The sequence below is a fragment of the Anabrus simplex genome, chromosome 3, assembly GCF_040414725.1.
Source record: "Anabrus simplex isolate iqAnaSimp1 chromosome 3, ASM4041472v1, whole genome shotgun sequence".
Lineage (NCBI taxonomy): Eukaryota > Metazoa > Arthropoda > Insecta > Orthoptera > Tettigoniidae > Anabrus > Anabrus simplex.
Genome location: NC_090267.1, coordinates 444,115,062 through 444,187,150, shown reverse-complemented (window position 1 = coordinate 444,187,150; position 72,089 = coordinate 444,115,062).

Genomic DNA, 72,089 nt, shown 5'->3' with positions numbered 1-72,089 from the left:
TAGTGCTCTCAAGACGTCCATCATGATCATCAAGAACTAAGCTTGAGGACCTCGGATAAATGTTTGACGTGCCTAACTTTTGGCCCACTCACATTAGTGATGGGATAATCGAATACTTTTAATATTCGAATTACCTCCATCCGATAATCGAATGCGTTTCAAATATCATTCAGTTGTAGTGATGACATAATCGAATACTTTTAGTAATCGAATAACCTCCATCCGATTATTTAAATAATCGAATAAAATAATCGAGTGAGTTTCAAATATCATTCAGTTGTAATGATGACATAATCAAATAATTTTAATAATCGAATAACCTCCATCCGATTATTTAAATAATCGAATGAGTTTCAAATATCATTCGGTTGTAGTGGTGACATAATCAAATACTTTTAAAAATCGAATAACCTCCACCCGATTATTTGAATAATCGAATAAATAATTGGATAAAATAATCAAATGAGTTTCAAATATCATTTAGTTGTAGTGATGACATAATCGAATACTTTTAATAATCGAATAACCTCCATCCAATTATTCAAATAATCGAATAAATAATTGAATAAAATAATCAAATGGGCTTCAAATATCATTCAGTTGTGTCGCAAAGAATATTCGGGTGCGTCATGAATCAATTTTTCGGTTTAAGTGTTTCGGATGGAAAATCGTTTGAATTATGAAAAATAGAAATACGCTTTTTTCCAAATGTATCTCCAAATGCTGAAACTAAATGAGTGAATTAACTGTCTTAATAACATCACTTTCCATTTGATTATTTCGAAAGCATTCATTATTCAATTGCCCCATTCATTCGAATGCAGTTCCGAATGAATATTCGAAAAGAAATCGAATGGAAATGTTCACTATTCGATAGCATCATCGATTATAATGGAGTTTCGGGAATAAAAAATAATCGAAAAACAATTGAATGGGGAAATATTCACTATTCGATTGCCTCACTCATTCGAATGGGATTTCGAATGAATAATCAAAAAATAATCGAATAATGGAATTAAATGAAATAGTCCCATAAACGATGATTTTGTATTCGATTATCCCATCACTACCTACTCTTAACTTCATACTGTCTCATGTATCTCTCTGCATCAATTATTGTTTTTCAGGTATTCTTTGTCTTTAGGTAACCTACAGCTGTTGCTGGGAGATTGTATAATAATAAATAATTGTTTCGATCTTGCTGTAGTCTTCTTCAGTTGTTTCTATGAAATTTTCAGGGATGTTTCTTGCACCCATTTTGTTCCTGTCAACTCCAGCCGATTGTTGAAACATCAGCTGTATATTTGATGCATCATTAAATTTCGTTTCAACCATAGGCATCCACTATATGTGGGTAAGAGGGCGTGAACCACCAACAGTCTCGCTGCTACGGAGCGTTGCCCACTACCAAAGAAGGAGTTCGTAAAGAGTTCGGTATTGTACTAAACAGTAAAAATACAAAAGTAATGAGAGAAGGTAAGGATTAAATGACAGTGAAATTGAATATTTTTTGACAAATACTAGAAGATGTGCATTTATTTAAATACCTTGGAAGCATGGTCACCTGAAACGGACGTTCTACGGAGGAGATTGAAGGAAGTATATCCTATGGAAAGAGAGCTTTTAGAAAGGTGAAAGAGCAAAAAATATCAACCAGATGATAAGGAAACGTTTTGCTAAATGCTTTCATTTCAATTGGCTTTAGGTCACACCAACACAGAAAGGTCTTATGGCGTCGATGAGACAGGAAAAAGAAAGGAAGTGGCTGTGGCCTTAATTAAGGTACAGCCCGAGCATTCGACGGGCGTGAAAATTTGAAACCACGAAAAGCCATCTTCAGGGTTGCCGACAGTGGGGTTCGCACCCACTGTCTGCCGAATGTAATTTCAGAGCTGAGCGGCCCTAACAGTCGCTAAATGTTTTTTTTTTTTTTTTTTTTTTTTTTTTTTGCTAGGGGCTTTACGTCGCGCCGACACAGATAGGTCTTATGGCGACGATGGGATAGGAAAGGCCTAGGAGTTGGAAGGAAGCGGCCGTGGCCTTAATTAAGGTACAGCCCCAGCATTTGCCTGGTGTGAAAATGGGAAACCACGGAAAACCATTTTCAGGGCTGCCGATAGTGGGATTCGAACCTACTATCTCCCGGATGCAAGCTCACAGCCGCGCGCCTCTACGCGCACGGCCAACTCGCCCGGTCGCTAAATGTTTCACCTGGACTGTGGTTATATATGGGTCCGAAGCGTGGACTATACGAAATAAATAAATAAATAAATAAATAAATAAATAAATAAATAAATAAATAAATAAATAAATAAATAAATAAATATCCAAAGAAACCGCCTAGAAAACCCTGAACCGGGCGAGTTGGCCATGCGGTCAGGGGCGCACGGCTGTGAACTTGCATCCGGGAGATAGTGGGATCGAACCCCACTGTCGGCAGCCCTGAAGTTTGTTTTCCGTGGTTTCTCATTTTCTCACCAGGCAAATGCTGGGGCTGTACCTTAATTAAAACCACGACCGCTTCCTTCTCTCTCCTAGGCCTTTCCGGTCACATCTTCTCCATAAGACCTATCTGTGTCCGTGCGACGTAAAATAAATTTTGCAAAGTAATGGAAAGAAATATTTTAGGAAGAGAGCAAGGGGAAGAAGAAAATTTGCTATACTAACTTATCTGGAAATTTGAAGGAAGTGCGAAGAGCTCAAAGGCTTGCTCAGGACCACAAACACTGGAAGGAAAAGTTTAGACGAGATCTCTCCATTGACAGATTTACAAGTGATGATCATTTAGGAATCACCGGATGAATTTCAGTTCCTGTATTAGAATAACGCCCCTAAGCTGAATTTACAAAACTCTCTGCCTATGATTTCGTAATTGCCTTTCTTCAGTATAATTGTGATATGCCTAGGCAACTTTTTACTTAATGAAGATGTTTATTGAGCAGCTAATCAACACAATATGTGTTCTATTTTATTGTGGTAATCTTCAGTTGCTTCTATGAAAACTTTACGGATTGTTTTTCAATCCATTTTGTTCCAGTCAACTCCAGTCGACTGTTGAAATGAAATGGCGTATGGCTTTTAGTGCCGGGGGATCCCAGGACGGGTTCGGCTCGCCAGATGCAGATATTTTGATTTGACACCCGTAGGTGACCTGCGCGTCGTGATAAGGATGAAATGATGATGAAGAGAACATATACACACAGCCCCCGTGCTAGAAAAATTAACCAACGATGGCTAAAATTCCCGACCCTGCCGGGAACTGAACCGGGACCCCTGTGACCAAAGGTCAGCACGCTAACCATTTAGCCATGGAGCCGGACAGTCGACTGTTGATGCGTTACCAGTACATAGGCACCGACCATATGTGGGTAAGAGGGTGTGAACCCCCAACAATCTCTCCTTGCTACTGGGCTTTGTCCACTACCAAGGAACGAATATTGTAATAATAATAATAATAATAATAATAATAATAATAATAATAATAATAATAATAATAATAATAATAATAATAATAATAATAATAATAATAATAATAGTTAGTTAGTTAGTTAGTTAGTTAGTTAGTTAGTTAGTTAGTTAGTTAGTTAGTTAGTTAGTTAGTTAGTTAGTTAGTTAGTTAGTTAGTTAGTTAGTTAGTTAGTTAGTTAGTTAGTTAGTTAGTTAGTTAGTTAGTTAGTTAGTTAGTTAGTTAGTTAGTTAGTTAGTTAGTTAGTTAGTTAGTTAGTTAGTTAGTTAGTTAGTTAGTTAGTTAGTTAGTTAGTTAGTTAGTTAGTTAGTTAGTTAGTTAGTTAGTTAGTTAGTTAGTTAGTTAGTTAGTTAGTTAGTTAGTTAGTTAGTTAGTTAGTTAGTTAGTTAGTTAGTTAGTTAGTTAGTTAGTTAGTTAGTTAGTTAGTTAGTTAGTTAGTTAGTTAGTTAGTTAGTTAGTTAGTTAGTTAGTTAGTTAGTTAGTTAGTTAGTTAGTTAGTTAGTTAGTTAGTTAGTTAGTTAGTTAGTTAGTTAGTTAGTTAGTTAGTTAGTTAGTTAGTTAGTTAGTTAGTTAGTTAGTTAGTTAGTTAGTTAGTTAGTTAGTTAGTTAGTTAGTTAGTTAGTTAGTTAGTTAGTTAGTTAGTTAGTTAGTTAGTTAGTTAGTTAGTTAGTTAGTTAGTTAGTTAGTTAGTTAGTTAGTTAGTTAGTTAGTTAGTTAGTTAGTTAGTTAGTTAGTTAGTTAGTTAGTTAGTTAGTTAGTTAGTTAGTTAGTTAGTTAGTTAGTTAGTTAGTTAGTTAGTTAGTTAGTTAGTTAGTTAGTTAGTTAGTTAGTTAGTTAGTTAGTTAGTTAGTTAGTTAGTTAGTTAGTTAGTTAGTTAGTTAGTTAGTTAGTTAGTTAGTTAGTTAGTTAGTTAGTTAGTTAGTTAGTTAGTTAGTTAGTTAGTTAGTTAGTTAGTTAGTTAGTTAGTTAGTTAGTTAGTTAGTTAGTTAGTTAGTTAGTTAGTTAGTTAGTTAGTTAGTTAGTTAGTTAGTTAGTTAGTTAGTTAGTTAGTTAGTTAGTTAGTTAGTTAGTTAGTTAGTTAGTTAGTTAGTTAGTTAGTTAGTTAGTTAGTTAGTTAGTTAGTTAGTTAGTTAGTTAGTTAGTTAGTTAGTTAGTTAGTTAGTTAGTTAGTTAGTTAGTTAGTTAGTTAGTTAGTTAGTTAGTTAGTTAGTTAGTTAGTTAGTTAGTTAGTTAGTTAGTTAGTTAGTTAGTTAGTTAGTTAGTTAGTTAGTTAGTTAGTTAGTTAGTTAGTTAGTTAGTTAGTTAGTTAGTTAGTTAGTTAGTTAGTTAGTTAGTTAGTTAGTTAGTTAGTTAGTTAGTTAGTTAGTTAGTTAGTTAGTTAGTTAGTTAGTTAGTTAGTTAGTTAGTTAGTTAGTTAGTTAGTTAGTTAGTTAGTTAGTTAGTTAGTTAGTTAGTTAGTTAGTTAGTTAGTTAGTTAGTTAGTTAGTTAGTTAGTTAGTTAGTTAGTTAGTTAGTTAGTTAGTTAGTTAGTTAGTTAGTTAGTTAGTTAGTTAGTTAGTTAGTTAGTTAGTTAGTTAGTTAGTTAGTTAGTTAGTTAGTTAGTTAGTTAGTTAGTTAGTTAGTTAGTTAGTTAGTTAGTTAGTTAGTTAGTTAGTTAGTTAGTTAGTTAGTTAGTTAGTTAGTTAGTTAGTTAGTTAGTTAGTTAGTTAGTTAGTTAGTTAGTTAGTTAGTTAGTTAGTTAGTTAGTTAGTTAGTTAGTTAGTTAGTTAGTTAGTTAGTTAGTTAGTTAGTTAGTTAGTTAGTTAGTTAGTTAGTTAGTTAGTTAGTTAGTTAGTTAGTTAGTTAGTTAGTTAGTTAGTTAGTTAGTTAGTTAGTTAGTTAGTTAGTTAGTTAGTTAGTTAGTTAGTTAGTTAGTTAGTTAGTTAGTTAGTTAGTTAGTTAGTTAGTTAGTTAGTTAGTTAGTTAGTTAGTTAGTTAGTTAGTTAGTTAGTTAGTTAGTTAGTTAGTTAGTTAGTTAGTTAGTTAGTTAGTTAGTTAGTTAGTTAGTTAGTTAGTTAGTTAGTTAGTTAGTTAGTTAGTTAGTTAGTTAGTTAGTTAGTTAGTTAGTTAGTTAGTTAGTTAGTTAGTTAGTTAGTTAGTTAGTTAGTTAGTTAGTTAGTTAGTTAGTTAGTTAGTTAGTTAGTTAGTTAGTTAGTTAGTTAGTTAGTTAGTTAGTTAGTTAGTTAGTTAGTTAGTTAGTTAGTTAGTTAGTTAGTTAGTTAGTTAGTTAGTTAGTTAGTTAGTTAGTTAGTTAGTTAGTTAGTTAGTTAGTTAGTTAGTTAGTTAGTTAGTTAGTTAGTTAGTTAGTTAGTTAGTTAGTTAGTTAGTTAGTTAGTTAGTTAGTTAGTTAGTTAGTTAGTTAGTTAGTTAGTTAGTTAGTTAGTTAGTTAGTTAGTTAGTTAGTTAGTTAGTTAGTTAGTTAGTTAGTTAGTTAGTTATGTAACTGAGTTGCACTCCAATTACAACAGACCCTACAAAATATAGTACAATAATGCACATTGAAAAACAGAAAGTCCGCCTCTGTGGTGTAGTGGTTAGCGTGATTAGCTGCCACCCCCGGAGGTCCGGGTTCGATTCCCGGCTCTGCCACGAAAATTTGAAAAGTGGTACGAGGGCTGGAACGGGGTACACTCAGCCTCGGGAGGTCAACTGAGTAGAGGTGGGTCCGACTCCCACCTCAGCCATCCTCGAAGTGGTTTTCCGTGGTTTCCCACTTCTCCTCCAGGCGAATGCCGGGATGGTACCTAACTTAAGGTTCGGCCGCTTCCTTCCCTCTTCCTTGTCTATCCCTTCCAATCTTCCCATCCCTCCACAAGGCCCCTAATCAGTATAGCATGTGAGGCCGCCTGGGCGAGGTACTGGTCATTCTCCCCAGTTGTATCCCCGACCAAGTGTCTGAATCTCCTGGACACTGCCCTTGAGGTGGTAGAGGTGGGATCCCTCGCTGAGTCCGAGGGAAAAGCCGACCCTGGAGGGTAAACAGATGATGATGATGATGATGATGAAAAACAGAAAAAGATCACGAAAAATTAACAACAGATTTTGAAAAATTATAATAAATAAATAAATAATCAAAAATGATAAATAAATTATAATAAACAAAAAGTAATGTTTTTTACTTTACATCCCACTAACTACGTTTACGGATTTCGGAGGCACCGAGGTACCGGAATTTAGTCCCGCAGGAGTTCATTTTTATGCCAGTAAATCTACCGACACGAGGCTGACGTATTTGCAAGTTGCTTTACATCGCACCGACACATCTTATGGCGACGATGGAACAGGGAAGGGCTAGGAGTGGGAAGGAAGCGGCCGTGGCCTTGATTAAGGTGAAAAGGTGGTGTGAAAATGGGAAGCTGACGTATTTGAGTACCTTCAAATACCACCGGACTAAGCCAGGATCGAACCCGCCAATTTGGGGGCAGAAGGCCAGCGCCTCAAATATCTGAGCCTCTCAGCACGACACGATATTATATTGATACATACATACATACATACATACATACATACATACATACATACATACATACATATTGTACATACATTATCATTACAGACTGTTATGCCTTTCAGCGTTCAGTCTGCAAGCCTCTGTAAAGTTACTAAACGTCGCCACAATCCTCGATTTGCAACTAGTGTTGTGGCCTCATTTAGTTCTATACCTCTTACCCTTATATCGTTAGAAACCGAGTCTAACCATCGTCGTCTTGGTCTACCTCTACTTCTCTTACCCTCCATAGCAGAGTCCATTATTCTCCTAGGTAACCTATCCTCCTCCGTTCGCCTCACATGACCCCACCACCGAAGCCGGTTTATGCGTACAGCTTCATCCATCGAGTTCATTCCTAAATTAGCCTTAATCTCCTCATTCCGAGTACCCTCCTGCCATTGTTCCCACCTATTTTTTACCAGCAATCATTCTTGCTACTTTCATGTCTGTTATTTCTAACTTATGAATAATATATCCGGAGTCCACCCAGCTTTCGCTCCCGTAAAGCAAAGTTGGCCTGAAAACAGACCGATGTAAGGATAGTTTCGTCTGGGAACTGACTTCCTTCTTACAGAATAATGTTGATCGCAACTGCGAGCTCACTGCATTAGCTTTACGACACCTTGATTCAATCTCACTTACTATATTACCATCCTGGGAGAACACACAACCTAAATACTTGAAATTATCGACCTGTTATAGCTTTGTATCACCAACCTGACATTCAATTCTGTTGAATTTCTTATCTACTGACATCAATTTAGTCTTCGAGAGGCTAATTTTCATACCATACTCATTGCACCTATTTTCGAGTTCCAAGATATTACACTGCAGGCTTTCGGCACAATCTGCCATTAAGACAAAGTCGTCAGCATAGGCCAGACTGCTTATTACATTTCCACCTAACTGAATCCCTCCCTGCCATTTTATACCTTTCAGCAGCTGATCCATGTAAACTACGAACAGCAAAGGTAAAAGATTACAGCCTTGTCTAACCCCTGTAAGTACCCTGAACCAAGAACTCATTCTACCATCAATCCTCACTGAAGCCCAATTGTCAACATAAATGCCTTTGATTGATTTTAATAATCTACCATTAATTCCATAGTCCCCCAGTATATGCTTTCTCTAGATCTACGAAACATAAACACAACTGCTTATTCCTCTCGCAGCATTTTTCAATTACATGGCACATACTGAAAATCTGATCCTGACCGCCTCTCTGTGGTCTGAAACCACACTGGTTTTCATCCAACTTCCTCTCAACGACTGATCGCACCCTCCCTTCCAAGATGCCAGTGAATACTTTGCCTGGTATACTAATCAATGAGATACCTCGATAGTTGTTGCAATCCTTCCTGTTCCCTTGCTTATAGATAGGTGCAATTACTGCTTTAGTCCAATCTGAAGGTACCTTACCAACAATCCATGCTAATTTTACTACTCTATGAAGCCATTTCATCCCTGCCTTCCCACTATACTTCACCATTTCGGGTCTAATTTCATCTATTCCTGCTGCTTTATGACAATGGAGTTTATTTACCATCCTTTCCACTTCCTCAAACGTAATTTCACCAACATCATTTTCCTCCTCCTCATGAGCTTGGCTGTTCGCTACACCACAGGGAAGATTTCCTTTCACATTGAGAAGATGTTCAAAATATTCCCTCCACCTCTCCAGTGATTCCCTGGGATCTATTATGAGTTCACCTGAATTACTCAAAACACTGTTCATTTCCTTTTTCCCTCCCTTCCTAAGATTCTTTATTACTGTCCAGAAAGGTTTCCCTGCTGCTTGACCTAGCCTTTCCAGGTTCTTACCAAAATCTTCCCATGACTTCTTTTTGGATTCAACAACTATTTGTTTCGCTCTGTTTCTTTCATCTACGTACAAATCCCTGTCTGCCTCGGCCCTTGTTTGAGCCATTTCTGATAAGCCTTCTTTTTACGTTTACAATCTGCTCTCACTTCATCATTCCACCAAGATGTTCGCCTTTTCCCATCTTTACACACAGTTGTTCCTAGGCATTCCCTTGCTGTTTCTACTACAGCATCCCTGTATGCCACCCATTCACCTTCTATATCCTGAACCTGCTTACTGTCTACTGTTCGAAACTTTTCACTAATCATATCCATGTACTTCTGTCTAATTTTCTCGTCCTGGAGATTTTCTACCCTTATTCGTTTGCAGACAGATTTCACTTTCTCTACTCTAGGCCTAGAGATACTTAGTTCACTGCAGATCAGATAGTGGTCTGTGTCATCGAAAAATCCGCGGGAAACTCGTACATTCCTAACAGATTTCCTGAATTCGAAGTCTGTAAGATATAGGCTATTATGGATCTGGTACCCCTGGCCTCCCATGTGTAGCGGTGAATAGCCTTATGATTGAAGAATGTATTCCTAACAGCTAAACACATAGTAGCACAGAAGTCCAGCAAACTCTTCCCATTCCCATTAGCTTCCATATCTTCCCCACATTTACCAATCACCCTTTCGTATCGTTCAGTTCTATTCCCAACTCTCGCATTGAAATCGCCCATTAGCACTATTATATCCTTGCTGTTGACCCTGACCACGATGTCACTCAATGCTTCATAAAACTTGTCAACTTCATCCTCATCTGCACCGTCACATGGTGAATACACGGACACATTTCTAGTCCTATTCCTCCAACTGACAAATCTACCCACATCATTCGCTCATTTACGTGTCTAACAGAAACTATGTTCCGTGCAATGGTATCACTGATAAAGAGCCCTACCCCAGACTCTGCCCTTCCCTTTCTAAAATCCCTCAAGTACACTTTATAATCTCCTAACTCTTCCTCATTATCTCCCCTTACCCGAATATCACTTACTCGTAGCACATCCAAATTCATCATCTTTGCTGACTCAGCCAGTTCTACTTTCTTTCTTCCATAATCCCCATTAATATTGATAGCTCCCCATCGAATTCCATTTCGTTCGCCAAGTTGTTTCCAAGGAGTCCCTCGCCTGTCATATGGGAGTGAGACTCAGTTACCCCCATAGGTCCAAGGCTTGCTTAAGATGTTCTGAGCTCGGTAAATTCATGAATCAGGATGCTACCCTACTTGCACATAGTCCAAGTGAGGATCTCTCCTCTAACGGGTTATGGACCACCGGTGAATTGTGCAGTCCTAGCCGCCTGAGCACAAGGAGGACCATTACTCAGAATATGTCAGAGTTGCCCACTCTTATTCCATAGCAACTGGTATCCCGACTCTCAGGACCACTTACTAGGCCACTCACCCGTTGCCCATGGTTCACGAACTAGGACGTGACTACAGTAACCCACAAACATGAACCATTATTATATTGATTAGGTGGTTAATTAAAATGATTAAGAAAATAAGTCATATCTATCAATACGGGCCTAATAATGAAATTAATTGCTTAGATGGCTGGGCAAATGTGTATGTTACTCTTTTGTTCATCATTATATTCCAATTGACCTAGAAGCAGCAGGTATGTTAGTACGATTTGTTTAGGCGAAGCTAGATAACGTAAATGCATCACTACTTGATATCCTACCTAAACTGGTCATTAATCTGTAATACAAACCGTCAATCGTTGCCTTACATTGACCTCTTCAGTCTAATGAACGACAATATTAACTTATCTTTGATCGCTGTTACATACCGGTTATTATCAGGCTATGTGAGCGGTGGACCAGTAATGGCCGGATTGTGTGCCTTGACAATACAGGGAGAGGTGCGTAATAATTAATGAAGCCTCAATTGCACGCAATCCAATTCCATATTCTGTTTCCGTTTGTGCTCGTAAAACCCATACCCCTGTTGTGTTTCACGTTTAAGGAACTAGTCGTATTTAACAGAAGTGTGTCCATTCAGCTGCTAGCCAAGTCGTTGTAGGCTGGCTAATTAAACTTAGACTACGAGTGCAACCTCAGGTAGAAGCTAAAACAAAGTATTCATGTACACAACAGAAACTTCGTTGAAGACGATGATAATAATAATAATAATAATAATAATAATAATAATAATAATAATAATAATAATAATATTAATAATAATAATAATAATAATAATAATAATAATAATACAGGATGCATCATTTCCGCTTGACCATCCAGCTTCTCGTTTACTAGAAACAGAGGAAGACTAAGTCGCCATAGTTGATGGAAGTAAACAAAGATCTGCAGGTACTGGGAGAAACATAAAGATACTTAAAAGACCGGACATCTCTCAGGAGGATGCTTAAACACATGAGGTTCCAGGACAAAGCACTACCGGGCGAATTGGCCGTGCGGTTAGGGACGCGTGGCTGTGAGCTTGCATCCGGGAGATAGTGGGTTCGAGTCCCACTGTCGGCAGCCCTAAAACTGGTTTTCCGTGGTTTCCTATTTTCACACCAGGCAAATGCTGCGGCTGTACCTCAATTAAGGCCAGGGCCGCTTCCTTCCCAGTCCTAAGCCTTTTCTATCCCATCGTCGCCATAAGACCTATCTGTGTCGGTGCGACGTAAAAAAATTTAAATTGGACAAGCCACCAAGAAGGAACACAGGTACTCTCTGAAGAAAGGAGAGGAATGAAGAACACAGTCAGAAGATACGCAATTACTGGGCAAACAACAAAATCCTCTCCAACCGCAGTATTGGAATTTAGTCGGCCAATACGAAACAAGAAATGATAATAGTAATATATTTTTAGGATCAAACACAACAGTGACCTGTGGCCACTTGACCCGCATGGACTCATGCAGGGTCACCAACAAGATCTTCAGCACAACAGGTAGAGGAAAATCCTCAAAGATCAAATAGATTACCACAGTAAAATCGGAGCTAGAACAATCAGAAATCCCAATAAATAAAAAACAGGACCGATCCAGTTCCGACGGATTATTATGCAGGGTGCCTCCCCAGTGTCCCTCACCAGAAAGAACACAGGGACCACGAGACCGAAACGGATTGAGGAGAGGTAGCTGGCGCACAGCCAGAAAATGAATTCTTTCTGAGCCAAGAAGGAACAGAAGGCCCATGTAAAGAGCCAAAATGAGCACCATGCTCCTGAGTACATCCAAACGAATAATAATAATAATAATAATAATAATAATAATAATAATAATAATAATAATAATAATAATAATAATAATAATGACATGGCGTATGGCTTTTAGTGCCCGGAGTGTCCGAGGACAAGTTTGGCTCGCCAGTACCGAGCTCGATAGCTGCAGTCGCTTAAGTGCGGCCAGTGTCCAGTATTCGGGAGAAAGTGGGTTCGAACCACACTGTCGGCAGCCCTGAAGATGGTTTTCTGTGGTTTCCCATTTTCATACCAGGCAAATGCTGGGGCTGTACCTTAATTAAGGCCACGGTCGCTTCCTTCCCACTCCTAACCCATTCCTGTCCCATCCTCGCCATTAGACCTATCAGTGTCGGTGCGACGTAAACCAACTTGCAAATCGGCTCGCCAGATGCAGGTCTTTTGATTTGACACCCGTAGGCGACCTGCGCGTCGTGATGAGGATGAAATGATGATAAAGACGACACCCCGTACCTGGGGAATTAACCAATTATGGTTAAAATTCCCGACCCTGTCGGGAATCGAACCTTGGACCCCTGTGACCAAAGGCCAGCACGCTAGCCATTTAGCCATGGAGCCGGACATTATAATATTATTATTATTATTATTATTATTATTATTATTATTATTATTATTATTATTATTATTATTATTATATACGTTTGGCTCTCTTATGAGCACGTAGAACCATTAGCCAGCGTTGGCCTTCTTGTTCTTTTTTATCTTCCCAAAACTTTCTCATCCTCTGCACGTCTTTTTAAGTTTAAAATTTCTTGCCGTCAGCTCCCTGGATGTGTACCTGTATGAGTGGATTTTTCTGCCTAAACGTAGTAACCTGCATAGTTGCCAGCGTGTCAATATTGACTTCTGAGAGAACCATTTGTATGTCTACTAGCCAGAGTACTTTGGTATTTCGGGTTCGATTGATGACGAGAAAGATGTTCTTGGACAATTGCAAGGCGTCCATTCGCACTACATATCCATAGAATTTCATACTTTTTTTCCGTACGAATATAGTGAATCATACGGTCAGTGAATACAGTCCACGAACCTGCTACGCAGGCGTAGCAGGGGGAGAGGTGATACTTCCACGTGTCGCGTCCCAGGTGGCGGATAGGGGGGTCCTAACCGGCTTGCCAGCGGACTTGAGGGAAATAAAATACCTCTCGCGGACCAAACACACACCCCCTGTGGGTGGGGGAGGCAGACGAATAATACACTCACGGTATTCCCTGACTGTCGTGAGAGGCGACTAAAAGGGGAGACCAAGGGATGATTGGATTAGCACCACGAAACTACTTGTGATTAGTACCACCACGCGGGGAACACCATGGGTCGTTATTACTTGCGCGTAGTACCACTATGTTAGGTACCAAATAGGTTTGTGATTAGTAGCAATCAGGAGCACCGTGCAGTCTGGCTTTTACGGTACCTGTGATTAGTAGCAGTATATGAGCGACACCAGGGTTGTGACTTTCCTATGATTAGTACCCACTATATAAGGAACACCACGGGATAGTACGAGTCCCTGTGGTTAGTACACGTATGTAATGAAAACCATAGGTTTGCGTTGCCTGTAAATGGCGCCGCTATGTGTGAAACACCATAGCTCTGTATTACCTGTGCGAATTTCATTACCTGTGAGTAGTACCATAATATGTGGAATACCGCGAGTCTGCGATACTGTTGATTAGTACCGCACCATGACAAATACAATGGTTCTACTTTCCAAGCGATAGGTGCCATAATGAGAGTGCGATGACCTATATTTTGGACCCCATTAGCTTGCAACCATCATCGATTTAGTATTGAGCTATAGAAGCAGCCCCTTGGTCAGTATTACTATTGTGTTCCGTCAGTTTCTGAGACTGAGGCGTTGCGGGTCGTCTCCACTGATTGTTTTAACTTCATATCCATCCGTTCGTTTTTCGTCCTCACGTTTTGAATTCTGGTCAGTGGAGGATTTTGTATTTTTTATTTTGTCATTGCATTTCGTCTCATTTCGTACCATCAGGGACCGATGTCCTCGATGTTAGGCCGCTTAAAACAACAAGCATCATCATCATCATCATCATCAGCGAATACAGTTCTTTGGAGCGTTTGCTCATCCAGATATATCTTGGACCTTGAATTCGAATATTTTCCTCAGAACCTGCCGTGCTGCTTTCTCAATATGTTGGTGGTTAATGTAAGATGACTCAGTCGCGTTGAGTGCCTGTGTGGTAGTGACGGAGCTTGGCTTTGGTGGGAAGTCATTTTTTGTAGATATTCCAAGTGATTATGTAGGCTTTACCTAATTTCCCTGCGCGGGTTTTGTTGGCTACTTTTTCCTTGCCAGTGTTCCCGAAAATTTTCCCCAAATACATGGAGTTTTTTTTTTACCATTATTATTGTTATTTACATCAATACAGCCAGCTGTGGACCTGCTTCTCTTTATTAGGCTTCCAACTATTTGTTTGCATTGTAAGCAAATGTTTTCAATTTCACGCTCCATTTCAGTCGTTCTTCCGCCGAGAAGTTCCGCGGTTTAGTAGGTTCTTTCTCTGGATCATCTCCTAACTCCACCACTTTCTAAAGATGGTCCTCAACATTATGTCCTTTGATTTAATATCATTACACGCATGTCTTAGTGTACCGCCTTCTGCCAGCGGAGACGAGATTTTCATTTTTCCTTGAAAGTGAGCAATTTGTGCGCCAATTACTCCGGGTCCATTCTCTTCAGGTGACCATAAAAGTATAACCTTCGTTTTTCCATAATGGTGGTGATCATCTTGACTCTCGCATACAGTTCCTTGTTTGACCTCAGGTGGAAGAGAAAACCTACGGAAACTTCGAAAACTTTCTTAGGACCCAAAATCTTCCTGAGGAACTTCCTTTCCTTTTATTCAATTGACATATCTCCCATTTTGGCAGTATTTCTGCAACGTAAAGCCATGCCGCTCTGACTACTACGCAGTAGTGTCTCAATTATTATTATTATTATTATTATTATTATTATTATTATTATTATTATTATTATTATTGTACCGGGCGGTACACCTCCGCGCCGCTAATTCAAACATTGCGCCAGTTGAAACTCCTCTACTGGAGGAAGCCTGAACTTTAACAAGCATGTTAATTCTAAAGTTTCTCAGAAGATGTCGCTATTGTAAATTTTGAAGAGTTCTGAACTGTGTCTTTTTCGATTTATATTTGTTTTCTCTGTAGTGAGAAGTGTGAACATTCTCTTCTAGATGGCACTACTAAAGAACTACAATTGTGCACCCTGGTGCGAAGTGAAGGAACTGTTTTTGAGAAATTTTGTGTTCATAAGTTTGTTCTTTGTTAAATTCCTTTCAGTCATTTTTTGGGTTGGCAGTATAACCCTTCTCTTTCCGCTTGTTTTGAATTTAGCCAATCCCGAATTTCTCTAATTAATTTTTGACCAATAACGTATGTCTTCTCCGATATGGATATGTTGCTTGATCCTAGCCAATAAAATTGAAGGGGGTGTGGGTTCTCATTTTTGAAAGGTCTCGAATGTTCCACGAGGGTATTTTACCTGCTGATTTTCTGGTCTCCGGGCCACTTCAGTAACATCTCTCCTAGTGTGATTATGCAGCAGGGGGCGGGAAGCGCCTCTTCCTTCGGGCAGCAGTTCTTCCATAAGGTAATGGCCTTTTAATAACTTCTTTGCTCGCTAGCTCAGCAGTTTAACCCTCGGGGCAGGTTCGAAACTTTTATCATGTAACTTTCCTTTAAAATGTAAAAGACACTTGGTATAAAATTCTATCTCTTTAACTACAAATTGGGATAGAGTGTGCGTAACCCTCTCGAGCTCCCACTCATAGTGTTTTGAGGTGACTACGTTTTCATAACAGTTTCCCTTCTCTTTGTAATGTAATAAAGTTTTCCTATCGTGTCACCTCCGTAGTATGGGATTAGCCCTTGCATAAGCGGCCTAGTGCCAAATAGGTTTTAAAAAGGTGTATTAGGAGTGCAAGTTACGCCTCCACTCAAGTTGGTATTTTGGGGCCATGTAATTGTCCTGTTTCTTTAGTGAATAGGCCTCAGTAGATTGGGTATTTTTACCCCTGTTCATGTGTGCCTGGAGGGCAGCTTGAAGGTAGAGTTTGGTGTGTCCTTTGAATAGGCTTGAACTTTGAGAGCGGGTTGCTCTTTCTTAAATTGTATTTTCTGTGTGCCTCGAGCAGGCTTAACTGGGTAATTGGGAGCTAGTGCTCCTTGGCATGGTTGGGGTTTTCTGCCCCTTTGTTGAACGTTGTTCATATGTAAAGTTGGGCTCATTGCTCAAGGATTGCGTGTCTGGGGGCTCGAAGCCCAAATCCATTAACAAATTGCAATTGTACATTCGAAATTTGTTGATATGCTACTGAGTACCTGTTATTCTTGTTATTTCTTGATCTTGAAAAGAAAATATAACCTTTGTTAAAGTTTTAAATTAACTTTAATTTCGTAAGTTGAGACCTATTCATCCCAGCACCTTCTTTCACCTCTAACTACCATGGATAACTCCGTAACAATTATTATTATTATTATTATTATTATTATTATTATTATTATTATTATTATTATTATTATTATTATTATTATCTATACTAATATTATAAAGAGCAGCAGCAAAATTATCTACAATAAATCACAAAAACCTAACATGTTACAGACATGAAAACTGATATTTGGAATCCCTTTGAAAATAAAAGAACACAAACATACTTTTTCAGAAAATCCACTTCAGGGGGGGGGGCTGTGTGAAAAGAAGTGAGGAAGGAGTTGAATTATTTATATGAGGATACATATATCTCAAAAAATGAAGATGACCGGGCGAGTTGGCCGTGCGCGTAGCGGCGCGCGGCTGTGAGCTTGCATCCGGGAGATAGTAGGTTCGAATCCCACTATCGTCAGCCCTGAAGATGTTTTTCCGTGGTTTCCCATTTTCACACCAGGCAAATGCTGGGGCTGTACCTTAATTAAGGCCACGGCCGCTTCCTTCCAACTCCTAGACTTTTCCTATCCCATCGTCGCCATAAGACCTATCTGTGTCGGTGCGACGTAAAGCCCCTACCAAAAAATGAAGATGTTACAGACTTTATAATTGATACTTGGAATCTTCTTTAAAAATGAACGCACTCTTTTCGGAAAATCCACTTAAGGGGATGAAAAGAATAAAAAGCGTGTGAATTTGTAAAATGAGTATCTTCTTCTATCGCTTTACCCACATCTGTGGGGTTGCGAGTTAGAACTGTGCCGCACATGTGGATTTGATCCTGTTTTACGCCTGGATGCACTTCTTGACGGCAACCGTATGTGTAGGGATGTAATCTATACTTCTATACCTAATATAATAAAGAGGAAAATGTGTATATTTGTTTTTAACGGATAGACTCAAAAACTACTGAGCCGATTTTAAAAATTACTTCACCTATAGTAAGCTACATTGCCAGTGTGTAACTTGGGCTGTATTTTATTTTCAATACAATTCGAGGGGGGCGACGGTGGGAGATATAAAAATATTAAAATAATAGGCTAATATAGGTGATATCGAATTTGTCGTACAAGGTTGAGACAAAGCTCATTTTAAGCCCCTTGACGCAAATAAAAAAACTCGGTAAATACTTCGGGCCCGAAAACATGTTTTAAGGCCCTAAAACCGACCGTTATGGAGATATTGGAGCCACACTACCCCTGCTCTAGGAATCGGATAAAGAAACGCAGGGCCGTAACGATAGCAACGTCAGCTCCAGGATTCTACAGCAGCTAGATTATGCATATACGTTTGGGCATAGCTGCCAGCCAAAATTGATACACATTATGACTTACTATCTGGAAAAAATAAACTGTTGTGTAAGACACTCATAGCACTCCTTTGGGCGGGGATGGAAAGGGAGTGAAGTATTAACATAATAGCCCCGGATATCTCCGTAGTACAGCGACCAGCGGTTGCCGACGGGCCTCCGTTTTTACGTACTGGCTTTGGTTTCAGCATTTTCGGAGTCTGTTACCTATAGTTTAAACTATTTTCTATTAAATCATGGAGTAGTAGTATCACTGATGTTATTAGTGCCGATATTTTAGTCCACTTTTACGATCATTGTAACCATGAAAGCAACCTATATGCTGTACACAATAATTGTCAAGATGGTGCGCCCATGACTTGAAAAAAATTCTCAACCTTTATACTCAGATTCATTTTTAGATGTGCGACGTGATTGACAAGCACTAAGAATTATAATTCTCCATAATTATAGTAGTTTCTTTTATGCATCGCGTATTTCCTTGATCATTTGTAATAGTTACGAAATGTCGGATCAAACAAATACATTTAATAATATTTATATTTGTGGTACTATCTAGCGGAAGTGTATGTACAATAAACCTGCAGCTTTGTGAAGGGAGCGGGTATATCTAGGTGGGAATGAAGGACAAACATAGTAGCAAAAGATCTTAGAGGTCGACGCTAATTAGGAACTAATATTTAGAGGCCCCATGAAGAAAAGAAGAAGAAGATACACTATAAATCCAAACATGACAAAAAATTCTACGTACTTGAGTAAATACACCAGGGATATAAATATCTAATGAAGTCAGTCACACTGATAGTATGAATAACTAAAGCCAGTATCTGATAACCAGTATTATTCATCACTGGCGCGACAGCCCTTTGTGAGCCTTGGCCTTCTGAAGAAGTTTTCCCCATTCTTTCCTGTTAAGTGCAGATCTCCTCCAATTCTTGATTCCAATTATCTTTACATCTTCTCTCACCCCTTCTTCCCACCTTAACTTTGGTCTTCCAACTTTCCTGATTCCATTTGGCACCGCATTAAATATCTTCCTTATCAATCTGTCATTAGTACGCAGCACATGTCCTGCCCACTCCAACCTTTTGATCTTTATGCAGTTAACAATGTTTGGTTCGTTACCTATATAAATTATAGAAGTCATGATTATATCTTCTTCTCCAGACACCATTTCCTTCCTCTGGCCCAAACATTTGCCTCAAAATCCTTCTTTTAATTATACCGATCTCTTTCATCAGATTTTGAGAGTGTCCAGGTCTCAGCACCATATGTTAATACAGGATTTATTATTAATATTATTATTATTGTTGTTATTATTATTATTATTATTATTATTATTATTATTAGAGGAGATAAAATTCCAAGTTAGGATTGAGGTCTGTGGATGAAGCTGTACCTGTAAACCGGCTTTGGTAATAAAGTCATGTGAGGCGAATGGAGAATAGGTTACCTAGGAGAATAATATACTCTGTCATGGAGGGTAAGATAAGTTTATAAAGACCAAGATGACTATGGTTTAACTCTGTTTCTTATTATTTAAAGACAAGGGATATGGAACCATACAAGGCCACAGAGTTAGTTATAAATAAAGGATTGTGGAGGTGTTTAGTAAATTCACTTGCTGACTGGTCGCTGAAAGGCATAACAATCTATAATGAAGATGCATGTATGCATGTAATTACTATCTTTATTATCGATATTTTTCTTACTTCTAAAAATTTGGTGAATCATTCGGTATGTAGGCCTACGTGTGTGTCAGCGTTATAGAACAAGCTACAGCTACATCAAATGTGATTCATGGACAGGACCGAGGGTAACTGCGAGTGATGTGCAATGAAGATGAATTTGCAGTGGGATGATTATAAACAAGAGAGATGGGCAGTGAGCCCAGGACAGCCAACTTCATCACATTTATCCAACTAGAGATTTCATTTAAAGTTGAACAATAAATCCTGTTGCAAGTGATGGGGCAGTCAGGTGTTAGGTCGCACTGAGTATAAGTGCCTTCTCACAAAATGCCTTTGACTACTACTAAAACTACGTACTGCTGCTACTGCTGTTTAATCAAATCCATTATTGCAGTCTCCAGGATGTCCTCATAGATGTGTGAATGTATAAAATAATTATTTCAATAGAATCTATAGCATTCATATAAATAGTAACCAAACACACCAACGAACGTTGCTAACTGAAATATAGCTCAGCATTAAAATCAGGTACACTGGTCAACAAATATATATATATATAACAGCATGAATATTCAGACATGGAAAAAATTTAAGGCAATTCAGAAACTGAAATACTGTGTGCGAAAATTGGAATTAAGTCTTCAAAAACTGAACAACGAGTTACAAATTAACGTGATAGAATGACCGTTGATCTCATCACTAAATAATAATAACAATAATAATAATAATAATAATAATAATAATAATAATAATAATCCCTCTTCACAGGAAACCAAAACACCGCTGATGGAATAAAGAATGTGAGAGTGCACTAGAAGAAAGGAAGAAAAAGCATTTCAAAACTACAATTGCAACAAATCAGAATAAATACACAAGAACTGTTTACAAGTTTGCAAACAAGCATCTAAGATTCTAAGAAAAAATAAACGGAAACACGTCAACGATCAACTGAAGTTGAAGAGATTTCAAAAACACACACGATTTTTTACAAGAAATTTCCGAACCAAATTAGGTTTTCTCCACAGAATATTTGGTTTCGGAAATAAAATGGTAAACAGGCCCTAATAAATAAAGAAAATTGAAATTGCCAGGAACTAACCATGTATTTTTCACAGCTTCTTTTTTTAATTCGCTTTACATTGCACCGACACAGATAGGTTTTACAGCGACGATGGGATAGGAAAGGCCTAGGAGTGGGAAGGAAGCAGTCGTGGCCCTAATTAAGGTACAGCGCAGGCATTTGTCTGGTGTGGAAATTGGGAAACCACGGAGAACCATATTCAGGGCTGCCGACATTGGGGCTCGACCCCACTATCTCTCGGATGCAATCTCACAGCTGCGCACCGCTGACTACACGGCCAACTCGCCCAGTTTCACAACATTCAGATTGTCCAGAACCTGCAGAGAGATCCCCAAAAATACAGCCAGAAATCACACTACAAAAGTCGTCACCACCAACACAACAAGAAATGTATTAGCACGTAAAGAAACTTAAAAACAACAAAGCATCAGGGGAAGACGGAATTGTAGCTGAACTCTTGAAAAATTTAGGCCAAATTAACTCAAAGATAGTACACAAATAATTTAAAACATTTGGCAAACTGAAAAGCTCCGGATGACTCTAAGATTGCTCTCATCCATCCACTACATTAAAAAAATTTGACAAATCAGATGTCACCTACAAAATTTTATCAGCATGTCTCTTGCATAGAACATAAAACCAATCAGAACCCAAACTGGCTGAATATCACGCAGGATTCAAACCAAATAGGTCACACCCCGAAAAAATGTTTTAACCTCAAAATCATATTCAAAATTCGAGCTCTGAGACAAAAAAACTCTCGTATGCACATTATTTCAAAAATGCTTACGATTCTATTATCAACAGGCCATCACTGTTCCAAATTCTAGAAGAGAGGGGATTAGATCCCAAAACTCGAGAACTCATAAAACAAACACTGATTGTTACGAAATGTATAGTGAAATTTATGGGGAAAATCTCAGAATCGTCGTCATTCAAAATGGCGTTAGACAATGTGATAGACTCTCACCTATTCTGTTCAACGTCGTCCTAGACAAGGTTATGGAATAATGGGTGAAAGAACTCAAGGATTGAGTTTTGGAAGCCAATCCGACTGCACTTTCCGAAAGATAACCTATACATACCACACCTCGCTTTTGCAGATGATCTGGGAGATACTAACAGAGGATGAGAAACAGGTCTAGGTACTTGAGGAAAGTGCAGAAAAGGTGGGACTACAGATATCCTTCGAGGAAACTAAATTCTTATGTTCAAAGACAGATATCAAGAGCCTGAAAACAAAATATGATACAATTGACAGAGTCCCTTACTTTAAATAACTCGGAGAATTTATCGAACCGACAGGCCTTGAAAAGATCTCACAACAGACTCGTCTCAAAGAAATTAAAAAAGCATTAGGGTTCATCCAAAACATCTACAACAAAAAATCCATGTCAAGACATACAAAAATTTGGCATTACAACACAGTCATAAAACCAACAGTCCATTAAGCAAGTGAAATACCGACACTCAGCAGAAAACAAGAACTTGCAGAAATTAGTAAAGAAGGGAGGAAGTTAACTAGGAACATTTTAGGAGAAAGATATACCCAAGATGGGTGCAGCTCACAATCAATCAAACCAACAGAAATGTAAGCTCAAACATCGAAATTGACTTTAGGAAAAGACGAATGAAATTCTTCGCTCATCTCACTAGATTACTAGAAAATTGATTGACAAAAACAATAATAGATTATGTAACCTCAATTAAAAACTCAACACCCTGGCTTAACGAACTACGAAAGAATCTCAAAATCACAAAGGTAAGTTCAACGGGCATTCTAGAAAGAGACATTTTCAGACATAAAGTAAACAATTAGGAATCTACATCAGAGCAACAACAACAACAACAACAACACGGACTAAAGTGGTCGGAAGAACGTAAACAAGCCTTCTTGGAAAGAATGAAAGCCTATTGGAACAACAAGAAGAACCCGCAGAATTAAGTTATTTGCTTAACATCTTCAAGTATTGTGAGAATTTGCTACTACTACTAAATAATTTCAATAATAATAATAATAATAATAATAATAATAATAATAATAATAATAATATTAATAATAATAATTCATATAATATTTATAATATATATTATTATCATCATCATTATTCTTATTATACGTTGAGACATGTTTAAAATGGCCAGGTGTGATAAGAAAAAGGCGTTTGTGGCATATTTTGCAGTTATTTTTCCATTAATCCGTAATACAGGCTGGAATTCGTTTTGAATTTTTTTAATTAAACTATCAATATAACTTTTCATGTTGAGCAAAATTGAAATTGGGGAAGCCCATCATCAATCATAAAAAATATTTTAGATTTTTTTCATCGACAAAATATCACCAGGTAGTAATTTTTATCTAATTCAGCCAATGTCGATATGCCAACTAATCATTTTAGCAAAGAATGATCTGAATGAATCAATGAGTCAGTCAGTCAGTCATCACTGATCTGCATGTAAGGCTGTCTACTGTGTGCCTAGACCTTTCTTAAATGATTTCAAAGAAATTGGAAATACATCCAACATCTCCCTTGATATACTACTCGAAGCCTAAATTCCTCTTCCTAAAAATGATTGTTTGACCCAATGGCTTTCAAAACGAGGACCACTATCTTACTGTCAGTTAGCTACTAAAATGTTCTCACGCGTACTCAATGGACCTCTAACCAACCCTCATATACAAGTAAAATATCCCTGAACTGCCGGGGATTGAGCGTGAATTCTCCGAGTAAGATGCGGTCTCGCTAATGCTAGACCATGGGACCTGCAATTTTATATAGTCGTCTGAGAAAACCGCTATGAGAAACCTTTAATTTTGAAACTTGTAAGCTTTTCTCATCTAAGATTCAATATTGTGCGAGTAATTTCTAAGAATTATCCCTCTAATAATAAATGTGCTGCGGGTCAGTATTTCACCCTCTATATTATCACATGGCTGTTTTCGCAGGCGCAACGACTAAGTAGATATTTTAGTATTCGGCATCTTGTCTGAATAATCAGCGTACTGGCCTTCGGGTCACAGGGCTCGATTCCCGGGCGATACGCAGATTTTAGCCGCATTTGGTTAATTTCTCTAACTCCGAGGTTGGGTTTCTATTGTCGTCTTAATACACACCCTATTTTATATATAACACATCACATTAAAATATCACCACAGAAATACGCAATAGATCCCTTCATAGAAGGTTGGCAACAGGAAAGACAACCGTGCGTAAAACTGGCAATCCTCGGTAGTTACGAAGAATAAGACATAACATTTCGTTATCCCACTACATCGAAATATAAAAGGACTATAAAGAATGGTGTTCAAGCCGTAATTTTTTGTTCGTTATACAAATGTACACGCCTCCACTGATCAGTAGCAAAATTGCGCCTAAGCTCATGAGGCACTCGGATGGGTCGTAGAGCTAGTTATAACGTCCAATATCTAACAAAATAAAATAGATCACAATATGTGATATACGGGCAGAAAGTTCCATGTGTTGGCGCCATTTTCTTGTACCAACGGGGGATAGACTAAACACACGAAGAGCATGGAACTTAGAATTGCAAGCAATAATAGACTGAACACACAAAAAGCATGGAACATAGAATAGCAAGGGATAATAAATTGGACACACAAAAATCATGGAACTTACAACAGCAAGGAATAATAGACTAGACACACGAAAAGCATGCAACTAGGAATAGCAAGGAATATAGTCAAACCTCACAAACCTCATACAGAGGTACAGGACAAAAATAATCTAGCGTTTTATTCTCCGGAAAATTAATCTCAATCCCATAGATGAATCGGACGGGTCGTAGACGTATTTTTATCGTCAAAGATTTCATAAAACTGTTCATTTGCGTGATATATGGGTAGAAAGTTTCATGTGTCGACGCTATTTTTTATACCAAAACTCTTAACGAATATATTGGACAAACAAATAGTGTGGAATTTAACATGGCAAGAATATCTGTGATACAGTCTGGCGATTTATTCTCTGGAAAATTAATCTATATTCCATAAATATAAAATTATTACATATAGGTAGGGGATTTTGGACGGTGATGCAACATAGCAATTTATTGTTTGGAATAACAATTAAGTGATTGCTTTCAGACATATTTCCTTACATCTCCTTATTCCAACCTACACAGACTCCATATTAGTCGTAGATTGGATTGCTGTGCTCACTTCAATCGTATGTACCATAGTTCTATTAATGGGATATTAATGAACAACTTGATACGTTGCAGACAGAGCCCGCGGGAATCTACTAGTTAATAACTAACAATTCCGTAAGATCCATCTCATGCAGTGCCACGATCTCGCTTGTCCGTGGGTGGTTGACACCCCTGTTGCAATGCGACCAGTGTATTGTACACTCGCCTAGAGAAACATAAATGTGATACACAAACACGTTCCTTTCATCAACAGACAGACGTCCTGAAATAAAAACAGTCGGCGTTGCGGATCAATAGCATGTCGTCACCACAGTCCGTCATTCGTTTGTTCGCTACAGTTGCATAGCCTGCATGTTCACTTTTGACGGTCGGCTCGGTATTCCTCGTACAGTACACATGTGAATGTAACGAGTGACTGAATCCTACTGGGCATAGCCAATTGTTATCGCTAAACGCTTGAATAAATGTCAACTCGACATAACCAAAACTCAAACAAGGGGTTTGAATGAGTAGAAACATTTAGTGAACAAACACCTCATGACATACAGATGAAAATCGACATGTTAAGACCCTTTAAAAGAGATGAAATGCATAATGAAATAATAATAGTCCGAAAATATGACTAAAATATTTTTTATTTAATCAGTCAACTGTCCAGGTTGGTTTCTCCGCCAGACTCAGCGACGGATCCCACCTCTACCACCTCAAGGGCAGTGTCCTAGAGCGTAAGATACTTAGCTAGGGATAGATCTGGATCGGAGTACCAGTACCTCTCCCAGGCGGGCGCACCTGATATGCTGAGCAAGGGCCTCCTGAATGATGGGAAGGCTGGAAGTGAAAGGAAAGGAAGTGGGAAGAAAGTGACCGTGGCCTTAATTTAGGTACCATCCCGGCATTTTCCTGGAGAAGGAATGGGAAACTACGGAAAGACACTTTGGGCTGGCTGAGATGGGAATCGAACCGTCCTCTACTCAGATGACCTCCCAAGGCTGAGTGGGCCTCGTTCCACTTTTCAAAATTTCGTGGCAGAACCGGGAATCGAACTCTTACCTCCAGGCGGTGGCGGCTAATCACAGTAATCACTACATCACAGAGGCGGACCTCTTAAAATATTATTTGAACATTTCGACAAAAAATTCCAAATTTCAAAAATGCCATCAAAGGAAATTAATTTATCAGAAAAGGAAGATTACAAGAGCAGAAATTCTGCACGACAGGATTAGAAAGTTCTGGGTCTTCAGTAAAAAGACAGTCAGGTGAAGAAAGTGAAGCGCTAGCGTTCTGAGCCCAAGTTACCGCATTCAGCCCTGGTTCAGTTCGCTGATACTTGAAAGTGCTCAAAATTGCCAGATTCGCATCGATAGTTTTCATGGTACATAAATGGACCCCTGGGGGAGAAATTCCGTACACATTAGAGTCTCCAAAACTGCAGAAATATTTAGTGAGACGTAAACCCAATACCTTGTCCTCATTATCAGTTTTCATTTTTTACTAGTAGCGTATACATCGCACTGACACAGAAAGGTCTTACGGCGACGATGGGATAAGAAGGGGCTAGGAGTCGAAAGGATTCGGCTGTGGCCTTAAATAAGCATTGCCTGCTATTCTCCTTCCTCAATTAATGATCATCCATGATTGAGGAGGAATTGGCCTATACATACGAGGGAAAGTCAATAAGTATCTGAAATTTTGCTCTAACTGTCTATAGGTTGGCTCTGTAGCGTTGTGTGCTCACCAGCCGCTAGACGCCACCGTTGTCTTCGTCTGTGGTAGGTTTCAGCGTTATCAGATGAGTACAGCTTGGGCTGTTGCGAGGTAAAAATGGTTGCGCCACTCTCTCTTTGCACAAAGGAAGAACCATGGCTAATGTGCATATGGTTTGCCACATCATCAACAGTCACTCGTCTGTTGTTCAGGATCGTATCACGCACTTGTTCAATGTTGGCATCCGCTACGACTGCAGATGGACGCCCGGATCTTTCCTCATCCTTCACGCTCATGCGACCCCTTTTGAACTGCTCAATCCACTGGTAAACACTTCACTGCGGCAAAACATTGCCTCCGTATTGTCCTGAAAGCCTTCTATGAATTTCCGCTCCTGGTACACCCTCAGACCACAAAAAAAACGGATTACAGAACGTTGTTTTTCCTTGGTGCAAACAGAGTGTGGCGCGACCATTTTTACCTCGCAACAGCGCAAGCTGTACACATCTGATAACGCTGAAACCTACCACAGACGCAGACAACGGTGCCATCTAGCGGCTGGTGAATACCGAACGCCATAGGGCCAACCTAAAGACAATTAGAGCAAAATTTCAGATACCAATTCAATTAATTTAACGTATGGAAATGTATTAGTAGACTGATAATAGCCCTGGTCCTCAGATTCTCCATTGCTTAAAAATTACAACCTTTGTGTAATTTAACTTGACTCACAGTTTCTTTCTCTTGGAAGATGTGTCTTGGTCGTGGTATACTTATCACTTCACTGAATAGTGAAGACATTAATTTCCAATCCTATTACCTCAATATTATAGTGTACATAAATTAACAGAAAGTTGCATTGAGCTCTTTAAACATGTCGTGACAGAATATGCAAGGAAGCTTCTTACGAATTATTCAGAATGAAAGTCACTTCCCCCTTCGCTGTATCGTAACGAAGAATTTATGATAAAACTCCCGTCAGCTGTAAAACTTTCACCCTATTAAAAGCTGTAAGAGGCAAGTTCTGGCCTTAATTTGCAATCATCAACGTCCTTTCATTTCGGCAAAAATAAAAAAGAAACTTATAAAGAGTTTATGACGTAAAACATTCTCTCAGTCTACAGAAGAAATACCGTTAGTGAAGTACCGTGTTATCTTGTAGCCTGGTATAGATATTACATACTGCAGCGTCATATCACTCGAGCTGTCTTTGAACTCCACTGCGCTCTTATGCACGTTCGGAGTAAGTTTTACATTTGGGAATAAATTTCAAAGAATGTTGAAGTAATAGGATTGGGAATTAATGTTTCAGTACTCAGTTAAGTGCTAAGTAAACAACGATCCAGACACAACCTCAGACTGAAATTTTAATTTGTGGGAAAATATAAAGGAAATAACCCCAGGCTTGTACAAAATTAGAAATGTTACTTAGATGCTAAAATATTTATCAGTTGGTTCATTTACTTCCGATTAAATGGACCGGATTCAAGCAATAAAATCAAGAATTCCTGATTATATCATATTTATAGCAATGATTTTAGTATAACTCTGGGAACCATGACTAGAGAAATGTTGTTCGACAGCGAATCGCAACTAAAAAATGGGTTGTATGCGGATTGTAAAAGCGTATACTTCAATCAAGAAAGCTACTCAATTCCACAGCAAGGCTGTGATTCCGTATTCACCTAGTATAATATTATGTATTAAAATGAAAACATCAAAGGCCAAAGTAGATTCCATCACTAAAGAATGAAGCATCAGTAGTCGCTTTCTTTTTTATTATTATTATTCGACTTTGCATTTTACTATATTTCGGGCGTGTAATTCACCGTGATGAAACTATTCTTTAAATACTTTACCAGACTATCTCGACAGATTTATATAAGAAAAGAATAATAATAAGAAGTTATGCTGAAATTGAGAGGTACAGTCAGAAAATATAAATGAGTCATGGGTAAATAATCTGATCTTTTTGAGTTCGTTGGGTGGCCTGAGGACCTCGGTGCTTGTGCTTTACCTATTTTTTGCCGCCGCCGCCATCGTCGTCGTCGTCGATATTTGCCGCTTCTGGTGTTCTTGATGGTGGGTTTTCTGCTTCCTTCTTGATACCTTGAACTTTGATGCTATTCCAGTAATACTTAATTTTCTTGCTGAACTCTGTGTTGTATTCCTCGATCCACATCTTGGTCTCATTGTGGTTACCTTCCTTAAGGGATGTTAGATAAGGGTCTGGTTTTGATAACTGAAGTTGAAGGGTAGTTAATTCTGTTAATTATTATGGCATGATTACTATTAAGTTCTACGAGATCTTTCTCTACCTGTTTGATCCACAGTGATCCAGTGACTTTATCCTTGCTGACTACTTTGAAGATCTTATAGGTCAGCCTGTGGGAGTCTATTCCATACAGGTGTCCGCAATAAGCCAGCCGTCTTCTAGTGATGGCAATTGAGATTTTCTTGGTGTTGGTAGAGTTCACAGTTTGGTTTTTCCCGTCGCCTTCCATCCGTCCTACTATCTTTCTCAGAAACTTCGTTTCTTTTAATTCGAGGACTCTTAATGGGATCTTCTCAGATAATGTCATTGACTTTACGTCCCACTATCTAACTCTCTACGGTTTTCGGAGCTCCTTACTTAGAGATATTCACTCTGTTCCGTAGGGGACTGACGGTCTGACTATTGCATTATAACGTCATAATTTGACATTCATCGATAGATGTTCTGAGGCGTACAGTTTTCTGCAGGCATGGTATGCGTTGTCTATTTTGATTCTCTTCTGTTCGACTGTTCGATAGCAACCATTTCACACAAGTCTTCTGAAATCTACTCTCCAAGGTACTTCACAGTTTTGGCTCTTTTCATAAGCTTCGTATTACTGACTTTTATCGTTCTAGGGGCCAGGCTCCTTAGCTAAATGGTTAGCGTGCTGGCCTTTGGCCACAGGGGTCCCGGGTTCGATTCCCGGCAGGGTCTGGAATTTTAACCATCATTGGTTAATTTCGCTGCAGGGGGACTGGGTGTATGTGTTGTCTTCATCATTCATTTCATCCTCATCACAACGCGCAGGTCGCCTACGGGTGTCAAATAGAAAGACCTGCACTTGGCGAGCCGAACTTGTCCTCGGACACTCCCGGCACTAAAAGCCATACGTCATTTCATTTCATCGTTCTAGGAAACTCCTTGATAGTGGTAATGTACTCGGCCTTTCCGACGTTGATCATGAGGCCTGTTTTATCCGTTATTGAATGTTGTTTTTTTAATTGCATTCTTATTATTCTTCTTGTATGTCATTTGCTAGTAAGCTCTGGTCATCTCGAAAGGATAGGCATGGTATCCTTAGGCTTTCTGCTTTGATCCTCACCCTTAATCCGGTGTTCATTGGTAAGAATCTGGTCAATTTCTTGATAATATTTTAAGGTCACATTTAAATAATACGCGTGATACCCCGACTCCTTGCCGCACCACTGTCATGATTGGCAAGCTCTCCCAGCGCTGTCCTCTAAACTTTACTTTCGAAGTGGCGATGTACAGAGTGGCTTTCACCAGCCTATTTATTCCGTCGTTGACTTCTAGTTCCCTTAGCGTGGTATGCCTTCTGGAACTCGACAAAGGTAAGTACCTTCAGTCTGGCTTGTTTTTGGCTATATTGGAGGATGGTCTTTAGGTCTTGTATCTGTTCAGTACAGGATCTGAATGCTCTGAGCCCTACTTGCTGCCGCGTTACATGCCGTTCTAGAAAGTTGGAAAAGATTTTATAGGTGACCGCAAGCAGTGATATTCCTTTGTAATAATACTATTATTATTATTATTATTATTATTATTATTATTATTATTATTATTATTATTATTATTATTATTATTATTATTATTATTATTATTATTGCCCTTATTGACAGTGTTTGAACTCGAAAATATCATGAGGACACAATTTTCACTTCTTTTCCTTCTTCCTATTATCTTCCCAAAATCTCTTCATCCTAGGGCTGTGCTCCTGTTTCCTTTGTCCTGTCCACAATGTTCCTGCCTTCTTTTTCTCATTTACGATAAATTTTGTATTCCTAATTTTGTTTCTGAATTCTTTTCTGTCTCCTATCATTATTATTATTATTATTATTATTATTATTATTATTATTATTATTATTATTATTATTATTATTATTATTATTATTATTATTATTATTATTATTATTATTATTATTATTATTATTATTATTGGCACTAGACTCTTTGATTTTTCCAATCAAAAACAATTGGAATGTATGTCGAGTGCTCAGCCTGAAGGCAGATTTGATCCTCAACAGCTCCGCCATCAGTTGTCATAGATTGACCTAACAGTCTCCCAAGCCCACTGAAATGCACGCACCAACGCAAGGACATTCATGACACGGACTGGCTGCTTAAAGAATGGCGTTAATAGTATCATTCATACCTGGCCAACATGAATAATTCCAAAATTGAAACTTGGATACAATTTAAATTAGTTCTCTCAGACAAATTGCACCAAGCTCCGAAGCGAAATAGTAATAATTGTTATCATAAATTTGAATACAGAAGCACTAGCCTATTTTAAACACTCGCATAAAACTAGAAATGTCTGCCAGCATATATTTGTCTGTTTAACTTTTGTCAGCAGCTTCCTGTTTGTGCAGTCCTTGGAGGACATTCTTTTGCTGCTACATAAATTGTTTCGAGTAGTAAGGTTGGTGGAATTAGCGAGCAGCAGGATGACCAATGGCTGAAAGAAATTCAAAACTTCATCCGATATTAGATAGAACTAAAGCATCTCCTTTCCCAGACCCCTTTGGCAGGTTGCGATCCTGGCTCAGCCTGATGCCGACAGATAAACCCACATGTGGAAGAACTCCTATAGGAAAGAATTCCTCCACCAACTGCAATAGTACTTAGAGAACGTTAAACCAATGACATTGTTTCTTAGATATGAAGCTTCCACGGTACGTAGCGTTTTTTTAGTTCTTCCTCTGCATTGAACCGTTTTGTTGGTTTCTGTATAATTCGTACAGTTTGGCAACGTTTCGAATACCTTGAATTATTCTTTGTCAAAGCGACAGAAATACCACTTAAGGCTGCCAAGGAGGCGGTCACATTACCCCCGTTCGATAACAAGGTTTCAGCCAGTGATATTCGTTCTCAGCTGAGATATTTTGTTATCTCCCATTGGGAAATGGAGTGGCAGGTCACCCCTCTCCCAAAAAACCTGAGAGCGATGAAAGGAACTACGAAGGTATAGGAAACTTCCCTTCAGATTTCACCGATAAAAGCAGTCAGTTGTCTTGGAATCGGCCACGCTATAGCAACGCACTCCTGTTTACTGAAGGGAGAAGCCCCCATGGTGTGTAGTTGCGCCGATTATCTTACCGTTTTACACATCCATATGGAGCGCGTGCTCCTGGCCGATCTGCGCCGTGGTCTAAAATTTCCGAGTACCAGCTCCCTAATCTTACGAGATGACGAGCAGTCACCAGATCTCGTCATCTATTTTTACCGAGCTCGATAGCTGCAGTCGCTTACGTGCGGCCAGTATCCAGTAATTGGGAGATAGTGGGTTCGAGCCCCACTGTCGGCAGCCATGAAGATGGTTTTCCGTGGTTTCCCACTTTCACACCAGGCAAATGCTGGGGCTGTACCTTAATTAAGGCCACGGCCGCTTCCTTCAACTTCCTAGGCCTGTCCTATCCCATCGTCGCCATAAGACATGTATCGGTAAGACGTAAAGCAAATAGCATCTATTTTATGACAGATAGTGGCTTGTTTTATCGTGTATAAAGGTGAGTTTTTACCTGCTTTTAATTTTATTTTATTGTTAAATTAGTTTCATTCTGTTAATTCTGTTTTCGTTTGTTTTGTGTATTTTAATGTTTTTAACTTGAGTGATAACATACGATTGCACTTGAAGGCAATGCCTTATTCTATTTCCATCTACTGCATTTTCTCTGTCATTTTAATAAAAAAATAAGGCATTGTGAATTATATTCACTGATTATTTTAAATACATGATTATTTTACATCTTCTTCCTCTTCTTCTTCTTTATCTGTTTACACTCCAGGGTCAGTTTTCCCTCGGGCTCAGCGAGGGATTCCACCTCTACCGCCTCAAGGGCAGTGTCCTATAGCTTCAGACTCTGGGTCGGGTGATACAACTGGGGAGGATGACCAGTACCTCCCCCAGGCGGCCTCACCTGCTATGCTGAACAGGGGCCTTGCGGGGGTATGAAAAGATTGGAAGGGATAGACAAGGAAGAGGGAAGGAAGCAGCCGTGGCCTTAAGTTAGTTACCATCCCGGTATTTGCCTAGAGGAGAAGTGGGAAACCACACAAAACCACTTCCAGGATGGCTGAGGTGGGAATCGAACCCACCTCTACTCACTCGACCTCCCGAGGCTGAGTGGACCCGTTACAGCTCTCGTACCACTTTTCAAATTTTGTGGCAGAGCCGAGAATCGAACCCGGACACCTCTGGGGGATGGCAGCTAATCACACTAACTACTACACCACAGAGGCGGACCGTTTGACATCATGATTTCTTTTAAATTCTAGCCTGTATATATATTTTTAACTTTAATTATCATCCCATTTCTTTCCACATCGCACCATTAGGGAACGATGACGTAGATGACCAACAAACAGTATCATCATCATCATCATCATCATCAACAACAACAACATCGTCGTTATCTTCGGTGTCATGAAATACCCATACTCGTTCCGAAACTGATTACCCGTTACCGGTTCAATCGAGGGTCAAATTCTTTGATATTCTTGTGTAACAGTACACAACAGGCCAAGCATTCCCAAACTGTGGTCCGCGACTGTAGTCCAAGGGGTTCGCAATAATAATAATAATAATAATAATAATAATGAAGCAAGTGGAGAAGGACCTTTCGGAACTCCACATAAATCAAAACGACATAGCTGATCGGAGTAACTATCATACAACTCTTAAAACTAAATCCTTTGTAACATCCCTCACAGAAGTTACCCACAGACCAAAAGACGAGACCAGGAAATGGTCTGAGGAACGTAAGATTGAATTTAGCCGGAAAATGAAGGACTACTGGGCCATCAGGAAAGCTCGAGGTACCAACAAGAAAACAGCTGCCAAACCAGCCGCTAAGAACACCAATTGTGGCAAACAACGACGATGACTTCAAGAAACAGCTAAAACACAAGCACCGTGGTCCATAGATGGCCCTAACGAATTAAAAAAAAATAATAATGTAACTGTTCGCTCTCCTAAGCTTCTCATTAGAGGAGACGAAAGTTAATACCTGGGGACACATGAATATAAATATAAACTATATGTGACTTGCCCGCAAATTTCCACGCAAATAGAATCAATTATCATTCCATGGTTTCCCATTTCTCTATGTAATGTTTGGGCGCCAGCGTTACAGTTTTAAACAAAAATGTTAAGCAAAATTTATATTTGCTAGCATAGAGACTTATACTTAAATCACAGGGGTAGGATTTTAAATAATTAACCATTAAGTTTCGCTTGAAAAAGGAAATTAACGCAATATAAAATAAAATTAATTTATTAAACAAAAATGAGATGAATCGGAAAAGTTCCTTAAAGCTTGGAAGGATTTTAGAATTTACGTTACTGAAATTAACTATTGCTGGCTTTATCTAATTGAGGCTCGCCAATTACAGCTTCCGTTGAGGTCATCTATCTTCCGTGGTTACTCGTTCCCCTCTTCTCGTTGTAGAATTGGCTCCATGGACATCCTTCCTTCTGTGATGTGATTTAAGCTATCTGGACTAGCACTCCCTAATTGCCTAGTCTTTAAATGAGACATTGGCCCAATACTTGTGAAAATTGATCAGCGTTGATCGTAGGAGGAGAAAATTCAGAGATATGAATTTTTCCATGTTAACAGAAAATCTCAATCAAACTTAGCTATTCTACTGATACAATACAGACTTGTATCAAATTCCGTGGACTTGAACTAAACGTAGTTCTTCGTCCAGAATAATTACTGAATATATCACAAGCCTTAAGCTAGTTTCTCACCCTGGTCCGATAGCATCACAGCAGCTAAGTATCGTGTCGAAGCGACAACTCACTGTACGAAAATAACTATGTCTCGAAGCGACCACTCACTGTCTCAAAAATAATAAAGTATGTGGTTATGTGTGTCCGCGCTAGATAATATACCCGGGCTCTCCCCACTCTTGGTAACAGCTCAATGCCAAATCTCAATACAACGAAGCATCTGATTCGTAGATCGCATTATCATCTCCCTCTCCTCAATCTTCACAAGTAACCAGTAGGCGTGGCGATGATGTAGTATCCTAGCTTGCTAGCTTCGCGCGCGGGTCGCTGAATACTACCTTTGCTCATGAGTTAAACCCGTGAGTCATCCTACTTCCCCGTTTCAAGAATACTTTTCCGTGTACACAAGTATGAGATGAAATGACACCAACTCTGTCTCAACATTGACCATATATACAGTACATAACGAATTCCTATCCTTCATAATAAATTATGTTCTAATATATACAATATGATTCCAAAAGTCTTATTTACACATGATTGAAGTTAAATTAATATCTCCTTTCGAATAATTTCCGATGGCGGACAATCTTGATATCTGGTGATATCGCGTAAAAGGACTGAACACTAAATTAGTATGGCTGGAGAAGCCTGGACGGTTACAATAGTAATAATATTGATAATAATAAGAATAATAATAATAAGAAGAAGAAGAATGTTATTGCACACACACACGCATTCACAGAGAATTATACTAAATTTACGAACTATGCCTTCGCTGTTTAATAAGTTACATATATTACATGTAACTCTTACGTCGGCCGATAGATGGCACATGTTAGCAACGGAAAAAAGAAGAAATAATACAAGGCAGTGTAAGTGATGTAATTATGAGACACTTGGTATTGCTAGTATCCACACTCGGACAATATTTTCCGCCTCTGGTTGAGAAAAATCTCGTTGATCAGAATTTCCTTCTTCGAAACTGAACATGAACTGCCATCCCTTGAAGAAGATCAACTAGCCGAAGTATCTTGGCAGAGAGAAAGTGCAAAATAAATTGAAGAATGATATGGGTTGGGAATCAGCTGGAGTGGCATGTTTATCTCCAGGAAGTTCCGTGAATGTATCACAACTCGTCGTCTCTGATCGACGTCTGAGTCCATGATATTCCCTATACCCTACAATTTCGAGAAAGGAAATACTGAGTTTAATGCCTTTCATGACAACACACTGTGGCCGTATCGGCTATACACATATTTAATTAAAATTGATTTAGGCGGTGGAAATTTTTTTTCAAGCTCCCTTGTCCATAATAGAGTAAAGTTGCATTACGTTGCATTTGGCGCCCAACGTGGGGCATTTTTGGCGTGGGTGGTATGGTTGCAATACCTGTGTGAGTGTACCTTTTATGCTCTCACAGAAATGAAAACGAATTACAGAAAATGAGTTAATGTAGAGGATGATCTTCGGTTCGAGTTACTACCCTTGTAAAGCGCTTGGTCTTCGGAAAACAGCACCACTGATCCAACAAACACAACAAGTAACTTTTTCATGTAAGTTCCCAGATCCAGACTCTTGTAATTATAAGCCAACTGCCACATTGTTTCATAATTTCAGCCCATTTACAAAGTGCCTTTATATAAATGAGGCAAAATTAAACTTTCAAAGGAAGTAAACATTAGTCCTAAATTACACGAATGAAGTCAAACATGGTATCGTTACAATTTTTTTACTGAATGCATTATTATGTTTTGTGGCTAAGAGGTACTTGGACATGCCTGCTATATGTTCAGGGGTCACCTGAGACAAAATGTTTGGGAGAACTTTCAATAGGCGATTTGAGAAGTCCGTGTTTCAGTCGCCTTGATAAAGAATACAGCAATGTGTTCGAAACGTCGCCAAACTGTACGGAATGTAATTTACAGGAATCACCACCACGGTGCAACCCGGAAGAAGAACTAAATAACATTGTTCTTTATGAAATACTATAAACGTTACTAGTCACAGGTTCGATTAAATGACTTATTTCCCAACGCGTTCCTGAGACCTACCCCCATCAATTTAATCGTTAGGTGGTGAAATCGGTGTCATCTAATGGTTACTCTACTTGTTACAGAACTGTTTTCAAAGAATATTATACTAATTGCGTTTAAGAGTAGAGGACCAACCAGATAAGTTAGTTCACAATAAACTACATCACTAACACAGCCCTAGAGATAAAACTGAATCGGTTATTTGAGAATGCACATGCGTCCACTACTACTAGTTTTGAGAAAAGTGAAACAAACTGCCCGAAGCTTCTAATGTTTGGAATTTGTGTTTTCTTTTTATACCAATTATTTATCAAATCTTTTAAAAAATATTTTGAAAAATAAGTTTTTAAAAATGAGTGATATATGGACTGAGCATTACTGGACATATGTAATTTTTTAAATAAATAAACTTTGCTAACAAAAACGTAAAAGATTGTTTAATGTTTAAAAACATTTAGACATACTTTAATCATGCAATTAAGTTTCATATTTAAATTTCCCTCCATTAAAGTCAAAATACAGAACATTTTCCAACAATGTCAGTCTTAACAAAATCTGCCCTGTTAACAATAATGCCAAGAGAATGTCGCGTCATGCCTGTTATTCAAGTTCCTCAGATATACATATACCTGCCTATTAAAAATGGGCGAGGAGAACATTTTGAAGGTCCCAGTAAAACACTTATAATGAGGAGGAAATGTATGCTTTCTCTTCGAAAACGTACTTCTTCCGGAAATGGATATGTGCGGTTTCTGAAATAACCGATTCACTTAGTCTCTTACTAAAATTATCTTCGATATCATGGTAACCAAGGGCAGGTCTGCCTAGTCCCTCCTCAAATTACGAAAAATTAATGTATTTTTAAGACAGAAAAAGAAGGCAAATTTCTCAATTTAATCTTTAATGTTAACATTAAAGCACAGCAGCCCGAAATGGTCTATTTTGTTATGCAATTGAGTATGCGTGAAAACCTCAGCGATCTTGAAGAACGTAACATTTATGTCGTAATTCTAAACCACTTACCTAAAATCACTTTCTTCTTAGCCTTGTTTGGTTAGCGCACATCCAAAAATGGTTTGATGAGTCAGAAAGTGTGATAGAATATTACTAGTTCTATCAAGTCAGCTTACCTGAAACAGAAGAGAAAATAGTTAAGTAGAACGTCGTGTAATCATATTGAACATTTCACAAACTTGATAACAATATTTTTTGGCTAGTTGTTTGCAGGTTTTCAGTGACACAATAATAGGAAAGGTCAAGTATTGAGAAAATAACAGCCGTGGCTTTAAATTAAGGTACAGCTTGGTGTGAAAGTAGGAAACTACGGAAAATAATCTTCAGGGTTGCGGACAGGTGGGTCGAACCCACTATCAACCGAATACAAGCTGATAGCTACGTGACCCAAACCGCTCGGCTACTTGCTCGGTCTTCCGGTATCTTGTCGATTGCTTGTTACGCCGCATTGCAATTGTCATCAGGGTGAAAGGTAGGGGGTGTTACACGTAACTAGTCATGTATCTCTAATTCAATTGCTCATCGGTGTAATTAATTAGCAGTATAATAACATGCGATCTGTATTCAGCTTTTCCTGCCAGCTAATAATCACTAATTTTGCTTTGAAGTGAGTGTGCACGCTTGCTGTCTTGTTTCGCCAGTCGCTCCCGCAACTGCGCATTATATAAAAGGTGATCAAAACGTTTCCGTTCGACGCCGTACAGTCCTGAATAGGGATGCCAATAGGTGAAATCGCCGTGAGCATTAAGGCACTCATCCCACCGACGCACCAGGCTGAAGATCTCCGTGTGGTAAAACAGCGTTTCCTGATGCGTGAAGAAGTCCGTAATCGCCTGCTGCACATCCCCGTCCGACGCGAAGCGTCGAAACTTCAAGGCCTTTTTGATGTGACTGAAACTGATGTCGAGATCCATTGTTAGCGCACGAATGGTTATGCTCCGGTCCACCCTAATTGCTTGATCCACCGCGCGCTTGTTGTTGTTCGTAACGGATGAGGCTGGCCTCGCAGATCGACCGGCGTCTTATGTCAAAACGCGACCAGCGTGGAACTTGGTACACCTTTCCACAACAGTGATTTTCGACAGACATGCTGCCCCATATACAGTCTTCATTCTCCGAAGGATGTCCAGCCGTGTTTGTCCTTCGGCAGCCAAGAACTGTATAAGAGCACGCTGGTCCTGTTTGGACGCATTTAACGCACCTCAGCACGACACGACCGCCATACTAATCCCTTTGACTACCTGTCCTTGCTTATTGCTTATATACCCGCATCGGAGTCGCGGTACGTTGAATGTCCGCTTCAGCAACTCCCTCAAACGGAAACTTTTTGATCACGCCTTATATTTCAACAAACATCAGCGCTCTCACTTGCTAGCCGTAAAGACTAATAAAACATTCCTAGTGGGCAGCCCTCATGCTTGGCCCAGGGTAAATGTGGGCTCTCTGGGCTGAGAGTGAGCTCCAAAAGAGAGAAATGGCGACTGAGTCGAGAAGAGACGGAGGGGAGTGTGATGAATTGATGACACACTTTACTGCAAGTAAGCAACTTCATTTTCCGTTTCAAAATTTAATCACTAAGTTTTACAATATTTAAAATTCTTCCACCGTTTTGATACGTTTTTTGCCTCCAGGGTCGCAATAGAATTGGAGTCTACCATAGCAAGGTAAAGAACTTTTTTTTATACTTTTAGTTATCATGTAAAGACACATGTTTTTTTAAACAAATTTCCATTTCCTTATTTTATTTCATTTCAGAAATTGAAACGAAGCTCTCTTCACAAATATTGTTCAGCAATCAGCTTCAAAGTTCCACGTTAGACTCAATCAAAGGCACCATAAGCAAACTCATAATATATAACAACTTACCTGGAAGGAACAGAAGATAAAAAATTCAATAATTTGAACAGTGTTACGAAGTCAAATATTTTTTTAAACTTTTAACAGCAAACAGACTTTTTTAATGTAACAAAATGAGATTTTTAACAACTATTCAAATGAATAGACATAGTTTTTAAGCTGACCAACTATGTAATCATCCGCTCTCACATTATTAACACACTAACCCTACATTGTTTTTAATTTAATTGGTAATTTCAGTAGTTTTTAAATGAATCAATGTACCGTACCTGCAAATTAATGTATTTTAAATGTTAGCAATTCACCTAAGCTACAATAACAGCTGAGGATGTTCCTAAATAAGGAACGAAACATGTACTGTTGACAAATAAAATTTTTTTGCCAAAGGCAAAAAAAGTATCAAAACGGTGGAAGAATTTTAAATATTGCAAAACTTAGTGACACACTTTATGAAACATAGAAACAATTCGAGAATTACAAAACTCGGGAGGTGCACCGTACCCCATCAGTAGTTATTTTTTAATTTGCTCCAAGTCACACCGATACAGATAGATCTTTTGACGGCGATGGGATAGGAAAGGGCCAGCAGAGGGAAGGAAGCGAAAGTTGCCTTCATTAATGTACAGCCCCAGCATTTTCCCGGTGTAAAAATGGGAAAACACGGAAAACCACTTTCACGCGGCCACTTGCTCGGTGCCCAATAGTAGTAGTAGTAATAAACGGTCTGTCACTTTTAGACAATAGGAGCTGCCTGACCGAGGCGGTTAATGCGTGCTCGCTTCACTAGGAAGGATGTGGGTTCGATTTCCCGCCAGGAATTCAAAAATATAAGAAATGAGATTTTCACTTTCCGAGGTGCATCTGGCTTACTCAGCCTAAACTAAGAGTGAGTACCAGGTTAATTCCTGGGAGCAAAAGCGGCCGAGCCTAGAGCTAACCACTCTACTCCACCAAGTGCCCAGGTTACAGATAGTTGCAGCCTTTATCTTCCACCCCTCCAAGTGACTTCATGGACTGTATGAAGATGACCTTGCTTTTCTTTTCCCTCTGCACTGCTAGATAGTGTCTTGGAAAGGCGTGCCAGTCCAAATGACGAGGTCAATGTCATGCTGTGGGTGAAACACACACACATACACGACGTAATAACCCAAAAGGTTCTTATTTCTGTGATATTTTATACTGGGTCGTCGGACACGACGTGAGCCGGGTATATGAGTTTTGGACGGTTGATCATACTGATAAGTAATATGAAAGAAATAATTCAGTATCCCATACTGTTGTAATTTTATCAGTTGCTGAAGTTAGCCAATCAGATTGCTCTGGGCTTTGCGAGGCGGGGTTGCTAAATCTGTACGATGCTTAATGCCAGCTTCAGAGCACTAATCGAATAAAAACAACTTTGCCAGATTTTTTCTCGGTTTTTACAAGTTGCTTTACGTCGCAAGGACACAAGTCTTACGACGACAGTGGAACAGGAAAGGTCTAGGAGTGGGAAGGAATCAGCCGTGGCTTTAATTAGGGTACAGCCCCAGCATTTGTCTGGTGTAAAAATGGAAAACTATCTTCAGGGCTGCCGACGGTGGGGTTCGAACCCACTATCTCCCGAAAACTGGCTACTGGCCGGACTTAAGCAACTGCAGCTATCGAGCTCGGTAGGGAGAGGTTTCAGTACGAACCTCCGAGTTGACAGGATCGCACAGTGACTACGGTGACACCGGGCGAAACCCACGGTGTGTTTGTATTTGATACTGATTTCTTTGCATGGCTCTCAAGTCGGTGCAAATTTACCAACACAGCCTAGCAAAGCCCATTTGAATTCGCCCGCGAAGCGATGTGATTGGCTAACTTCAGCAACTGAAAAAATGACAACTGCACGAGATATGGAATTATTTTGTTGAAAATTTATTCATCAGCATGACCAACCCTTTATCCCTCATATACCCGATTCTTGTGGTTTCCAACCACCCTGTGTGTGGCTGTAAAAGCCTTAATTAGTAAATCACATTTATTTGCTCATAAAGTGAAAAATAGTGCCATTTATTACCAGGTGCATTTCTAGCAATGCTTGCTAGCTGTTCTTCAACTATTATTCCATGTTTGCTATGTACTTCTTTTCGGCTCTATGTTACGGAAAAGAAAAGAAGCAGAAAAACAAGTTCAGCTCATTTAAAAATGCTCAAGTGAGATGGTCTTTCCCTCTTTCTTAATCTGTTTACCCTCCATGGTTGGATTTTCCCTCGGATTCAGCGAGGGAGCACACTTCTACCGCCTCGAGGGCAGTGTCCTGGAGCGTGAGCTATTTCGTCTTGGAAACAACTGGGACGGAGGACCAATATCTCGCCCAGGCGGTCTCACCTGGTATGCTGAACAGGGACCTTGTGGGAGGATGGGAAGATTGGGGGGGGGGGACAAGGAAGAAGAAAGGAAGCGGCCGTGGACTTAAGTTAGGTATCAACGTGGCAATTGTCTGGAGGAAAAGTGAGAAACCACGGAAAACCACTTCGAGGATGGCTGAGGAGGGAATCGAAACCCCTCTACTCACTTGACCTTCCGAGGCTGAATAGACACCGTTCCAGTCCTCGTGCCTCTTTTCAAATTTCTTGGCAGAGCTGGGAATCGAACCCGGGCCTTCAGAGGTGGCAGCTAATCACACTAACCACTGCACCGAAGAGGCGGACCAAGTGAAATGGAGCAATAACAATATCTGAGTACAGTACAATACATGGTAGGTCAGTCTCCATCGTCTTTCACTGTTTAATAACTAATTGTATATTGAAATATCTCCCCTAATTTCCCGAAAGTTCAAATTTTCTCTCCGTTGCCTCTGTCTTGGTCCTTTCCACCTCAAACTCTGGAGGCTAAATCGTATCCTTTACATTCTCTCATATCTCTGCTTTAAAAGTTCGGGGTTGCTAAAATGCTTACAAGTTACTGCGTCGCAGGCTGCAAATCCAATTTAAATGCAGACGACTAATACTCTCCGGTATATTGGTTTCCAATCGATAAAGCTCCGAGACCCTCATGGTTAAAGAAAAAAGTAATAACAGCCGTATACTAGAGGGTGTTGGAATAGCTTCTCTCAAGATACCGCCGTAAAATAAACTTGACCAGGAACTGAGACTCTTTTACCCTAAAATGGAACATTTTTTCGACCTGCAGATTGTCATTTATTCCAAAAGGAAGGTGGGGAATACTTACCGGCCGACGACTGATAATAGAGTTCAAAAAAGGTCAATTCTCCTCATATCACGAATATTTTCCACTTCCACATTTTATTTATTTATTTATTTATTTATTTATTTATTTATTTATTTATTTATTTATTTATTTATTTATTTATTTATTTATTTATTTATTTATTTATTTATTTATTTATTTATTTATTTATTCACGAAGAGATATTTAAGGAGATCAGCAATCCACCAGATGCAACTCTTCTACAGTCCTCACTTAACGTCCTCTCGAACTGGTGCCGTGCTTGCAAACTTATCCCCAATCCACAAGAATGCAGCCACATTACCACAACACTACGTAAATCTCGTAAATCTCCTCTCCCGACATCATATTACCAACTCGACAAGACAGTCGCCGTAGTTCCCAACAGTGTGACTTAGGTGTATTATTATTATTATTATTATTATTATTATTATTATTATTATTATTATTATTATTATTATTATTATTATTATTTACAAGCGAATGGACCACTAAGGACGCTACAACTTAATTTCTTTCTCTACGTGCGGAGTTTTCTCTGTGTCAATACTCCTTTATGTGTTCGCTGGCCTGCTTTCGTTGTTCATCTGTCCAGGCTCTTCCGCTCTTCTTAGTTCTTCCTGCGGCTTGAACACCTTTCAAATTCTTCACTGTGTTCCTAAACTTATTCCTTTCTAACAGCTGGTCTTCCAAGAAGCTTAACCTTTCCATATCCTTCTTCGTTTCCTTATTATTCAATACAAATTTCAATTCAACAACCACATAGGAATACATACAATCAAGGCTATGAAATTATTAGGTATTCTCTACCACCACAAAGAAACTTCTGTTCCTTCTAATCCTATCCCTTTTCGTCACTTCTTCCTCACGATCATTCAACCTCTCTTGAACTACTGCTCTCCGATTTGGACAACAGCTTCCCCCTCCAATATTTACCAGTTAGACAGAGCAATGTCTTTCTTTGCTGCAATTGTTAGGAACAGAAACCCCAAGCTCAGAAATATGTCTACGCAGCAGGTATTAAGGGCAATAAATGTGTCACCGCTGCACATCAAGTGACAGGTAGCTGACCTGAATTTCCACCACGGGATCGTAAATGGGCATTACCGCTAGGAACATCTTGTCTCCCTCTTCCCTCTCCGTGTTCCTTCCCGCTTGACCAGAATCAAAGACCTTCTTCACATTCCCCACACTCGGCACTTAATACTTCAACGATCTTCCCTAATCCGCCTCCCAACTCTCTTTAACACTATCAATAGGAGACAAGAGCTTCGTAGAGCATCAAATAGAAGCATATTCGAGAAGGGTGTAAATAGTCTCTTGAGGATAAGTTGATGTGAAGTGGTAATACAGCCATCTTGACTCGCGACGACTTGGCTATGAACATATACGTTCTCGTGGTTTTCCATTTGGAGAGCTGTTATTAGTTGGCTGTGTACCTGATCTTGTAAATGAAAATGAAATGGCGTATGGCTTTTAGTGCCGAAGTGTTCGAGGACAAGTTCGGCTCGCCAGGTGCAGGTCTTTTGATTTGACTCCCCCAGGCGACCTGCGTGTCATGATGGGGATGAAATGATGATGAAGACGTGCCCCCGTGCCAGCGAAATTAACCAATGATGATCAAAATTCCCGACCCTGCCGGGAATCGAACCCGAGACCCCTGTGACCAAAGGCCAGCACACTAACCATTTAGCCATGGAGCTGGACAACCTGATCTTGTTATCTTTTGTTATGTTTGTTATATTTCATCATGAAAGTATCTTCTTTTACTACCGCTTTTCCCAGACTTGTGGGGTCGCGGGAGCGAACAGTGTCGCATATGTGGATTTGGCCCTGTTTTACGCCCGAATGCCTTTCCTGACGCCAGTCCTATATGAAGGAATGCAATCACTATTGCGTGTTTTTGTGGTGGTTGGTAGTGTGGTGTGTTGTGTTGTGTGAATATGAAGAGGAGAGTTTTGGGACATACATAAACACCCAGTCCCCGAGCCAGAAGAATTAATCAGGAGCGATTGAAATCCCCGATCCGGCGGGAAATCGCACCCGGGGCCCTCTGAACCGAAGGACTGAACGCTGACCATTCAGCCAAGGAGTCCTACTTATCATGGAAGTTTATATTTGTTAAATAGTATGTTGAGAGTACAAGTGAATTTTCCTTCGGGAAAATTATATGATCTGACTGGTTAAATTTAGCAGCTGATAAAATGACAACAGTGCGAGATATCGAATTATTTTCTTCGAATTATTCCTCCACATGACCAACCATCTAAATCTTATACACTCAGTTCTCGTTGTTTGCGACCACCCTGTATGCATCTGTAATGGCCATCCATCGTATCTTCGCTGCACACATTTTGTATCGGTAATTTTCCGACGCAAATTTTCAGGTGACACCCAGCCATAAGACACATTTATGTCAAAAGAATATTTTTAATTTACATATCAGTGAATACGTCGATTTTCAGTACCGTCTTAAATATTTTATTGCTATGAAACATGTAAAACTATTTGCTATACTATATTTCTTACTCCTCATTGGTTTGTAAGTCAGTTTGGAGCGATCTATAAATAAAGCTATAATAATGAAAATAAACGTGAATTAATGATGCACTTCCAGGCATCTCAGAAACTTACAACTTGGTGCCAGAGAACTTGGTCCATAGAATAAAAAATAGTCGACATTCTCTGAGAGGGAGGGGGTTTCAAATTTGGGGCTTGGCATAAGAACGCAGTCGGATATATTTATCCAGAGCGATAATATATAGGTTTCATGGGAATAAAAACTTTCAGGAAAAAACGAATTTATACCCCCTTCCTCAAATCAAGATGGCGGCACAATCTGCTAGACCAGCTAGAAAATTGAAATTTGGCGAAATTATAGCTTTTTGCCTGTTGCCGACAGGAAAATTGCGAGATGTTAAAATTTTTCACATTTTACCCCCGAAAAATATCGAAATATGGAGGCAATTTTAAAGACGATGCAGACCTTCCTTTCGAGGTATTTGGTGGCTAAACGGTAAGTCATATAACAAAACGGATGGCACAATCTTTGTTCAATTTGGAGTGATCTACAACTTTTATCTTATGACTTTTTGTCGTATCTCTCTCCCTTATACGTTATATTTGGCTGTATTCCTCGACTGTACATAAATGTTGGTTTTTTTTTACCCGTGTATTTTATAGTTTGGAGATTTGTATCGGAGAAGGAGATGTGTGGTGATTTTGAGAGGGTTGGTGGCTGTGGGCTATGCTAGGAAATGTCCCAGCATTCACCTTAGTGCAGGAGAATGCAAAACCACGGAAAATAATTCTCAGGACAGCCGACGGTGGGGACCAGCCCATCTCCGTCTCCCGAAAACTGTAGTGTGGAGCCACGGTAGAGCCGTGGCCACCCCCCTCGGCTCGGTTGGCCGCTCGGAGTGCAGAGCTGTTGGACCACGGACCAGCCGTGGCCACTTGTAGGCAGAGACCCTCTCTACATCCGCCCACCTTGCAGATCTAAAACTAATCAGTTGCCATAATATATTTCCAGATTATCTCGTTACTTGCGGTTTCTTCATTGATACACAATTCTGCGCCTGGATGTCATTCAAAATGTGTTTGAAGAAGGTATTTCTAGGCGTTCTCCTTGGATGTCTTCCTTCAATAAAGCCTTCTGCCACAGTTCTCACCTGGAGTTTGACGTATTTTCTCTCCACGGCACATTTATCGTCTTATGATAACACCACATTTCGAAAGTTTTGAATAAGTTCTTTCCATGTTTTAAATTACTGTCCATGTTTGAGAAGCATAAAGTGCGACACTCCTTAAAAATGCATGGAGCCTTTCAGTCAGAGAGAGAGACTAAGGTGACTGGTATGCAGTAATCTCAGTGGCGTATCCTGGAATCTCCACTGAGGCATGCAACTAGTAACCATGCAGTTAACACAATGTATTAAGTAAATTTCAATTCTACTCACCCTAATTACATGTAGGTGAACTCGAGCCAAACAGTTTTACTGTAAGTTTCTGGATTGAACGTGCGTACACAATTCTTGTTTTCTGTTTTTAAATTTACGAGGGTCCGCCTCTGTGGTGTAGTAGTTAGTGTAATTAGCTGCAACCCCCGGAGGCCCGAGTTCGCTTCCCGGTTCTGCCACGAAATTTGAAAAGGGGTACGAGGGCTGGAACGGGGTCCACTCAGCCTCCGGAGGTCAACTGTGTAGAGGTGGGTTCTATTCCCACCTCAGCCATCCTGGAAGTGGTTTTCCGTGGTTTCCCACTTCTCCTCCAGGCAAATGCCGGGATGGTACCTAACTTCAGGCCACGGCCGCTTCCTTCCCCCTTCCTTGTCTATCCCTTCCAATCTTCCCATCCCCCGCAAGGCCCCTGTTCAGCATAGCAGGTGAGGCAGCCTGGGCGAGGTACTGGTCATCCTCCCCAGTTGTATCCCCCGACCCAGAGTCTGAAGCTCCAGGACACTGCCCTTGAGGCGGTAGAGGAAGGATCCCTCGCTGAGTCCGAGGGAAAAGCCAACCCTGGAGGGTAAGCAGATTAAGAAGAAGAAGAAGAAATTTACGAGGGAAGGTAGAGGTCTCGCGGCTTTAACTATTTGAATCTTTTCATCAAACGAACGGCCAGTAAATGGCTTTTCAAACTGATTTACAATTATATCCGTTTTAGACTCATCCATCGTTAATACCACATGTGCGCAAGATATAATAAAACACCGAAAACGACGAATAGCACAGGAACAGCACACACAGAATGAACTCACTAGTTAGCCACAACTCAAGCACGGGAGGTAAGTCACCCCAGTGGCATTGGTCAGTTTCGTCACGTTGGGTTCTCGCTGGGGGGTAATCTGTGTGTCCCGTTCGCTGTAAACATGTCGACTTTCTCCAAGTTGCTAACAGATGACAGAGGGTGGCACGGGTATGGGGTGACAAATTCTGATCAAGTTTCAATTGCAGCGACATCGTTCGGAGGGTTTCAGAACTACGTCTGCCACTGAATGCAATTTTAAGATTGAATGCCTTACATCCTTAACTCCTCCATTTGCTGTCTCTTTCTTCCGAGAGTGGAGTAGACGGCGAGACTACACCAGCACCACACGTAATCAAGTAACGGAACTAGTACAGTTGCGCGGACCTTTTGCACTTCTGAGAGATGAAATCGTTAATATTTGACCTGAAACAACCTAAAATCGTAAATCAGACAGTTCTTTGTGTTATCATAACGCCTGCAATGAATGCCTTGCATTCAAGGAGAATACGCCCCTGAGTAATCTCCTCTTATATACAAAAGATGTTTTGGACTGAGCAATACGGCATTGAACTTCAGCGGTGCGCTTCTCGTGCACTGGGAATCCTCTGACCTACTAAGCGAAAGACATGACTCGTTCCATACTTCAGTCATCAGTATTTAAGCGAAGAGGTGTTGGGAATTGCGAAACTGTCATGAATTTGGACTTCTAATTATTTATTTTCATACCGTACTTCTGAATTGCTGATGCAGGTAGATGCAAGGTAGATGAGATCCCTGCTTGAATTGCCTGATCACCTGAAAGTTTAATTACTTGCATGAGCATGTTATTTTATTTTTATTTCTTTACTCCTAGTATTGTGACTTCTAGAGCTTCCTATCTCCTGTGGGTGGGGGTGGTCAAATACGACCGCATTATCGCCTGTCTGTGGTAAAAGGCGACTGAAGGGGAATCCAGAGGCTTTGGTCTTGAGAGTGTGGGTTAGCAACCACGAGTCTGGCATTATTTCCACTTAACATCATCAGGATCTTAATTTTCATCTTCCCTTGGTCAACTCGTATTCTCTTTAGACCCTGGCAGTATTAGGTTGGCGAGACCTAGTGAGTCATTCATTTTCACGCCTTTCGTGGCCCTTCCTTTTTCTTTGCCGAAACCTTCAGTCTTCAAAGATTCGGACATCTTCCATTTTCCTTCTGATTAGTGTTAATAGAGGAGGGTTACCCAGTTAAACTTTCACTTTAAACAATAATCACCACCACTACCCTAGAGCTCTTACTATTATAAACTCATCAAAATCATTAAACTGAGTTAGTGAGAGAGAGATAGCATCCCTGTCTTACTTTTATTTATTTATTTATTTATTTATTTAATTTATTTATTTATTTATTTATTTATTTATTTATATACACTGACTGACAGAGCAAATGCAACACCAAGAAGGAGTGGTCAGAACTTTATGCCAATTGCAGGGTAGACTGACGTCACAAAGGTATGCTCATGATGTGAAATGCGCCGCTGTGCTGCGCACGTAGCGAACGATAAATGGGACACGGCGTTGGCGAATGGCCCACTTCGTACCGTGATTTCTCAGCCGACAGTCATTGTAGAACGTGTTGTCGTGTGCCACCGGACACGTGTATAGCTAATAATGCCAGGCCGCCGTCAACGGAGGCATTTCCAGCAGACAGACGACTTTACGAGGGGTATGGTGATCGGGCTGAGAAGGGCAGGTTGGTCGCTTCGTCAAATCGCAGCCGATACCCATAGGGATGTGTCCACGGTGCAGCGCCTGTGGCGAAGATGGTTGGCGCAGGGACATGTGGCACGTGCGAGGGGTCCAGGCGCAGCCCGAGTGACGTGAGCACGCGAGGATCGGCGCATCCGCCGCCAAGCGGTGGCAGCCCCGCACGCCACGTCAACCGCCATTCTTCAGCATGTGCAAGACACCCTGGCTGTTCCAATATCGACCAGAACAATTTCCCGTCGATTGGTTGAAGGAGGCCTGCACCCCCGGCGTCCGCTCAGAAGACTACCATTGACTCCACAGCATAGACGTGCACGCCTGGCATGGTGCCGGGCTAGAGCGACTTGGATGAGGGAATGGCGGAACGTCGTGTTCTCCGATGAGTCACGCTTCTGTTCTGTCAGTGATAGTCACCGCAGACGAGTGTGGCGTCGGCGTGGAGAAAGGTCAAATCCGGCAGTAACTGTGGAGCGCCCTACCGCTAGACAACGCGGCATCATGGTTTGGGGCGCTATTACGTATGTTTCCACGTTACCTCTAGTGCGTATTCAAGGCACGTTAAATGCCCACCGCTACGTGCAGCATGTGCTGCGGCCGGTGGCACTCCCGTACCTTCAGGGGCTGCCCAATGCTCTGTTTCAGCAGGATAATGCCCGCCCACACACTGCTCGCATCTCCCAACAGGCTCTACGAGGTGTACAGATGCTTCCGTGGCCAGCGTACTCTCCGGATCTCTCACCAATCGAACACGTGTGGGATCTCATTGGACGCCGTTTGCAAACTCTGCCCCAGCCTCGTACGGACGACCAACTGTGGCAAAATGTTGACAGAGAATGGAGAACCATCCCTCAGGACACCATCCGCACTCTTATTGACTCTGTACCTCGACGTGTTTCTGCGTGCATCGCCGCTCGCGGTAGTCCTACATCCTACTGAGTCGATGCCGTGCGCATTGTGTAACCTGCATATCGGTTTGAAATAAACATCAATTATTCGTCCGTGCCGTCTCTGTTTTTTTCCCAACTTTCATCCCTTTCGAACCACTCCTTCTTGGTGTTGCATTTGCTAGTCAGTCAGTGTATATATACAGGGTGTTAGGTGTATACGTGCAGATATTTCTTGTAGCAATAGAGAACGATGTGACGAACCACCACATATCAAACTTTTAGTAATCAGCGGAAGTTATTTTCGAAAGCAAAGGGGTACGATGTTTTTAGAATAGGTAGTATGCTTTGTTCTGTGAATGAATAGCTTTCCGTTGATAACAGGCAAGTCACGCGCCACCCGTGCCAAACCGGTTTCTGTTTATGTTTCAGAGCAAATGTACTACTGTCACGAGATGTTACGTAATATACTTGCCAAACTGGTTTTATGTTTACGAGCAACTGAACTACGATAACAGCTGAAGGCTGCTACCGGTGTACGTACCTACATTTCGTGCTTCCTGCCGGGCTGTATGGCTCAGACGGTTGAGGTGGTGGCTTTTTTACTCCAACCTCGCAGGTTCGAACCTGGCCCAGTCCGGTGGTATTTGAATGTGCTCAAATACGTCACAGTCGTGCCGGTAGATTTAGTGACACGTAAATAGAACCCCTGCGAGACCTCATCGTCTCCGAAAACCGTAAACGTAACGCAAATACCATTATTATTATTATTATTATTATTATTATTATTATTATTATTATTATTATTATTATTATTATTATTATTATTATTATTATTATTATTATTGACTACTCGCCAATAATGTCTGCCCAGAAAATACTTCTCATCGTTTATAACTATGGATCTCGACAGTTGTATAATGTCCTAAATATGATGATTTTCAAAATTGGCTTTACGTCGCACCGACACAGATAGGTCTTATGGTGACGATGGGACAGAAAAGGTGTAGAAGTGAGAAGGAAGCGTTCGTGGCCTTAATAAAGGTTCAGCTCCAGCATTTTCCTGATGTGAAAATGGGAAACCACGGAGAACCATCTTCAGGGCTGTCGACAGTGGAGTTCGAACCCAGTATCTCCCCAATGAAAGTTCACAATTTCGCGCCCCTAACCACACGACCAACGTATTCCAAGCTCTAATGCCGGGCTGAGTACCTCGGACGATAGTTCGCTGGTATTCTGATCCCATCTTGGCAGGTTCGATGGAGGCTCAATTCGGGGGTATTTGAAGGTGCTGAAATACGCCAGTTTCGTGTCTGTAGATTTACTTGCATTAAAAAAGTCCTGCGGTACAACATTCCGGCGCCTCGGCGTCTCCAAAATCCGTCAAAGTAATTATTAGGACGTAAAAAATTACATTATTATTTCGTGCTTACAATCGAAAAATATGTGTGTAATGGTAAAATAAAGTAGAACATACTGCTTCCTTTGCAGTGCTTAATAAATTTATCAAAATAAAAGTGGCCAGTCTGAGTTGCTCAGACGGTTAAAGCACTGGTTTCTTGGTTCCAACTTAGCAGGCTCGATCTTGGGTCAATCCGGTGGTATTCGAAGGTGTCGGTAGATTTACTGGCACGTAAAAAGAACTCCTGTTGGACTAAATTACAGCGCCTCCAAAAACAGTACGAGTAGTTAGTGGGACGTAAAGCAAATAACATTACCGGTATTATTATTATTATTATTATTATTATTATTATTATTATTATTATTGTTATTATTATTATTATTCAGTCTTATTATTATTGCTACTACTCATATTGAACTACTTCTTATTACTCTTTTCCTCGTCTGATTATTATTATTATTATTATTATTATTATTATTATTATTATTCACCTGTTCATATTTTCGTCTTATTCCTCTTTTTACTCTCCTTTTTAAGTCGTATACTTGTTATTCATATTTGATATTTTGTTATTAATATTATTGTTATTTTTATATTATTATTGTTATTTTTATTATTTAGATTTAGTTTATTTCGTTTATTTATAACTTCTCTTTAGCTTCACTTGACACAATACATTTTCCGTCTTTAATTCACCTTTTGTGTCGTGTGCCAGTGTACATCTATGTTTCTGTCTGTGCTTCAAGACAGTGTTGCAAGATCTGTGTTTGTTTTCCCAGCCCGGATTGCGTTTCGTTTCTCATGTGTCACAATTACATCTTACGTTCTGTTACATGTTTAAGTTTGACCTTGTGATACATCACCTTTAATCTGCTCTGTAGCCTTTAAGAGTGTAGCATGGTCAATGACCTCAGTGCTTGTTTTGTTCACATAACTGGACTAAGAACTCGTCTCAATCGGCCCAGCAAGTTCAAGGCCAACCACTTCTCTCTGTTTGTTTGTTTATTTACCAATGTATGTATGTATGTCAACATTGTACTATGTCAACATCGTACCATGAAAATTTACTCAATAAACGGGGTGTTTGGGGGGACCTCTGTCCTGGGTGGGGTGCTCTGCGGACCTCCTCTGGGGTCCGTGTTGTTGCTGCGGTTATCTCTCTGCGCGGTCAGGTATTTACTAACAGGGCCGATGACCTCGATGTTAGGCCCCTTTAAACAACAAGCATATTTACTAACGTATTCAATTCAATTTATTGTATGTACAAGACATACGTCCAACTTGAATTATTTCATCCTCACAACTCTACTTCCTTACTACATGGCCCATGAGCTACACGCATAGCTGAAGGCCCACCCACTCCTCCACGAGGTCTGGGAATGAAATAACTAATTTGATTGAATTTTTTCCTATTTCAGTAGTGATGAATATAACACAAGCATTTTATTGAATTTTTATACGTGTTAATGATGATGATGGTGATGATGATGATGATTGCTGTTTTAAGGTCATCGGCCCTTAAAAGCGCGTGCCTTTTGTTTTAACTCGTAGTGAATAAGAAACAAAATATAAATTGCTCGAACACACGTAAAAAACCAAAACCACATGCAGGGTAGAATTGAGGAACTGCCAAAATGCGTTCAAGGTCAATGTCTAGAGTTTTAACAAGCACGTCTTCCCTGTGTTGTGTTCAGCTTTCGGCACGTACAAGTCACTCGCGCACTGAAACTCTCGATTTATAATTTTTGTTACCGGTACTTCAATTTCACTGCTCGGATTTATGAGAATATCGAACTATCGGGACTCAAAATACTATATCGATACTGTACTGTACTCCCAAGCCATTACGGTGCAGAAATGGCGTAACATCTGACATACCAAAGCGAAACTCGTAGCAATTGTTCACAGTGACCACCCTGGGCTTCTCTGCGGGCTTCACTTCTCCGAATGCAGTTGCGACGCATTCGAGACAAGGAACCTGTGTTGTTCAGAATATCCTCTGGTGCCGAAAAAATATGTTTACAGAGGTCATCCGAAGTGGTTACTTCAGTTCAGTATACTTTGTGTTTCATGTCCCGCCAGACATAACAATCCACTGGAAAAAGGTCTGGAATAAGGGCTGGCCAATTGATAGTTCCACATCGTCCTGTCTACCGTTGAGGAAATGTCTGCACCATCGTGTAAAATCCACGTGGTTCGGCGTAGTCGAAGCGACACATCCTCTGAAAGCTCCAGTAACGTACTGCCTCTACAGGAGCAAGATAACATTAATAAAAAGATGTAACCGACCTCCAACTACACCCATCCAGATGTTAATTAGAACCGGTGCTGGAAATCGCCTTGTCCTATTGAATGGAGATGTTCCACAGCTCATGAGTGGGGTATAGTGGGTTCGAACCCCTCTGTTGGCAGCCCTAAAGATGGTTTTCCGTGGTTTGCCATGTTCACACCAGGCAAATGCTAGAGCTGTAACGTCATGAAGGCCACGGCCGCTTCCTTCCCTCTTCCTTGTCTATCCCTTCCAATCTCCCCATTCCCCCGCAAGGCCCCTGTTCAGCATAGAAGGTGAGGCCGCCTGGGCGAGGTACTGGTCATTCTCCCCAGTTGTATCCCCCGACCCAATGTATCACGCTCCCGGTCACTGCCCTTGAGGCGGTAGAGGTGGGATCCCTCGCTGAGTCCGAGGGTAAACCTACCCTGGAGGGTAAACAGATTAGGAAAAAGAAGAATAAGCCTTCTATTAGAAATGCCCGGCGGCAATTCCACAGTAGACCGAGCTCGATAGCTGCAGTCGCTTAAGTGCGGATAGTATCCAGTATCGGGAGATAGCAGATTCGAACCCCACTGTAGGCGGCCCTGAAGATGGTTTTCCGTGGTTTCCCATTTTCACACCAGTCAAATGCTGGGGCTGTACCTTAATTAAGGCCACGGCCGCTTCCTTTCCACTCCTAGCCCTTTCCTGTCCCATCGTCGCCATAAGACCTATCTGTGTCGGTGCGACTTAAAGCTACTAGCAAAAAAAATCCACAGTAGCTATTTTTCCTTCGAGCAATGTTCACGCATGGTTGCAACTACGGTTTTTGAAATCTGTCTCATTAATAACAATATGACTGAATACTTACAGCCTTTTCTTTCAGTGTCCACCGTCATTTCATTGACCTGAAAAGTTTATGAATAAGCATAGACAACTCGCATTGTCTATTGTCCGAAATTCATTGTAGCCTGTCGCAATAACAGCACCGAAATGTTGCGCTCATTTTTCATTTACTTATTAACTATTTCCTTTCATTTTGTCAGCTTGGATCACTGAGTATTGCCATTGACGTCTTATGAATCACACACACCTACACAATACTTGATTCGCATGTATGTGCTGGTACGTATCTTCGAGGTCACTGTAAGGATTCTGTGTACATTTCATACAGAGTACCCTAGACCGGTTTTCAAGTACAGCAAGTGGCTGGCACGTGAGTCATCCTCTCCTACTTGCCAAGCCTTTAGGGGACGTGCACAACAACATGCGTTGGCCTGCGATAAGAAACAGGTTCAACAAGCCCTATATTCTGCTACTGTACTTCCACTACGCGTGGACAGAATGACGTAACCGGCATATCCTGCTACGGCCGTTCAAAACACATTAGGTCCTGAAATGTTTGGCTCAGTTATGGGCAAACTAATAGGACTAGGTAAAAAGCACATAGCATATATTGTGATATGTCTTTTTCTTTGCCGACTAGCTTAATATCTGCACGTATACACCTAACACCCTGTATATATATATATATAATTCGCTGGGGCCATCAGGGACCACGTTAAGTCTTGTTGCATTTGACACTGAACTTGGCCTTCTTTAGAGCCCAAATTTTCCTCATTCTTTCTGAGTGGGCCTGCTTACGCTCCTCTGTCCAAGGGGCACCGTGTCTTCTCTTCGGCTGCTCGTCTCGGTTTTGCCCGTTCGTCAGTATTTTCTTGCGGAAGAGATCTCTGTTAAGGGCGTCTTCAGCTGAGATATGTAGCATTTGCAGGTCTTCTTTGGTATTTCTAAACCAGGGAATTGTGGTTTTGGGGTTTGAACCAAAAAAGTGAAAGATTTCTTTAGTTAACTTTCTTCCGTCCATTCTTTTCAGATGACCGTAAAATCGTGCCCGTCTTTTTCTGATTGTGTCGGTAATTTTCTCTATTTTGGTGTAGACTTCCTTGTTGGATCTCTTTTGATGGATTCCATTTCTGTACTTTGATCCCAAGATTCCTCTCACAATTTTGCGTTCCCTTTTCTCCAGTTCTTCAAGGAGTCCTTTGTTGGCATTTAGAGACAGGGTTTCGGCTGCATATAGAACTACTGGCTTCAGAACTGTTTCATAGTGACGTATCTTGGTGTTTTGGGAAAGGCATTTTTTGTTGTAGATTGTGCGGGATGTTTGGTAGGCTATTTCCAGTTTTGCGTACTCGCTCCTGAAGTGCTTCTTTGTCCAGTCCATTTTTCATGATGATCTCACCCAGGTATTTGAATTTGTCTACTCGGGTGATGTCCCCGTATTTTGTATGGAGTTTTGCTGGAGCTTCTTTGATGTTAGTCATTGCTTCTGTTTTCTCAAACGATATCTGCAAAACAGTTTGTTCAGCAATTTCCTTTAAAATTTCAACTTGACCTCTAGCGGTTTCTATGTCGTTTGAGAGAACATCAATATCATCGGCAAATGCTAAGCAGTCTGTTGCGATCCCCTTGGATTTGGTTCCTATTCTCAATGGACTGTAGTTGGTTTCCTGTAATCTCACCCGCCAGGTTCTGATGATCTTTTCAAGAACACAGTTGAAGAGTATCGGGGATGGTCGGACTCCTGTTTTGATGTCAAAGGAATGCGAGAGACATCCGTGGAACTTCACCTTGGATTTTGTATCGGTCAGGGTGGCTCTAAATAATGCCAGCAGTTTCAAATCAACTCCAAATTCATTTAAGATGTTTAGCAGGACTTCCCGGTCAATGGAGTCGTACGCTTTCTTAAAGTCCACAAAGACAGACACATACTGCTTGGACCTTAGTGTACAATATCTGATGATCGTTTTGAGATTTTGGATCTGTTCAGCTGTTCAGCGACCTTTTCTGAACCCTCCTTGGTATTCACTTATTTGATGTTCGACTTGTGCTTCCAAACGCTCCAGGATGGCAAGTGATAGAATTTTGTAAGTCACGGGTAGCAAAGATATTCCTCTGTAGTTGTTGATGTTCTTCATGCTGCCTTTTTTGTGTAATGGATGGATAAAAGCTATTTTCCAATCTTCGGGTAGGGTCTCCTTGTTCCAAATTTCTTCTATTTGCTTTTGCAAGATATCAAGTGATTCCTCTGGGGCATATTTCCATCGTTCTGCTACTACTGAGTCTTTCCCCGGCGCTTTGTTATTTTTCAGACGGGCAATGTGGCGCTTGATTTCATCTCTGTGGGCTGGTCTGGAATCTGGGTACCTGAGTAAGGGTTCCTTGGTCTCAATGGCGCTTTGAGGTTTAGAGCAATTAAGTAAATTCTTGAATTAATCTGCCAGAATGCTGCAATTTTCTTCATTTGTTGTCGCCACTGTGCCGTCCTTTCGCTCAAAGCATAGAGATGGTGGTTTATAGCCAGTGAGTTTGCGTTTGAAGGCTCTGTAGTAGTCTCTGCTTTCATTCTTCCTAAAGTTTTGTTCTAACTTTTCAATGAGAGATTTTTCGTATTTATGTTTCTCAGTTCTGAACACCCTAGCTGCTTGGGCACGTTGGGTTTTGTAGGTTTCCCAATCATTTTCTGATTTCGTAGAGTAGTACTGTTTCCACGCATTGAGTCTTTCTTGGAGGACTGATTCGCAGGTACCATTCCACCAGGCATGCTTTTTGCCTCTCTTGATTTCTGCAACGTCTTTGGCGGCCTCAACAAGGAGACTTTTGGCGTTGTTAAAGTCAGTGTCATTAGGTCTAGCCTTCTCCTGGAACTCCTCGACCCTTTGCGCAAGTTTATCATTGTCGAAGCGTGTGTTCTGTTTGGTGGTGTTCCTTGTGTTTGCGGGAATTGGTTTGAATTTGATAAGAGACATATAATGATCTGAGGCCACATTGATGCCTTTCTTTACCTTGACATTCATAATCTCAGGGCTGTTTCTCCTGGAGATTGCAACATGATCAATTTGGAACTCTCCGAGAGCTTGGACGGGAGAACGCCAGGTCATTTGCTTTCTGGGTAGATGGCGAAAGTGGGTCGACATGACCTGCAGGTTGTGATTTTCGCAAATGGACACCAGCCCTTTGCCGTTGGGATTGGTTCTTTTGTGAGCAGGGTAATTTCCTATAACTCTCTTGTACTTCTGTTCACGACCTAGTTGGGCACTGAAGTCACCCAAAAGAAGCTTGACATGGTGTTTGGGGATTTTGTTTAATTTTTCATCCAGTAGGTCCCAGAAATTATCAACTTCGTCTGGATCAGACTTGTTCTTATCGTTTGTAGGAGCATGTGCGTTAACTAGGGCGTAGGTTTTGTTCGCGCATTTAATTGTGAGTATAGACAATCTGTCATTCACAGGTTCGAAATTTGCAACCGATTTAAGGATCTTGGTTCTAACAGCAAACGCGGTTCCAAGCATCACAGCTCCATTGAGGATTCCTCTTTGCGCTTTGCTCTTGAAAAATCGGTAGCCTTCGGATTCAAAAATCTCTTCATTTGGGTACCTTGTTTCCTGTAGGGCCATTATGGATATCTGATTTTCGTGAAGAGCTTTGGTGAGGGTTTTCAGCTTGCCAGTTTGTGTAAGTGAATTTATGTTGAAAGTTGCTAGAAAGGTTTTAGATTTTGGCCTGAGTTTTTGACTCTTCGGGGTATACCGAGACGCTCCGACTCGTCTCTTGCATGATGTCGAGTCTCCCCCAGAATCCGAACGAGATTCGTGCGCCGTGGCGTTCACGACGAGGGATTTATCCGAAGATTTACCCCCTGGGGTATGTTTCTTGAAATGTTGTGCCATCATACTTTTTGACTTGACTTTGCTTTGGACGGGTACCCATCCTTTTACAACTAGGGTTGTTAGCCCTAGAGGTTGCCTCAAGATGTTCTCTGGCTTCTGGTCATTTACCAGTCTTCGCCGTAACCCTGGCAAGGGACCAGTTTTTTTTTTCACGGTGGTATTTTATTTCCCTACTACCCTCTGACTCTGCTGGCGGCAGAGCCAGCGAGCTTCCCCAATTCCAATGGGACGCGCCCGATGGAGGTAACCGGTAAATCCCCGCACGGGTTTATTTATTTATTTATTTATTTATTTACTTATTTACTTATTTATTTCATTTTATTTCATTTTATTTCATTTTATTTATTTATTTATTTGGGAAACCAAAACAGCGAAAAGCCGAATTACAGAGTTCCGCAATAAAAATATATTTAAAATGCAGTAGCACAACGCAAACGTAAAAAAGTAAGTGGAAGAACAATGAGGAAAAATCATCTAATGATAAAAATAGAGGGAAGAAATTAAAAACTAAGAAAATAACTGTAGAGACACAACAAGCATTGTATAGGAATCTAAGATCGGCTACTTTCCTGTAACTATGTAACGAGCAAAGTTTTAACTTATCCAGTATCTGATTACTGCTCAAGTTTCGACAATCAGATACTCTGGCTCTAACAACGGCACAAAAGAATGACTGCACGTGGTCTATGGTGTTCAGTTTACTGGGTGAAGAGGTAGACCAAATGGGAGATGCGAATTCAATAATCGATAGGATGCAAGATACATAGAAGGTTCTGAGGGCGGGGATATCGGTGATGTTAGAAAATCTATACAACAAACCGAGAAGTGACTTTGCTCGCGAGGTGCATGGCGGACAAATAACAATTTACTGCCAAACAACACTCCTAAGTCATTTTGTTCTGTTTGAGTTGGGAACGGGTTACCGAGAAGGGAGTATCTATTAAGATAGCGGATTTGCGAAGCGTGATCGAAATAGAGGAACACTCGGTAGGATTAAGTTTAAAACGCCATGTGGGGCACCATTCAGAGAGTGAGTTAAGTCCACTAGCAATAGCAACCAAGTTTTGTTGTTGCTTGAGTTATCTGTCCATGGAATGGTTTGATACAGCCACCCATGCCACCCTATCTTGTGCTAAACTTTTCATTTCTATGTAACTGCTGTATCCTACATCTGCTCTAATCTGCTTGTCATATTCATATCTTGGTCTACTCTTACCGTTATTACAGCCTACACTTCCCTCAAAAACCAACAGCACAAGTTCTGGGTGTCTTAAAATCTGTCCTATCATTCTGTATTTTCTTATGGTCAAATTTAGCCAAATCAATTTCCTCTCATCAATTCGATTCCGTATCTCTTCATTCGTGATTCGATCCACCCAACTCACCTTCAGCATTCTTCTGTAACACCACATATCCAAAGCTTCTATTCTCTTTCTTTCTGAGCTAGTTATCGTCCATGTTTTACTTCCATACAATGCCACGCTCCACACGAAAGTCTTACAAAACAGCTTTCTAATTCCTGTATCAATGTTCAAAGTCTGCAAATTTCTTTCCTTAAGAAAGGCTTTTTTTGCTTGTGCTAGGCTGTATTTTATGTCCTCCTTACTTCTGCCATCGTTAATTATTTCACTATTGAAGTAACAATATTCATCTACTTGCTTTAAGACTTCATTTCCTAATCTAATATTTCCTGCATCACCTGACTTCGTTCGACTGCACTCCATTACTTATGTTTTGGACGTATTTATTTTCATCTTGTACTCCTTATCCAAGACTGTCCATACCATTCAGCAATTCCTCCACATCTTCTGCAGTCTCAGATAAAATAACAATATCATCAGCAAATCTCAGGGTTTTGATTTCCTCTCCTTGTATTGTGATTCCCTTTTCCAAATTTCTCTTTGATTTCCTTTACTGCCTTTTCTACATAAACATAGAAAAGGAGGGCGACAAAATGCAACCTTGCCTCACTCTTTTCTGGATTGCTGCTTCTTTTCCATAGCCTCGATTGTAATCACTGCAGACTTATTTTTATACAGATTGAAGATAATTCTTATTATCAAATGCCTTTTCAAGATCTACGAACGTCATGTACGTCCCCTTGTCCTTCCTAAGTCTATCCTCTAAAATATGACGGTATGACAAACTTCCTAGAAACAATATAGGCCTAACAACAGCATACATACAGCAAGGGAAAAAGATTGATAATACATGATTAAAGTATTTATATATGACATTGCAATCTATACTTATTTTATTAGGAATAGGGGTAAACTGCTGCGTTGACCTATATCCCCTTCCCAAAACTTTTCCCCGTTTTTTTTTTTTTTACATAATTACTGCGTTCATTGTATTTTTTTGGATCGAGCTAAATACACACAAAGAGAGAACATTTTGATAACATACGGTAACTGCTTTGGGAAGCTTATTCCGCCGGCAAAATCATGGTTCACGAAGAACATCATGACTCATTAAAGGGTTGTAATTAGAGGCAACTCTAATGGTCGCTTTGTAGTCAAAGCTCAGTAAAATAATTACAACTACTGACTAAATAATATTGTGTTAACGTTATCTTCCTTTCGGATCCAAATTAATGCACAATCATTAAGGTAACAGGATTATGTATTAAATGGAGGTATTATTGTAAATGGTGAGTATCGTTATACTATCGACAATTTCTGACACCAAACAGCAATTCAATAGATATTTTCTGGTTATTCTTACATTTCCAAAGCTTCGGATTTACAAGAGCTTCCATTGCTAAAGCTCCTGGATTGTCTGGATAAAGGCAAGGATTACTCCTGCTCAGTTCAGAAGGCGATTAAATAGAGAAAGCTACACAGGTCTACTGTAGGTCAAGAGCATTATCGAGGTATGCAGCGTAATGCAGAAGAAGCCAGATATCTTGTACTACATTTCTGTATGAAAATCCACAGCCTGTTTCCAGTCATTCGACCGGGTCAGGAATGGAATGAATGAAGCCCCATGGATAGGAAATGTGCCGACTGTCGAAGCCTGTCGCACTCCTCTGGGGCAATGATAAATGACAGACAGATGAAATGAAATGCTAATGAAGAGTGTTGCTGGAATGAAATATCACAGGGAAAACCGGAGTACCCAGAGAAAAACCTGTCCCACCTTCGGTTTGTCCAGCAAAACTCTTGCATGGAGTGACCGGGATTTGAACCACGGTATCCAGCGGTGAGAGTTCGACGCGCTGCCGCCTGAGACACGGAGGCTACTACATTTCTATACAGTTCCTGCAAATACTTGGATATAGGAATGAACGTTTAATTTGTTCACGGTGGAAATGTGCACCTCAATGATAGAACTATCTTAAGAGCTGCTGTCTTCACCAAGGCATCACTGATAAATGCTCTTATCCCTTCAATTTCCGAAAAGGTAAAAATCAGGATGAGGGAGCCTAGGACTGTAAGTTGACTTTTGCCACCTTTCATCCTAAACCTCGAACTAAATCTTGCGTTCGGGGTGCGTCGTGTGGTGTAGCACTGTCATGGTGAGAGCAACATCCTTGATTGATCTTCCATACCTCTTCTTTATCATATCTGAACACAAATATCCGATAGTAAAATTCAGTTACAATTTTGTTGCCACAGAAATTGTAAATGGGATGATAACCTAGTTGTTAGGTCACTTAAAACGACAATCATCGTCATAACATCAACAGAAATTACAAAGTTCCTCTGACCTGTAAGTGGCATTCCGACTGGCAAGCCATTTTTGGTCCTCTGCTATATGTTGTATTCGTTTTCACAACAATGGAATTGACTCACGAGCAGGTTGAGAATAAGTGTCTTCGGTGCATGCGACATATTTCTAGTGTAATTCTAGCAAAAGATGATGAAATCTGTAAGTTACCTCTTTGAAACAATGTATACAAATGGCCTTATGGCAGTGTTTCTCAAGCTAAGGGACGCAATCCGCAAGGAAAGCGTGGAAGGCCATGAAGAGGGGTGCAACAGGCTTACTGCAGTCATAAATTAAAGTTAGCTCAATGGAATAATAACAATGATAATGATACTGATACGGATAATAATAATAATAATAATAATAATAATAATAATAATAATAATAATAATAATAATAATAATACACTGGTAAAGAATTTCCAAAATGCACTAAATCCTGACTCCATTTCCAACAAGACAGACTTCCCCATATTTCTTCAGAACCACAAGTTGCAAATGGCAAAGTCCGAAACACAAACGCGGGAAGATAGTGTTGAAGAAAACCGACTTACGTTTGCTTTCCTATGTTCCGGTAGTTACTTCACAGATTGCCTGGTACTTGCGTAATTTAAGATGTAAGTTTCTGTCATTGTTAAAAGTCTGTATATACATGTATGTGTGTATGTATGTGTGTATGTTTTTGATAGATGTTTTACGCTAGTATTCCTCACCAATGAAGACTGAAAGCGGCTAAAATAAATAGAAAGCGGTTTCTTAGTTGCCATACTACACACGAATATGTTCGACCACCATCTCCGTTCGCTGTCTGTGGATCACATCACACACCAAAATTAAATAAAATGAACACACTGAAAACCATCAAAGAAACTTGAACCTTTCCATACATCCTTTTGATTGTTTTTCACAAATAAAACAACGTTTACTAAAGACTAGGAACGAGATCGCGTTCAGCACAAATAAAATCATCGAGAACATCAGTGAGCTACCATCCCTTAACATCATGGCTTTTTCAGTGGAATACGAACAGAAGATTCATCAGTTCATTCATAGTTCGATGATTTTAAACAATTTAAAACATTATGTGCACATATCGTTTTTACATAAATGTTATGAATTTAATTAGTTTATTTTTAATGATATTGTTATTTTCAATGCGTGAGATACCGGGTTGTTGTGTGGTACAAATAATAATATTAAAACAATATAAAAGAGCGCATTATATAAAAATCAAACTAATGTTCCCTTACAGAGCTCCCGAATAAACCATATTAAGCGTCCTTCCATTTAGAGTTAAGATGTATAGTGTGTTTATCTTTCCAACTCTTGAACAACTCACGTACAGGTGACCATGGGAGAAGCACAGTTTCCAAAGATCGAGTCCTACAACTTTAAACGATTGTTTTTGGGCCTTGTTGATTAGTGTCACAAACTCCCCGTATTGCTCTTGCGGTAGCCAGTCACTGGGCATCTTATAAACAATCTGTTCTTCGCTTGCTCATACGTAAAAAGACTGAAGCAGTTAAACACACAACTTACGCTGAACATTCAGTGCCTTCTTGCCTAAGCAGACAAATTTAAACGAAGCTAAAACCAAATATTTCACAGACATTATACAAAGGGCAGTCAAATGAGAACCGAACACCCGCTAAAACGTGACGATGGAATGGTTTTATTCAAAAGTAATATCCAAAAGTGTTAGCACACTTATCCCACTGGGGGACGAGACGATCAATTCCTGTAGGTAGCTAACGGATCCACAATTGCACCCACTCTTGCACTTTCTCGTCCGGATGAAACCAACGTCCACGAATGTCTTCCTTCCGCCGTGATTCACCGGTTTTCTCAGATAAGGCCAACAGTCCGCCCTATCGTATTAGGAGTAATGGCTCAATGAGCCTTTCGTAGGCGCGCATCGTCTTGCAGAGATGTGCGCCCTTCTCGGAATCTCCTACAACACTCATGTACACTCGTCATGGACCTGCAGTGTTCACCATACACAGTAGACATGCGACGATGAGTTTTGCGTACTCCAGCAACCTCACCCACCAGGAAACGAACCATACTCCTCTCCTCATTTTTGCTTGACTCCATTTCTACAACTGGGCTAACACAGTAGACCAGTCCGTGCACCAACCCAACAACTGCGTGCACCTGTGAGTTGTCACTATGCAGTTCTCCTACCACAGCGATGGCAGTATCAATACGTAACAACAGTGTTGCCACCTTTCGCGCGGAACGTGTGTTATGGCGGGTGTTCGATTTTAATTTGACTGCCCCTTAAATTTTACATATGGAATTAGTCTACCAAGTTTCTTACCATCCATTTTCAAGAAACATGCATGCATACATGTACACACACCATGGTACTATAGCTCTGATGGGCCTTGGCCTACCAAGCGACCGCGGCTCAGATGAAGGCCTACAGTTTACGAGCTGACGCATGGCCAGTGCTACGAATCCTCTCCGCCGCTATTCTTGGTTTTCTCGATCAGGATTGTCATCACATCATCAGATAGCTCTTCAGTTGAAATCACGTAGGCGAGTGGAACCCAAACCAGCCTTCAGATACAGTTCGAAATCCCTGATCTCGTCGGGAATCGATTTCGGGGTCTCCGAGTTAGAAGCAAGCACATTACCACTAGACCACGGAGCCTGCTCGTCCTCTAGACAGACTGATGTTAACCGGTGTCTTGAACAAATCATTAGCTCTTTTCGCGTTTAACACTGTACGTCGTAAGTCTTGTTCTCTCACTTCCTTCCTTCCTTCCTTCCTTCCTTCCTTCCTTCCTTCCTTCCTTCCTTCCTTCTTTCTTTCTTTCTTTCTTTCTTTCCTAAGCTAGCGACTTGGCTGTGCGGTTAGGGGCGCGCAGCTGTGAGCTTGCGTTTGGAAGATAGTGAGTTGGAACCCCACTGTCGGCAGCCCTAAAGATGATTTTCCGTGGTTTCCCATTTTCACACCAGGCAAATACTGGAGATATACCTTAATTAAGGCCACGGTCACTTCCTTCCACTCCTAGCCCTTTCTTGTCCCATCATCGCCATAAGACTTAAGCGTCGGTGCGTCACGAAGTCCAGTGTACTTTCTTTCCTTCATTCAGTCTTAGTCGCACTCATTATTTGTGCACCGGTGAAGTAAAGTAATATTTATTTATTTATTTATTTATTTATTTATTTATTTATTTATTTATTTATTTATTTATTTATTTATTTATTTATTTAATCAGTTTACCGTCCAGGGTTGGTTTTGCCTCCGGACTCAGCGAGGGATCCTACCTCTACCACCTCAGGGACAGTGTCCTGGAGCGAGACATATTTGGTCGGGGGTACAACTGGAAAGGAGGACCAGTACCTCTTCGAAGCGACCTCACCTGCTATGCTGAACAGGGCCCTTGTGGGGGATGGGAAGAATTGAAGGAATAGGCAAGGAAGAGGGAAGAAAGCACCCGTGGCCTCAAGTTCAGTACCATTTGCCTAGAGAAGAAGTGGGAAACAGCGGAAAGCTACTTCGAGGATGGCTGAGGTGGGAATCGAACACCCTTCTACTCAGTTGACCTCCCGAGCCTAAATGAACCTCATTCCAGTCCTCGTACCACCTCTCAAATTTCGCGGCAGAGGCGGGAATCGAACCCAAGCCTCCAGGCATGGTAGTTAATCACACTAACCACTAACGTAAACTGATATAATTTGTAAAATGTAGTATGTAGTTGACTCTGCTCAACAGGGGCCAAAGCTGTAAAGAAAAAAATTATTTTGTTCTCCATTGTCGAGCAGTTGCGAACTCTTTAACTCACTTGAAGCACGGTTATCCCACAATTTGTTTTACTTGCCTACTGAAAGGAGATTACTGTCCTCCTATAGTTGTATTGTGTACTGAATTGGCTTTGCATTACTTGTGATGTACTGCGCTGCAGGAATGGGGAACATTTTAGGGAAATTAATGCGGGGTTTACCGCAGGATTGAAATGTGTGCGTTTGACTGTCACCAAGCCAGAACAAGGCTTATCGGCTTCGGTAGAAGGGAAGTGAAGTAATCTACATTGTGGTATCAGGTGAAGTTCATTTCCAGGCTGAACAGGAAATAATGGTCTGTAGAACAAGCGTATTCTGTCTGCCGAGACCGTTCGCCCAAAATCAATATATACAACTTCAAGTGAAAATGAGTGGAAATATAACCCTGCAAGAGATAGAAATTAACTACCTACAATGTATATTTATCATCACCATCATCATCATCATCATCATCTGTTTACCCTCCAGGTTCGGTTTTTCCCTCGGACTCAGCGAGGGATCCCACCTCTACCGCCTCAAGGGCAGTGTCCTGGAGCTTCAGACTCTTGGTCGGGGGATACAACTGCGGAGAATGACCAGTACCTCGCCCAGGTGGCCTCACCTGCTATGCTGAACAGGGGCCTTGCGGGGGATGGGGAAGATTGGAAGGGATAGACAAGGAAGAGGGAAGGAAGCGGCCGTGGCCTTAAGTTAGGTACCATCCCGGCACTTGCATGGAGGAGAAGTGGGAAACCACGGAAAACCACTTCCAGGATGGCTGAATTGGAATCGAACCCACCTCTACTCAGTTGACCTCCCGAGGCTGAGTGTACCCCGTTCCAGCCCTCGTACCACTTTACAAATTTCGTGGCAGAGCCGGGAATCGAACCCGGACCTCCGGGGGTGGCAGCTAATCACGCTAACCACTACACCACAGAGGCGGACATGTATATTTATACTGATGATAAAGAGATACATTATGCAGGTGTATCAAAATTTCAGTCTAATTATCTTACCGCAACTGGTGTAGGAAATTGTTACATTTTTTCTTTATGAGTTGCTTTACGTCGCACCGAAATAGATAGGTCTTATTGTGACGATGGGATAGGAAAGGCCTAGGAGTGGAAAGGAAGCTGTCGTGGCCTTAATTAAGGTACAGCCCCGACATTTGCCTGGGGTGAAAATGGGAAACCACGGATAACCATCTTGAGAGCTGCCAACAGCGGGGTTCCAACTCACTATCTCCCGAATACAAGTTCACAACTGCGCGTCTCTAACAGCACGACCACTCCCCCGGTACTAATTGTACATTAATCATTAGTTTATAGAAATGAGTAAGTAATATTGTTGTTTTGTATGTTCCGCTAGCTATTTTCGCGGTTTTTGGAGACACCAAGGTGCTGGATGTTTGCCGCGTAGGAGTTCTTTCTCGCGCCAGTAAAGCTACCGACACGCGGCTGATGTATTTGAGCAACTTCAAATAAGGTAAAGCCGGCACAGATGCCGCTCCGGTAGAGATGCCGCATACACTGTAGCTAAAGGTTCCCATCGTTACAGCTAGATGGCAATATGTGTGGTTTTTCAGTTTCTAAGGGAGAACTACTGTCTGCAAGTGTGACGAAATTTGCTCGTATATTACGCCAATTATAGCCGATATCTTGAGGCGAGTACATGTTTCCTCCTGACAAAGTTTTTTCGTGTGTTAATTTATTGTATATTAAGTTGATTTCAAATGCTTATATCAGCCGTTTTTAGTACTGTGGAAGTCAGAAGCATAACTGTAGTTGACAGTAAGCTGAATTTGGACCATGATAGCCTTGAGGTACGATAACAGGAGGGTGCGGTTGTATTAAAGTTGAAGAAATTGGCTTACATTTGATTTTGTCATTAATTATTTTACTTCCGGCATCTCTCCCGAGCAAAGTCAGCATCTATACCGGGTTCCAGGGAGAGACGGCGCTGATGCAACAATTCCTTTTTCTCCTTTCTCCCATTTACTTTCAATTACCAATATTTTGTTCATCTCTGATCGAATGTACATGTTTTCAAATTATGCTCGATGAATTTGCAACAATTTTTAAAGTAAATATGGCGAGATATAACAAAAGACATAAAAAGTGCGGCAACTCTACCGGAATTACCTTACCACTGGACTGAGCCGGGATTTACCCCGCTAAATTGGCTAAAAGGGCCAGCGCTCTATCGCCTGAACTACTCAGCCCGGCTTACTCAGTATGTTCGTATTATTCTGTATTATTTTATATTTTCTGCCCTACGTGGTTATTTATGTCTGACTTTAATCTAGATTGGTACAGCTCTCTAGCTGGAGTCGCTTAAGTGCGACCAGTATCCAGTATGCGGGAGATAGTGGGTTCGAACCGTACTGTCGGCAGCCCTTAAGATAGTTTCCGTGGTTTCCCATTTTCACACCAGGCAAATGCTGGGGCTGTACCTTAGGTAAGGTCACGGCCGCTTCCTTCCCACTCCTAGCCCATTCCTGTCCCATCGTCGCCATAAGACCTATCTGTGCCGGTGCGACGTAAAACAACTTCTAAAAAATCGAGGTTTTAACATGATTGCAGTAGAAATAAGTGAAAAAAACACCTTTAGGTGGAACTATGACTTAAATGGTAGGTAACACGCTTCTCATCGTCATACTAAAAGTATACATCCGTACTGTCACGCAAAATGCATTTTTTGCCTCAAACTTGAAAAAACTTCAAAATTAAGAAAAACATAAAAAATCATATGTGGTATCAAATTACATGAAATTTCATGCTGAAAAAATATTATATTCGTTTTTAAAAGTAAATTGTTTACAAAGTAGAAGGAAAATTCCGTTAAGAATATTCCATAAATCACTTGAAGTAGTAAATGGATTGTGATCTATACAAAATTGCATTATCTTTTTCATATATTTGAAATTTCTGACCATCCCTGTCTCAGTTAAATCAGTATGTTGTTCACTGCCATTACGTGAAACACCGGTCAACAAACTCATTCCACATGTTACTTCACTGAATTTAGAATGGCTCAAAATCCAAGTTGCACGTTGACTTTGTCATTCCGGGAGTTATACCAGAACGACTCTTAGTGCATGTTATCAGCTTTTATTCAATGCACATATCGGTCCAAACAGCACACCACACCACTTCCTGTACAGTAAAGTGGCCTTTATTCAGCATTTTATTGATTTGTGGGCTCATTTTTAGTTCTTACATTTAATGACAGTATATTCTTACGCATTATAGTCGCAAAAATAGATAGCATACACTCAAAAGTCTGTAAGTGCATTTCAAAATTTCATGATCGCTCAGGGTCATGTAGGCATAACTTTTTCATAATTTTCCTGCTTACTTCATCACTGCAAACATCCATACATATAAAAGAGTTTACTAAAAGCAGCTGTGGCAAATCTATCCGCCGTTCTAATGGACCGATTTGCCTCATTTTTTGTTTTATTCTCTCCGAAATTATCTGCCGGTGAATCATCATACATTGATAGGTTTTTTAAATTCAGCCAACTTTGAGAAATCATTAAATGATCACTCCAATAATTTCAGGCGAAGATTTACCCTAACCCGCAATACATTCTGTACTTAGCAGATTGCTGAGCGACTAACACTTATATTAATAGTCTGATCCTTAGTAATGACATTGCATTCAGCCATGTTTGATTAGTACCTGTCAAGCCAGACAGTATACGCTTCCTCTAATCACGGAAGAATACTATTTCCTGCTAGATACTCTCTGATTATCTAACCTTTCCCAGCTTCCAGATATATTCAACAGATGGCAGAGCGTTCCTCTTAACTTCCACGCTGCCAAGAAGAAAGTGTCCACATACAAATATACCCCATCATGACATACGCCTTAGATATTATCTGGGAACATTTATCGAAGGATAACCTAGCTACACTAGAAAGAGTGAAGGTAATGTATCTTAAAAAGTTCTCTGTCTGGCAAAAGACGCTCGTTCGAGACTAACCTATGACTTCACAAGACAACCATTCTATACAGAAGAACAGCGATTGGAAATAGCATTGCCATCTAAGACATAATACCAAACTTTTCATCAAGAACTGCAGGATGGATGGATTTTTACCAGACGACATGATGACGTCAGAATGGATGAAATCTGACTACGAAGTGCAGAATACTATAACGCGTGTCTTATTAAATGTCCTAAAAACTGTTGAAAAAGTCAGGTAAATCAACAGGACTATGATAGGCATATCAAGACGAATGCTACGCAGAAACACGGGTCCTCTAGTTTTGCTTTAAAACCAATATCATATTTTCCAGCATGGAATTTCGTGTAATTTCATACCACATATGATATTTTAAGATTTTCTCTTAATTTTTAACGTTTTCAAGATGGCAACCAAGAAAAGCATTCGCATCAGTACGGATATATATTTTTAGATGTTGATTATGAACGTGTTACCTACTACTTATAACAAGAATCATATTTGTTGCAGTTAGTTCCACCTCTAACACTATATTTTCCATGTGATGTTATCCGATTTGCGGACCATACTGCAATTTTAGCTAACTGTGACAGTGAAACAAATAGAATGCTAAGAGTTTGTCAAGGAAATTTGCACAAACAAACAAAAATTCTTCGGAACACAAAATTAATGATGGTCGACAAAAATACACGAACAACTCAAGCTAACATAACTTTAAATGAAAAGTGTATTACGTGGGAAGTGTAATGATGTGTCCATCACAAATAAAGAAGAGAATAGCGAAACAACATTTTTCAAAACAACAATAATTTGTTACTAAATGAACACATCAGGTCGTTCTTCAGGACCCTTGTTTTGGAGAATACTGACATACAAATGTGAAACCTGGACTTTAGAGAACCTGGTAATAGAAAGACTGGAGGCTGCAGGAATGTAGTTCTGGCAAAAACTGACCAGAACAAGCTGGAGGAACAGAAAGTCAAATAACCTCGTTTGAAAATATATCGAAGGAAAACTATGTCTACTAAACATGGTCAAGAGGAAAACGAAGTTCATTCATCACATACTCAGGAAAGGCACTCTTCTCCATTTATTTATTGAGGGTGAAGTTCTCAGAAAGACAACATGGGAACGACCAGGAAAATCGTACATTAAGAACACCGTCGATGAAATACAGTAGTTTGCGATACGTACGCAGACATGGTTCGGCAGCAAGGCCTTGCCTTTATATGATGATGCCTTAATTATTTCGTTCCTTTGTTACTTTTTATATGGATGCCAAGTGCTAGGCAGTTTTCTGGGTTCGAGTATTGTATTCTTTGATCGTTGGGATCAATTTGTATTTATGAAATCGTAAACATGAGAAAAAGTTAGCGTAGACATTCTATTGTCGCGGCCACGAAATTAGGCGGGTCAGAGAAATTACGCTGTTGCCAAGGTTATGTGGCAACTGGCGAAGAAATGTCTAACTGAACACATCATTTCGGAGCGCGAGGCAAGTTGTTCTCTCTCAAGCTCCTGATGTTACTTCATACAATGTTTCGAAACAAATTATACTACAAGCTTCAGAAAAGACTGCTGATTCCAGTGGTATAACTATTTTCCATATAAACCACTTTAAATAATTATGAAAAATACAATCTTGAACGAGTAAGTTTAAATCCGTAGAATCATGTATTGAAAATTTCAGTAAGCGGCCAATATTTTTTATTTCTTCAGCCAATCATATTTTGTCTGCGGGAAAAATGTAAAAAATCGCCTGACTTACATTTTTTATCTGAAACATATTTCCGTGAGTCTTGTAATTTTCCTGGAAAATGGCCCGCAAAGCGATCATGTAAATGTCGCTAGCTGAGGCAGTTCGGGGCGCGCGCACCGGCACAGGCTGCAGGACCCCGTAAATACTTTCGGATTACATATTAATCCGTATCAGTTTTATTACATTATAAATATTTGAATACTGTATATTGTACCGAGTAATATAGGAAAATAACTACTTTAAAGAATAGGTTTACATTCATTTACAATGAAGTAAAAATCGGTTTCTGGCTTCAAGGCAGTCTTAGTCACTGTGATCACTCATCTCACTATCTGTCGAGTCGTCTTTTACACTGATGATGAATGGCTCCATTTTTTCGTCCCTTACTATTTCCTTGGCCCAATCGTCTGTTTGAAGATTTTCCGCGCGATTGAAGCACTTTTCCCAGTTTGCAGCAGTCACACGGTCGATGGCTTCTGACGTGAGT